Here is a 71,640-nt window from a genome sequence, read left to right on the forward strand (position 1 = left end):
TCCTTACCTGAAAAACACCTATTCATTCTTTAGTCTCAGCTCATATAACTAGGACACTGTGATAGTTTTAACACATTTGCCTAGGTTGAAATAGAATAAATGAAAAATTATACAAAATTCTTTTATGTATAGAGTTTAAGTTTTTTAATTGGAGGATAATTGTTTCACAATATTGTATTGGCCTCCATCACATGAATAGATTTTTTAAATCTATTTTTATTTGGAGGATAATTGCTTTGTAATGTGAATCAGCCATATGTGTACATATATACTCTCCTTCTTAAATCTCCTTCCCACCACCCCCCATCCCACCCCTCGAGGTCATCACAGAGCAGAGCTGAGCTCCCTATGCTATACGGCAGGGCCCCACTGACTATCTGTCTTACACGTGGCAGTTTGTATATGTCAACGCTACTCTTTCAATTCATCCCACCCGCTCCTTCTGCCTCTGCGTCCACAAGTCCATTCTCTACATCTGCATACTATTCCTGCCCTGCAAATAGGTTCGTCAGTACCATTTTTCTAGATTCCATATATAAGCATTAATATACAATATTTGTTTTTCTTTTTCTGACTTACTTCACTCTGTATAACAGGCTCTAGGTTTATGCACCTCGCTAAATTGGTTCCTTTTTATGGCTGAGTAATATTCCATTGTATATAGGTACTACAACTTCTTTATGCATTTATCTATCAATGAACATCTAGGTTACTTCCATGTCCTGGCTACTGTAAATTGCTCTGCAATGGACACTGGGGTACATATGCCTTTTTGAATTGTGGTTTTCTTAGAGTATATGCCAAGTAATGAGATTGCTGGGTCAGACAGTAGTTTTATTACTAGTTTTTTAAGGAATCTCTATACATACAGATATTTTGAGGATAAATAATGGATTGGACTTAATGATTTTATATTAGGGGTCAGATAAGTGTCTGTTATACACTTTAAGGCTCTGTAAGATATTAGTACTCTTTTTTAACTTTTGGTAAGTCCTTTTCCATATATATCCAAACTGTGGTTATAGTTATATACATAGGGTTTGCCTTCTAAATTAAAAGCATATCATCTACAATTTTTTTTTAAAACTTCATTCAAATATCATCTTATACCTTCCTTATCACTCTTTCCCTCCTCTGAGAGATGTTCCCATGAGCTCCTTGCATACCTGAATGTTCATTTTCTTCACAAAGAGCCTATAAGCCCACTAAAGACATAAATCACGTTTCATGGGTCTTTGTAACTAGATTTCACTATAGTGACCAGTGTGGTTCCTGAGACTCAGTAGATTTTCTAAAAATATTTATTAATTAATGGCTAATGGAAATCAGGCCTATCTTCCAAAATGGCTCTTCTCCCTAACATCCAAAATTCTGTCATTGGTGTCAAAACTCCATGTATCTATGAATCCTTCCTCACTCTCAATTCTTTTTACCAACTAGCTACTGAGCCCTCTTTATTTCTGCAGTGTCTCTCATATCCACGGTCTCCTTTCTATCATCTCCTGCCACAGCTTTAATTAACTTCTGCATTATCTCACTTGAGTACAGCTTTCTCATCTTCTGACAGCAATAGCCCTGATTTCCAGACAGGGAGCCTCTAGAGGGCGAAAGATTTATCCCTTACCATACTCCTGGAATATTGCACAGGATTCAAAAAATGTTTTTTTTTTTTTTTTAAATACAATGCGAACCCCCACCTATTATATATACTGTATCCAGAAAAAGATATTTTCAAAGAAATTTCTAATCATGTCCCTTACCAATTCAAAAACTTTTCTGTTTCCCATGAGTTACCAAATGTAAAGGATACTGTTCATTCCCCAAGCCCCCATCTCCTCACCTCCCAAGTTTACTTGCAGCTTTGGAGTACAGTCCCAAGACAGTTTTTCACCTCAGAGTCCTCAGCATCCTCTTTTCTTCCTAGAAGTGCTTCCACTATTAAAGGAGCTTGTTCTTCTAAAGGTATAACCCAGAAGCTGAGAAAAGTCAAAACCCCTGAAGGCGACTCTCACCCATGTGATTTGGAGCCACTGGCTGAATGTCTCAGCCTTCTGTCCCATTAGTAGGGCTCGGCTTCTCAGAGGGCCCAGTGCCCACAATGGTAAATCACTCACTGACAAACGTTTCTCTGGCTTCTCTCCTTTCCCTGGCTCATTCCCTCACTTCTTCCCTTGTGACCCTCTATGATTACCTCCCAAATAAACTATCTGAACTCAAACAATGACACTGAACAAAATTTAAACTTCTTGGCCTGTCATTCAAAGCACCCCATAACTTGATGCTAATCTATCTTTCCAAGCTATGTCATCTCTTCCTTACCCGTACTCCACCCTCTGGCCTAACTGGTGCCCACACCACTGCACTCTAAATGATAGTCATTGTGCATGTTCATGCATTAGTAATGGAGTGAGATCACTATGATTCACTTAGACCAATAAAGTTTCTCTCCCTGGTGTAGGGAAGGGCCTCACCTACCTTAATGGAAGCCTCTTAGGGGAAGGGGACTACACTGTAGGGCTTCCCAGGTGGCACTAGTGGTAAAAAAAAAAAACCCACCTTCCAATGAAGGAGGTGTAAGAGACACAGGTTCAATCCCTGCGTTGGGACGATCCCCTGGAGAAGGGTGTGGAAACCCACTCCAGTATTCTTGCCTGGAGAATCCCATGGACAGAGGAGCCTGGCGGGCTTCAGTCCATGAGGTCACAAAGAGTCGGACACAACTGAAACAACCTAGCATGCACGCAAAAGAAAATGGTTCAGCTGATGGATTGACAGCCAATAGTGTCTGCCACAAACAGGTGATGGGAAGATAAGAAAGAAAATAGATGGTCACCAAACTCTACCAAAAAATGCTGGAGAAGTACTGGTGAGCTGTAGTGAGTAGTCTGACATATACTCCAGTAGCAGACACTTGGTAGGTGCCCAGAGACCCAAATCCATCCCTTCTGGCTGCCTCCCTGACCCCTGCCATAGGGCCCTCCCAATGCTGGCCCATCCTGTGTGCAAGTGAACATGTGTGCAGACATGCCAGGACCCCTATGCCTGTGCTGGAACAGCTTCTGCCAGAAAAAGGACCATAAAACTACCACCCACTGTTTTTCAGAAGTTGCCACCCCCTGCTGTAAAGACTGTCTGCAAAGCCATAAGCTCCAGCTTCAGCTTCAGAGACCCATTCCTTTCTGCTCATGGGTTTCTGTTCAATTTGGATGCAGAGAATTTCCAAGTGTGCTCTGGAGCTGCCGTGGGCTATGAGACATTAATCAAACACCCACTTGAAGTGCTTTGGAAGCACCTCTGGTTTTTGGGTTATTGATGTACTCATGTTGAGTGAAGGTATATTTCTGGTCCAATCATGAGTTCATTTCAAGACACATTAAAGAAGGATTTTTCCTTACTGCTGACTTCAGGATATTGGTCCCTAGAGACCAGGTGCTTTTCACAGCTCCTTAGAGGCCCATGAGGAGTGATGGAAAAATGCAGCCAGGCATTGCACATGGAAGTCAAACATACTGGAATTCCATTTGCATACTGCCTTAATTTAGCTGTTATTGATTCTCCTGGGGAGCCCACTTCACACCTTCACACGTCTCCCTCAACTTATTTCCATCTTAAAGGAGGAGGCGAGATGGGAATTTGGAAGTACATTTTCTTCAAGACAGACATGTGTGCCCTGACTAAGTCATGGGCATTTCCTTCCATGAAGCATTTTTCACTATGGAGAAGTGTTCAAGCACATTTTCCTATGGGCACAAATGGCAGCCAGCCCTGGAGATGCTCACAAGGATATGACATCACTATTGCACGTGACGGACTGGACCCCCATCCCTGATCTGCCACCTCTCCCTCGAAGTGACCTCAGACAAGCCATTTGAATTGTCAGGGCCTCCTTTCTCTGATCTGCAGTAGTAGTAGGGATCAGTCTAGCCCTTCAGCCTCCTCCCCTGGATCCCTGCCAAGTTATCCCTGCTTTCTGGGTCTGTGTAAACAGTTAAGCATTTTGTGAAAGAAAGCGATTCAGGTTCCTACCTATCCTTCAGATCCAGGTAAACTGTTCCTCCCTAGAGCTGTCAGTCACCAGCCTGAAACTGGCAGTATCCAGATGCACAAATTAGCACTTCCCTGGTGGAGGACTCCTTGTTCTCCAGATTAAATGTGATTGTGCTTCTGCTCGGGCCAGTTACAGGAGTAACAGGAATGACGCCTCAGTTTATGGCGCTCGCTATACAAGTGCCATGACTCTTATGTCACTGAGATGTCTGGTCCACTGCAGCCAGAGTTGGCCCAGGGGTCCCCTACCAGGTGGCCTGTGTCAACATTCCTCCTTGCTGATTCAAGCCGAAGAGTCGCATAACCATGATACTGAGTCATTTGGAGGAAACCCAGATTCAACAGGCACCTTGAGTTAAATAAGTGAGATCCAGAGACGGATGCACCAGGAACCAGGAGTGAGGCTGGACACTCACCAGTATTTCAGTCATTTAACATCTTGAAGCATTTTAGCTCAAATCAGAAGATGTGACAGTTAATAATAATAACAGCTAGTATAATGTTATCATTTCCTTAAATTTTATTGGGTTTTTTTTGGGGGGGGGTGGGGGGGATGCGGAGGAGGAGAGAAAAGTTTTCTCGCAGAGTTTTGCTGTTTTAGAAGCCAAATATGGTAATAGATGCTGGAGTCAACATAACCCACTGGAAACTGAAATGCAGAAATTGGGGCAGGGAACTGTCATCACAGCCCCATTGCCAACTATAGGAAGGATCACCTAAGGCAGCTTAAAGGATTGAGAGGCTGCAAAATTAAATAGCAAATTAGGCAACTTCATACTGATGGGCAGACTGTCTGGGGAACATGCCCAGAGTATCACTTCCTTCCTTTCTGGGATGCAGGTGAATTTTCTGGCTTTGGAGTTCCACTGGTTCTTCATGAACAGGAGATGAATACTACCAAATGTAGAGGGAAGGAGCTTTTTTCTCCAAGAGCAGAACATTTATCAGCAACATTTAGTACTTGCTGAATTTCTCAAGGAACAGAGAGTCGGTATTACAGGTGTGCCAAAGTTATCATGGTCCCTTTATTCTATGATTTTTGTCACCTAAAGGAAGAGACGCGGGTAGAACAGCTGTAGAACATACTGACAGCCGAAATAGAAGGAAACCACCCGTTATAATTGCTTGGAAAGATTCTAGCATAAAGAATCCGTGTTAAGATGAGAACAGGGTGTGGAAACTAAAGGAAGCCATGAGGTGATTTTTGAATCAGACCGTGGATGATGAAAATTTGGCAGAAGGGAACCTTCATATAACATATTTGCATGTCCAGATTTACAAATGTGAATTCCATGGCCCAGGGTTCTGGAAGAAAACCAGCTGAAGAAATAGGTTTGAACCCTGGGTGGGAAAGACCCCCTGGAGAAGGAAATGACAGCCCATTCCAGTATGCTTTCCTGGAGAATCCCATGGACAGAGGAACCTGGTGGGCTACAGTCCACGGGGTCTCACAGAGTCAGACATGGCTGAGCAACTGAAAATGCATTAGAGAATAAGATTGTTGGGTTAGATATCACCTGGTTAATATTCAACATATCATAAATTATTGGGGTTATGTGTTTCACTCATGAGAAATTATTTTTAAATCTCTTAATCAAAGTCTTCAAATTAACAGGTGGCTTCCTTAAGTCTGAGAACTTGATTTAGGATTAACCAGCAAGGCAAGCCAAAGACGTTCCTTGAGAAAATCCTTGGGTGGCCTTCACCCTCTTACACTGAAAGGATGTGTCATCCACTTTCTTGCCTTCATCCTAAATTTTGGATAACTCTTCCGACAGTACCTGTGTTATTGGATTGTTGTGAAGATTAGATGAGTTAATACATGTGAAGTCCTTAAAACAGTGCTTGGCCTCTACTTTGCAAATGCTATTAAAATAAATTTGACTCTGAGGTTGTACAGTTAAGTCAGGTCCACTTAATAGTAATACCCAGAAGGCATTTAGAGCAAAACTCAAAAACGTTACTCCTAACAGCATTACCCTCCCTTCACCAGGAGAGACTTCCCACTGTTAGAGCACAAGAGAAATCAATAGCAATAGCTGTTGTAATTAACACTGAAATTAGCACTAGGGGTGGGAGTAAAATGGAGCAAGGGCCGGGAGGGGGGCGGGTAGTGGCGGCAAACAGAAACTCAAAGGGCCAAGCCCTCAGCTGCCACATCCAAAGGGCCATCAGATCCCCTGAGAAGCCTGGAAACTGCCACCTCCTCACCACTCACTCTGATGTCTGGTGCCCAGAGTGTCGAAGCAAGCTCCTCAGGGGGCTTCCCCCTCCTGCTGGTTCTCTGACCTCCTTCATCCTGCACAGCCGCCACCAGAACCTGCCCCCTAAAACGCGGGTCCAATCTCGTCACTCCCCTGCCCCTCAACCTTTAGCAGTGACCCGCTCCCTGGGTGACTCCCCGCCATCTCTTCTCAGCAGACCATTTCCACCCCCGTGTCCCCCACCTGGCTCTGGACCCTCACCCCCCGTTCACGAGGGACGGCCTGGCCCCCACACCACCCACACCCACTGCTCCTGCTCATCCTCACAAAGCCGGAGTCACCTTTCACAGACACACTCAGAGCAATGTCTGCTGTGAAACCGTCCCAAAGCCCAGAGGACAGGCGCTACCCCCCCCACCTCTACCCTTGCGCCATTCTCAGGACTCACAGGGACTCCCTGCCAGGATGTGTCACATCCTTACAGGCTTCTCAACTATTTCACTTCACCTCTTACTTCCCGCCTCTGGTCCAGTGCACACATGGTCACTGGTAGTAAATATTCATCTGCCGAGTGGTATGGCCTCGCTCCAACACTTTTCCTGGGGCACAGCCTCACTGAATGCTTAAAAAAACCTATTTCCCCATCTCTCAAGGTGCAGAGTCTACACTTCTTGGTCAATCCCAGGCTGTGTGCATAATTTAAGGCTGGCCCAGGACATGTCCCATATATACTAGAGCCCGAGGCCCTTCCTGTTTGTGTGTGTGTGAGAGAGAGAAAGCAATGAAAAGTAATAGTAGAGCTGAGAAAGGAAAAAGATAAAGGCAAGAAAAGCAACTCCTAGCATTTAAGCATTTGATAGACTCTCACTGTCAAATACACTCTTCAAATATTCAGACTCTGCCGCCCATCTGCTTTCCCCTCTTCAGCTCTAATACATCGCTTAGGACACAGGACTATCACCTACTATGCTGTTCTGTTTCCTGGAGTGAAAACCAGAGCGGAACTATATCATTTTTCAAGGGGTCAAGAAGTGAACATATTATAAGGGAAGAAATACTTCCTGAGAGGAAAATAACGTGAAGGGCCCTAGCCTTGGATTTTCAGATGTGGAAATGACACATGGGCATGATAAGAAACACTGGGTTCAGGCCTCTAGTCATACTACAGACTCGCTTCTTGTTCCTGGTGCAAGTCATGTGAAGAAGGGCGATCTGACGCTGTTTACTAGGGTTTTCGCTGAAGGTCAAAGCACAGGGCAGATGAGGAAGCAGATGTCCTGTGTCCTGGGGGACACCCTCCACTGAACACTCCTGGGATTCGTGGAGGCAGCCACTCTGCCAGCTGGGCCTTATTTCCAGCCGTAAATAGAGAAGGAGAGCCTGGGGTGTATCAAAGAAGAGAGTAGCTAGCTACTCAGAAGTCTGCAGCAGAGTGAGGCTTATTTTCCCTTTGTATGTCTGTAAATAAATGGTTTTAATTTGGGGAAACATACATCTGGAGTGTCGCTATATTGCCAAACAGACAGAGCTTCGTCGCAATATGACAACAGCATCCAGAAGGTTGTCTGCTTTCCGCGAAATGTTGCCCAGAGGGTGCTCAGTGGTGTCTCAGAGCTCAACGCGATCAGTGATTGCCATCATGGGGGGCACATTAACCTGTTAATTCTTGGGAAGAATTAACCAGAGAATGACACTTGCGATGCTGGGGTCAAGTATGTGAACCTAGGGTGTTCAGAATTCTTGCCTTTGTCCTGCCGCTGCCTTTACTTCTCAGCAATCCCATTTAACCTCTTTGTGCCTCAATGCAACCCTTGGAAAGGGAGATTCAGTGTAGAGCAAGCTCCCAGTGTGACTATTCCTTCTTTAAGAAAATTAAACTTGACATACTAGATAAATAAGCTCTGCTAAGAGCTTCATCATGGGATTCTTGAAGGCAGAAAACTCCATGGTATACATATAAAATAGACATTGATTCACTTAAAAATATACTTTCATTCACACTTTCAAGAAACAATTGTTTCTCATAAAAAAGTACTTTTCTGAATTACATGCCCTGTTGCTGCTTAATCAACGCCTGTTGAGCCCATAAGTGAAGTCGTTCAGTCGTGTCCGACTCTTTGCGACCCCATAGACTGTAGCCTACCAGGGTCCTCAGTCCATGGGATTCTCCAGGCAAGAATACTGCAGTGGGTTGCCATTTCCTTCTCCAGGGGATCTTCCCGACTCAGGGATCGAACCCAGGTCTCCCGCATTGTAGGCAGACGCTTTACCATCTCAGCTACCAGGGAAGCCTCTTGTTGAGCCCATAGCACTTACCAAATATGAAACAAAAGAAATGTTAACTATATAGCAAAATATTGTTAGCATCATTAGTATGAAATCATGGTGCCTCAGGTGGTAAAGAATCTACCTGCAGTGCAAGGGACCTGAGTTCAGTCCCTGGGTCGGGAATATCCCCTGGAGAAAGGAATGGCTACCCACTCCAGTATTCTTGCCTGGAGAATTTCACAGACATAGGAACCTGGCGGGCTACAGTCCATGGGGTCAAAGAGTCAGACATGACTGAGCGACTAACAACAGTATCCCTAACACATAATATGTTAGCTCTAAAAAATGATCTTGGAAATCATTTTGTTCTGTCTCTCCGTATTATAGCTGAGAAAACTGAAACCCGCTGAGATAAATTACTGGCCATTTCTGATATTCCAAAATATGTCACCTGTGTAAAATTTTTCGTAATGTTAAAATACGGATCAGTTAAATTGAGACATCTCAGAATGAAATGAAACAGCCTCTGTTTCCCAGTTATCTATTCACATGACTGTTCGTGTGTCCATTACCATTAATATCTTCTACCTTGTTTTGCTGAAAAAAATAAAAGATAAGATCTGAAGGGGGGAAAGAGTAAGAGTTGTGAGGGAGGGAAGTTTGTTTTGTTTTTTTTCTTCCAGATCCTTTCTTATAGTTTTCATGACACAATGTGGACTTTGAGATTCCCTCTTAGACTCACAGGGATCTAGTGTGAACCAAAATAAGCCTCCCTGTTTAAGGAGATACTTGCTTTTTCTTGTTATCTACGAGGTATTTACCGTGAAGTCTGACCATCTAGGTGTTCAGAGAGAGCTTGGAGAAATTCCTGGTCTCCCAAACACGAATGAGAAGGAAGCTCATTTCAGGGAAATTTGTAATGGCAGGGAGTGTAGATGGCCAGGCCATGATGGTTAGGCTGGTGTGGTTGGCCTGGGGTCTTAGGCTTGCTAGCTAGGGGAGGGAGAGGACTCTGCCCTCAGGTGTTCAGCCAGAGAGATGGATACTATCATTAACCCCCTTTACGGATGAGGCCGTAGCAGCTACAGAGGCTCCCTGTAGAGATCAGCCATGGATTTTGTCTCTCCCTGGCATTCTAGAAGGAACAACCAGGACTACCCCCTCTTCCATCTGAATTGGTGACTCTGGACAGTGCCTGTGAGGGGAAGAGGAGTGGGAGGGGGAGGGACACGTAAGGACACGAAAGGGGAGTCGATGAGCGCTCTGCTTCTGGGGTTTCAGGGGTAAAATTCACCATAAGTGTACCCAACCTGGATTCCATGAATCACACTCCTTACTAAATCAGCCTCTGAGTGCCGTCAGGATTGCAGAGATTTACTGCTGCAGTCCACGGGGTCGCAAAGCATCGGCAGGACTTAAGGACTGAGCACGCACGCACTGTTGCATAGATACAGCCCTGGGCGTGGCTGGGCGCTTCCTGAACCATTTGAAGGGCCAGGCAGGGCTGTGCCTACACCCGGGAACACCTCCACTGTCTCCCACTCACACATTCAGCACCTGCCCAGGGCTCCTACGCCACTCCAGGCCCCAGAGCAGGTGACCACATGGGGTCAGGGGATGTGAGCAGTGAGCCTTGCATCTCCAGAAGAGGCAACCCCTGGGCTACCTGGGGAGTGGTTGGACAGGGTGAAGTAAGATACACGTGCATGTGCCAGTGAGTGTGTGTACTTGTTCTTAGAATTTCAGGAACACTCGACTCCAGGAACATCTGACACTCTCTGTCATCTCCCCGCAGGCCAGTTGCAGGGGTGGATTCAAGTTTTGTAGAGCTGAAAATTTACACAATTGGAGGGCTCTCTTTATGAAAAATAATTACAAAATTATAAATACCATTTTATATGAAAGTAAATATTTATTTAGAATGAGAAAAGAAACTACAGCAAATGACCATTTTAAAGATCTGACAAGTGCCAGAAACATTGCAAAGTCTAGAAACATGTTTTGATTCATTAACAGCCTGGCACCTTTACATGTTTTTCACATTTTCTTAGCTGGTCTTTGACCCACTTTTCCTCTGACAATGATATTGTATTACCATTTTCTGCAGAGAGAATGGACAGAAAATTCAATTTCAATCTCTGCTTTCTAGCTGAAAACTTTCAGCTTCACAGTTTCTCATTGGCACTGTTTTACTTCTTGTTTTTTTCTTAGAACTGTTGTCAAACGTGGGAAAATCTATATCAAGTTTCTTTCATATATGAGCTGCAGGATTTAAGGTTATTTTGGCTTTTCTAGCACAATGACTAATCCTAGATATTCTTTAAATTGATAACACTCATTAGCCAGAGAATCATATATCGTGTATTGTAGTGGTGAATATGAGTTTCCTGTTTTCTTCACTGAAGTCAATATTTTATGTCAGATCAGCAGGAAATGAAAACTTTTTTCACTGTGTTCAATAAATCATATGAGTGATTTACTCTACTTTCATTGACTTATCAAGTAATCCAAGAATCTGCCTGTTACAGACATACCTCATTTTATTAAACTCCACTTTATTAAAATTTGCAGATACTGTGTTTTCTATCAATTGAAGGTTTGTGGCAACCCTGCATTGAGCGAGTCTTTTGGCGCCATTTTTTCCAACAGCGTTTGCTCACTGTGTGTCTCTGTGTCACAGCAGATAATTCTGGCAATATTTCAAACCTTTTCATTATTGTTATATTTGTTATGGTGATATGTGATCGGTGACCGTTGATATCACTACTATGGCTCATTGAAGGTTCAAATGATAATTAGCACTTTCTAGTAATATTTTTTAATTAAAGTATGTACCAGTGATTTTTAGACATGCTATTAGACATTTAATAGACTAAAATATAGTGTGAATATAACTTATATATGCACCAAAGGAGAAGAGGGCATCAGAGGATGAGCTGGTTAGTTAGCATCAGCAACTGAGCACACACACACACATCAAAACATTGCAGTGGTCTAGAACCAACCCTGAAATATCTTTGAGATATGCCTGTATTTCTGTTTCTGGAGGATATCTCTACACACAAAATGTATTAGCCCAATAATTATACAAAGAAATGACTGTGTGTCATGTATATACCTCATTAAACCCAAAATAAAGAAATGCCCAATGCAAGTGCCCTTTAACTATTCCCCAAAATGTCCTCAGACACTAACACCACTGGACAATAGGGAGAAGTGAGCTCGGAAATAGACAGCAGTCTTAGCTGATTGCAATAAAATATTTGTCTTTTGCAAATTTTACTGAAACATATGGACCATGTGAACACATTTCCTCCTCCCAGGATCTTGGTGCCCGAACTCGTCCTGAGCCATGTTCAACTCTTTGCAACCCCATGGACTGCAACCTGCCAGCTTCCTCTGTCCATGGAATTTTCAAGGCAAGAATACTGGAGTGGGATGCCCCTTATATGGAGAGTCCTGAACTACAAGCTCCCCTGGCTTCCTGGGGGACCCTCCCCTGGCTAGTATGTAACTAGTATAAGCGATGGAGCAGGTACTCTTGGGTACCTAGTCATTACCTAGTCAATACAGGCAACCCAGAGGAAGGAAGGGAGGGTTGGAGGCAGCCGTCCTGAAATGAAGCTCACATTTCTTCCTGGGCCCTAGAAGTTGTAGATCCTGTATAAACAGTAGTTCCACCCAGGCTCTAACAATGGAAGACAATTTATCAACAAGCAGAATCTAACACCAGCACTTTTCTTCTAGTAACACGGTTATGAAACACAGTAAAACTATTTGATGAAAGCTAGGCTGACATGATCTCTAACAATTAAGTATTCTATCACCCACAATCTGGCTTTAGTATTAAACCTTCCTATTATTTTCTCTTCTAGTATGTTTTAACATTCTAGAAGTTTGTCACAACTACATAGACCCTCTACTACAGCTTACGCCTGTGCTATTTAACCCTAGTTACATAGTGAAATCACTTCAGTAACTTTATAAAATTCTGTTGCCAAGACTCCACCCCCAGTGACCAATTGGCCCAGGGAGTAGGGTCCAGGCTTCAGTATCTTTTTAAGCTCCTAATATGTACCCTGGAAAAAACAACTGGATTAGATTTCAGTACTCACTCCCTTAGTAACGCCTTGTGGCTACTCCTAGAAGCTCACAGATAGCTATTGCATACACATAGTGTAATTTTGAGGAGCTTCCCTTGTGGCTCAGATGCTAAAAGCATCTGCTTGCAATGTGGGAGACCGAGGTTTGATCCCTGGATGGGGAAGATTCCCCTGGAGGAGGAAATGGCAACCCACTCCAGTACTCTTGCCTGGAAAATTCCATGGATGGAGGAGCCTGGTGGGCTACAGTCTGTGGGGTCGCAAAGAGTCAGACACGACTGAGGGACTTCACTTTCACTTTCAATGTAATTTTGACTGTTAGTTTGGTAAACTGATTTCTCAAACTTTGAGAAGTAAGGTCAATTTGTTTCCTTACCAAAGTGCAGAAATTAAATGGTTGTATAAAATAATGGTCATTTTATTTGCTTTTCCTTGGCCACCTGATATCATAAGCAGATGACAGTGAGTGACACCCCTGAAGATGGGTGGCCCATAGCCTGCATGGCCATTTGTGACAACCCTGGTCAAAATAACATTTGAGCCAGAAATGTATGTGAATCTAGCCATAAAGAGATTGGCCCTCATATTTTCTCCAGATATAGTCTGATTACGTGGTCAGCTCTTTTAGGAGCAATTGGCAATTTCCTAGCCTGGCCTTGAGAATAGGGGAGCTTTGAGAACAGAAGGTAGCACTGAAATTGAATGTTATTTATATAAAGGGGTTCCAGACTCTTCCCACAAAGGAGGTTTGGGGGAACAAGTGCCGTAGCTCACTTCAAGTGAAAAAAAAAATCCAGTTATTTTTGTTTATATAATGCCAGTGACCTGCATCAGATTTTTGTCACCTCCTTAAATGAAGATGCCAGGCAGTGAAGAACAGAATTCAGGAAATAAGGTAGCCATTTAAATCTCGGGACTTCTTTCTGTTGTTTTTTGAAACATCCTTGAAGAAATGTCATCTTGGCATTTCTTAATTTCTCAAGGCTTCCCTTATGTAGGAATTTTATTTATCCCACAGCAGAGAGGTAGACACTGGCAGAGAGGAATGGATCTCAGGTTATAGGATACACTTTGGTTGGAATCTGAGCCACTCCCACAGCATGAGGAAATGAAGTTTCTATATCCAGGTGAAGGGTCCTCCTGTTTCAAAGGAGATCCCAAAATAGAAAACACCAGACTTTGTCTGGAATGGACAAGAAGACTCTTGTTCTTTTGCCACACTGATTCCCGTCGGAGGGAACAGAATTTATTTGGGAATTTCTCACTAACCTTGGAAGATCTTACTTTGTTCCATTAATTTGATCTCTTCATAGATAACTGTCAGATCAAACCCAGAGCACTGGGAATGTGTGATCACTGCCTAACTTAATTCTTTTTTTATTAAAAACAAATCTGATCTTTCATGCCTTTATTAAAAAAAAAAAAAAATGTACCATGCAAAATGGTCCCAAGCTGTGATGTCCTTGGCTTGCTTTGTGACTCGCCATTACTAACCAAAAGCTAGAGCTAGGCTAGCTTGTATCATCTGCAGGAGATCCACACAGGCTTTCCTAGAGGAGGCTGACCTAAGCAAATCAGCTTGTGGTCAATGGGTTCTGCATTTCTTAAACCAAACAGATTCTCCTGGCCTTTAGTGTCCTTCTCTCTGTAGTCCCTGGCTGTGCGATGAGGGCCCACAGTAACTTCAAAGAAGCAGATTTACCCTGAAGCCAGGCCATGCCACCATGGTTGTTCACTGCTGTCCAGTCACTTGCCTACTCTCTCAGTCAACAAATGCAGCTTGACAGGAAAGGGAGAGTGGAATGTGGCCCTCACCTGTGTTAACCTTGCTCCAGCTCTCAGTTCTATTCCTTAGAAGAGAGTGATAACAATGGTGCTGAAGGAGTGAGCTCAAGCTAGATTGGGAACGAATGTGGCATTTGTCCTGTTTCTGTTCAGTATTTTTCAACTCAAATCATAGTTAAAGTATTCACAGTCTCCATTCTGAACCATTCAGTACTACATGTGTGTTACACATATTTGGGTTCCTATTGAATTCATTAATAAATAGCAAATGTTATTTAAATATTCTTTCAGCAGTTTAAAAGTTTCTATCAGCAATCTAAAATGTTCAGTTCAGTTCAGTCGCTCAGTCGTGTCCAACTCCTTGTGACCCCATGAATCACAGCACGCCAGGCCTCCCTGTCCATCACCAACTCTTGGAGTTTACTCTAACCCATGTCCATCAAGTTGGTGATGCCATCCAGCCATCTCATCTTCTGTCATCCCCTTCTCCTCCTGCCCCCAATCCCTCCCAGCATCAGGGTCTTTCCCAATGAGTCAGCTCTTTGCATGAGGTGGCCAAAGTACTGGAATTTCAGCTTCAGCATCAGTCCTTCCAATGAACACCCAGGACTGATCTCCTTTAGGATGGACTGGTTGGATCTCCTTGCAGTCCAAGGGACTCTCAAGAGTCTTCTCCAACACCACAGTTCAAAAGCATCAATTTTTCGGCACTCAGCTTTCTTCACAGACCAACTCTCACATCCATACATGACCACTGAAAAAACCATAGCTTTGACCAGACGGACCTTTGTTGGCAAAGTAATGTCTCTGCTTTTTAACATGCTATCTAGGTTGGTCATAACTTCCCTTCCAAGGAGTAAGCGTCTTTTAACTTCATGGCTGCAGTCACCATCTGCAGTGATTTTGGAGCCCCAAAAAATAAAGTCTGACACTGCTTCCACTGTTTCCCCATCTATTTCCCATGAAGTGATGGGACCAGATACCATGATCTTAGTTTTCTGAATGTTGACCTTTAAGCCAACCTTTTCACTCTCCTCTTTCACTTTCATCAAGAGGCTCTTTAGTTCATCTTCACTTTCTGCCATAAGGGTGGTGTCATCTGCATGTCTGAGGTTATTGATATTTCTCCCGGCAATCTTGATTCCATCCTGTGCTTCTTCCAGCCCAGGATTTCTCATGCTCTACTCTGCATATAAGTTAAATAAGCAGGGTGACAATATAACAGTCTTGACATACTCCTTTTCCTATTTGGAACCAGTCTGTTGTTCCATGTCCAGTTCTAACTGTTGCTTCCTGACCTGCATATGGGTTTCTAAGAGGAAGGTAAGGTGGTCTGGTATTCCCACCTCTTTCAGAATTTTCCACAGTTTATTGTGATTCACACAGTCAAAGGCTTTGGTATAGTCAATAAAGCAGAAATAGATCTTTTTCTGGAACTCTCTTGCTTTTTTGATGATCCAGCAGATGTTGGCAATTTGATCTCTGGTTCCTCTGCCTGTTCTAAATCCAGCTTGAACATCTGGAAGTTCATGGTTCATGCATTGCTGAAGCCTGGATTGGAGAATTTTGAGCATTACTTTACTAGCCTGTGAGATGAAAGCAATTGTGCGGTAGTTTCAGCATTCTTTGGCATTGCTTTTCTTTGGGATTGGAATGAAAACTGACCTTTTCCAGTCCTGTGGCCACTGCTAAGTTTTCCAAATTTGCTGACATATTGGGTGCAGCACTTTCACAGCATCATCTTTCAGGATTTGAAATAGCTCAACTGGAATTCCATCACCTCCACTAGCTTTGTTCGTAGTGATGCTTTCTAAGGCCCACTTGACTTCACATTCCAGGATGTCTGCCTCTAGGTGAGTGATCACACCATCGTGATTATCTGGGTCATGAAGATCTTTTTTGTACAGTTCTTCTGTGTATTCTTGCCACCTCGTCTTAATATCTTCTGCTTCTGTTAGGTCCCTACCATTTCTATCCTTTATCGAACCCATCTTTGCGTGAAATGTTCCCTTGGTATCTCTAATTTTCTTGAAGAGGTCTCTAGTCTTTCCCATTCTGTTGTTTTCCTCTATTTCTTTGCATTGATCGCTGAGGAAGGCTTTCTTATCTCTCCTGGCTATTCTTTGGAACTCTGCATTCAAATGGGAATATCTTTCCTTTTCTCCTTTGCTTTTCGCTTCTTTTCTTTTCACAGCTATTTGTAAGGCCTCCTCAGACAACCATTTTGCCTTTTTGCATTTCTTTTCCATGGGGATGGTCTTGATCCCTGTCTCCTGTACAGTGTCACGAACCTCTGTCTATCAGATCTAGTCCCTTAAATCTATTTCTCACTTCCACTGTATAGTCATAAGGGATTTGATTTAGGTCATACCTGAATGGTCTAGTGGTTTTCCCTACTTCCTTCAATTTCAGTCTGAATTTGGCAATAAGGAGTTCATGATCTGAGTCACAGTCAGCTCCCGGTCTTATTTTTGCTGACTGTATAGAGTTTCTCCATCTTTAGCTGCAAAGAATATAATCAATCTGATTTTGGTGTTGACCGTCTGGCGATGTCCATGTGTAGAGTCTTCTCTTGTGTTGTTGGAAGAGGGTGTTTGCTATGACCAGTGCGTTCTCTTGGCAAAACTCTATTAGCCTTTTCCCTGCTTCATTCTGTACTCCAAGGCCAAATTTGCCTGCTTCTCCAGGTGTTTCTTGACTTCCTACTTTTGCATTCCAGTCCCCTATAATGAAAAGGACATATTTTTTGGGTGTTAGTTCTAAAAGGTCTTGTAGGTCTTCATAGAACCATTCAACTTCAGCTTCTTCAGCGTTACTGGTTGGGGCATAAGCTTGGATTACCATGATAGTGAATGATTTGCCTTGGAAACAAACAGAGATCATTCTGTCGTATTTGAGATTGCATCCAAGTACTGCATTTCAGACTCTTTTGTTGACCGTGATAGCTACTCCATTTCTTCTAAGGGATTCCTGCCCACAGTAGTAGATATAATGGTCATCTGAGTTAAATTCACCCATTCCAGTCCATTTTAGTCTGCTGATTCCTAGGATGTTGACATTCACTCTTGCCATCTCCTGTTTGACCACTTCCAGTTTGCCTTGATTCATGGACCTAACATTCCAGGTTCCTATGCAATATTGCTCTTTACAGCATCGGACCTTGCTTCTGTCACCAGTCCCATTCACAACTGGGTATTGTTTTTGCTTTGGCTCCATCCCTTCATTCTTTCTGGAGTTATTTCTCCACTGATCTCCAGTAGCATATTGGGCACCTACTGACCTGGGGAGTTCCTCTTTCAGTATCCTATCATTTTACCTTCTCATACTGTTCATGGGGTTCTCAAGGCAAGAATACTGAAGTGGTTTGCCATTCCCTTCTCCAGTGGGCCACATTCTGTCAGACCTCTCCACCATGACCCGACCGTCTTGGGTGGCCCCACACGGCGTGGCTTAGTTTCATTGAGTTAGACAAGACTGTGGTCCTGTGATCAGATTGGCTAGTTTTCTGTGATTATGGGTTTAGTGTGTCTACCCTCTGATGCCCTCTCGCAACACCTACCGTGTTACTTGGGTTTCTCTTACCTCGGCCGTGGGGTATCTCTTCACCGCTGCTCCAGCAAAGCGCAGCCACCGCTCCTTATCTTGGACGAGGGATATCCCCTCATGGCCGCCCCTCCTGACCTTAAATGTGGAATAGCTCCTTAGGCCCTCCTGCACCCATGTAACCCCCCCAAAAAATGAAATTATTTAAAAGCAACCTACAGCGTTGAGAGCAGGTACATAAACTGGAAATCGACTGATCTCTGTTCGCTTATATTTCGGTTCTTGTATTTAGAAAAGACTGACTGCAGATAAGAGAGGGGCTAGATCACTGTCGCCTGACCTACTTAGGGCAGTATAATTTGCCTTCCTGGAGAAGGAAATGGCAACTGACTCCAGTATTCTTGCCTGGGAAATTTCACGGACAGAGGAGGCTGGTAGGCTACAGTCCACGGGGTCACAAAGAGTCGGACATGACTTAGTGAGTAAACAACAGCAATCTGTCCTATGCATAAATAGACACTTTTGACCTAAAAATTTTAGCAACTAGGTATCTTTGGTGGTGGAAGTTAATCCATCACACTTTCCATTTGGGGGTGGTTATATAACTGAGTTCTGGTCGATAGACAGAGCAGAAGTGAGAAGTATCTGCCTAGGAGAACCTCCTATGTCCAGTCCTTGCCCTCCCACCATCCTCTGGTTGGATGATGAGGTCTATAAAGACCTAGAGCAGAGCAGTCACCAGACAGAAGGAAAACAGGTCCCTGAGAGACCACCTGGGGAAGAACCCCCACACCCCTTCTGGCATGCATTGAACTGTGTTGTGAGCAAGAAGTAGAATCCTGCATGCTAAGTAGCTACAAATTCGGGATGGGTTTTTAAAGCAGTTAGCCCATCCTGACTAACACTCTAAATAGAATGTGCTTCAGACAAGCAGAAGGAGAATTCTGCAATAGAAAATGGAGATCCATTAAGGGTTTTGAAATAGACTTGGTTTGTGATCAGGTTTGAGAGGATGTAAGACTTGCACATGGAGTTCATTGGATGGAGTTGGTTGTTCTGGGACAAGCAGGCGGTGATGTGGGTCCAAAGAATAGGTTTAGATCCTGGGTTCAGCCCAAGAGAAGCAGTTGGCATTCAAATCCTCCTCCCAGGAACTGGGGCTCAGTGGTTAGAATCCCCACCAGGAGTCCAGGGCAGGAAACTCAGTCATGGTAGCGGGGGAGGAACATGAGGGAGGAAACTCAGCCAAAGTCAATACTGAGAGACATCTAATCCTTTTCTGAAATATGCTAATATAATAAAGGCTCCAGACACAGGGACTTTGTATCATGCTTTTAGGGCTTTACTCACTAAGCGATACTTAAAGAAACAATTTTTTCTTTGCAAGTTTTTGCATTTTAATAAGAGAATCAGAAAGCATTTTGAAGTAGGAATGGGCGATGGAAAGAGAGTAGGTGTTCCTTTCTTCTTAGTCATATCTAAAAAGCATTTGTGTGTTTTCTTAGGTCTTGGATTCGGTAGCAATTATTTACTCTCTGGGCAGGAAAAGATAATGAAAAGATTAAAGGGGTTTGTCTTGCTCAGATCTTTAGACACATAACTATGGAAAACAGTCAGAGATGCAAATTCATTTCCGTTTGGAAAATGCCGAGGACACTGAACCTCCCTCTGATGGCACATTTTTCTTTCTTATTATCACTCTTTTGTTGTTATTACTATTTCTTTCCCTCAATGAATGAACCCTGATTGTACCCCCAAATCTGTCAGAATCTAAGGGGGGCACACAAGAGAGCTGTAAGAATGAACCACGGTCCCCTCCCATCGGGAACATTCTTGAACTCATTTAGTCAATGTTTCATGAGTGTTTATTCCTGCCTAGCAGAGCCTCCTGTGTCCAGCCCTGCTTCTGGGTCACACTGTTTTTGGCTTTGGAAAATGACGATGACTAAGGAGTTCACAGTGTAACAGAGGGGTGGGTGAAGAATGAAGGAATTGTCTAAAACACCAAAATTCACAAAACTCACTGCAAACTCTGTGCCAAAAATAAATGGATTACTCACCTTACTTTATAAAATCAAGTGCCCTTTTGGCCAAATTAGGCATAAACTGAAACCTGGGAAATCCTGATTCCACCTAAGCTTGGGACAGGGTGGAGTGGGTGAAGGGGTCCCAGGCAACGTCAGGGCTCTCCGAGGGTGTCTGGTTCTTCGTCATCCCCTGACAATGCTGGTTTCCACTGTGATGGCTGCCATCTATCAGGGTCTCAGCCCACAGCCACTCAATCATGCGTGTAGGGCTTCATCCAGCCTGGAGCCTCATTATGCTAGGTGTGGGCCATTCTTGAGCCCCTGAGAAGTTATTCAGCAGCTTCCAGGCTGCACCAAGGCATGAAAAACTCTGAGGCTATCTAGGTCCCATCTCTCCTCCAAGTCATGACAGAACTTGTAAGCAGGACAGTGTTACCCGTCATTCCCTACATTAGAGTACCAGCGACTGCCTGGAACTGTCAAAGCCCGAGGGCCACACTGTTGCTTCTCTGGAGTCTTCCTGCCCTCACTCGTGGTCCCACACACCTGCGTGGGCATCTGTCCCACCTGACTCACGCCTGCAGAAAAACACACCCCTTATGGAAGCATTCTTTATTTCCCCTCCAACTCTTCTCTTTCACCCAAGCTGAGGAAGTCAGAAGCTCTGCTTTTCACCTTCGCTGCTTTTTATTCCTGGGCTTTGGTTTTGAAAACTCAAAAGCCAGACGAGGCTCCCCTTTCTCTGCTTTTGGTTAACACATCCTCTCCCTGAGTGAGTAAAACCACAAACAAGGAGCTTTGTCTGGTTGGGAGTGAGGCAGCAGATGGGCCAAGATGTAACGGTACTGTTCTATTCTGCACGCACACATAGGTATCCTCCAGCCTCCAAATGACACAGAGGTAACTGCTGCCTGGCTTCACTCAATGCCCCTCTTCTCTAACGCGCTGATAAAATCTGCACCGCAAACGGCCGGGTAACACGCCTTGTCCCTGTCTGATTCGTGTATTCAGTTTCACTGTTCTGTGCAGTTTGCTGATGCTCTTCTCTATTTCCCTTTGTCCGTGTCCCAGCTTAACCTGGAAGACTGGTGAGATTAGTTACTCCCAGAGTGATTTTATTAACTACAGAGAACTCTGTCTGCAATTTAAAAAAGCTGTTCTGATGTGACAGTTTAGATTCTAACATGAGATTCTTTAACAACTACATTTCTGTAGCACTGGCTATTCCCATTCCTTGTAGAAACTGGACGCATCTGGGCAAAGGCAGAAACTTAAGACGATTTTGGTCTCCCCTAAAATGGGCTCCATAAAATGACTACTCCAAACTGTCTTCTCTCCTCCGCACTACTGTGGAGAGGAGTGGGTATTATAGGCCCTGCTGGTTTGGGGACAGCAGTTGAAAATTCTTCTGTTTAGAAATGATCTAGAAAAACTGTCTCCTCATTTCTCCACTTCTTTGGAGTCATTTCCTCTTCCTTTGCAGCTCAGCTGGTAAAGAATCCGCCGGCAGTGCGGGAGACCTAGGTTTGATCCCTGGGTTGGGAAGATCCCTGGAGATCAGGGTACCCACTCCAGTATTCTGGCCTGGAGAATTCCAGGGGCTGTATAGTCCGTGGGGTCGCAAAGAGTCGGACACAGCTGAGCGACTTTGACTCTGTGATTGCTGCCTGTACTGCACTGTCTTCATTCTCCCAGTGGCAACAACAGGGGGGGTTGATGATCTCTCTCCTGCATTGCTTAAGTTTTTCTATTTAGCTGTTTGTCCACACGTATGTGTGTATACACCGTCAAAATGCCCCTAACACTCGTTGCGGGGGAGGATGAGCAGGGAATGATTTAATTTTGCCTGGAAGAAAAAAACAAATAAAACAAAAATGATGGGCAGAGACAGTGAAGGTCTTATGCAAGAGGTGACATTTGAAGGAGGTTTGAAGAATGAATGGAATTTCAGTATTCAGGAGAGATGGCTGGCTATCTTAGGGGCGGTAGGTGGTATAGAACACAAGCCAAGGAGTGGCAGAAAGCCAAGGCAGGCAGAAAGGAGCATGCACGAAGGCATTGGCGCTTGAAAGACTGTGGTGTGAAAAGAACAGGGGCAATTTCTGCTGATTAAAGGACACGGAAACCGTATCAGAAGAGAAATATCTATCACCAGTGTTCAGCCCTGGTTGACTGTAAAAAATAAACTGAAAGTCTTTAAAAATAAAACATACAGGCATGTAAAGAAGGATACCAAACTCAGAAACCAAAAAGCACTCCTTCCGCTGCCATTTTAAAAACTGCCCTTTGCTTGTCGGAGCTTTGTGCAGGAATCACCGTCTCCAAGGAATGAAGAGCACCCAGATAGGGTAACTGTGAGTAACTCATTGCTACGACACGCCGGGCATGAACAGAGAGAGCTTCGGTCCATCCTCCTTAGCGGCCCTTTGATGAAGAAAAAGAAGCATCTGAAGGTATACCCACTACCTACAAGGATGTTAAGCCCATATGAAGTGGGGCTTTCCTGCACGCTAAAACTTCTGCCTGTCCTCCAGTCCAGCCAAGTCACTTTAATAATGACGACCAAAATGATGGTGCTGAATGAAACTCCAAGGGCTTGAGTATTTGGTTTGAATAAATACTCCACTCAGTTCCTCATAGCCTCAATTCTCAAATGATGGGGATAAAACTCGTGGCCATTAAGAGAAGTGAGGTGAAGAGACACAAGAGCGTCAATGGCCTCTTGGAGTTTTCTGCTCCCCTCGCCCCCGCCTCCGAGGTTAGTGGGTTAGTTTTGGAGCGCACCACCCCAGGCTCCTCCCTCATACTCTCAATTTCTCCTTGGGCGATGTCTAGAGATTAATAAGGGTGGCCCACCCAGAGAGTGACCACGAGCAAGCCAGCAATGGGCTGGACTCCCTGTTTGGCAGGAATGTTTGAGGAGGCTTTTTAAACTTTACAGAAAAATAAGGATCATGACCCTAAGAAACATATTGCCTGCAAGTTTACCCTTGGGAAGCAACTTCCAGCCTCTCCTAGTTTTTAAAAACTCACTGAGATAATGAAGAGATCAGCATGCTCTCTTGGGATCCCAGAGTGTCTCAGCTGAGAGAGCTTCCAGGAAGTAGCCAGTTTAAAAGACAGGGCCAGCTCTGGGTACACGCTCAGACCTCCCCACACCTTGTCACTAGGCAGCACCCAAGCGTGAGGCTAGGCCCGGCAATCGTCCTTCAGCAGCACAGAGCTGCTCTTTACACGTCAATGAGTGTCTCAGCCCCACAGTTTTCATCTGGGAGTGTCTTTTTTCTTTCTTCTAGGAGCAAGGTAACTTCTGCTTGTCTACTGTGGTAACTTCTGCATCCTGTTAGCACAGGCGATCAGTGACTCAACACTGCCCTCCACTGGTTGGCGTGGAAATACCTAATCCCTTTCTCTCCAGACCTCGCACATTTTCACAGGTTGGGCCCGCTGGCACCTTGCTTGCATACGCTAGCGTTTCAATGGTGGTTGAAATTTTAAATGAGTATGGACCTACCTCATGGGGTTACATGCATAGATTCTGAAAAATTCTGGCCCAACAACATTGAACCTTGGGACTGTAGACCTTGAATTGCCTCGAGGCCCCCGTACTGCCACACACCAAGCAGTATGTCACACAATTTTGCTTGCCACATTTGGACGGTCAAGGTTCCTTTCACAGGGATCCAAGAAATCTAGGTCCATCTACTCCCCTGGTGATGCTGATAACTATTCAGTTTCCAGTATGGGCTTCCCAGGTGGCTCAGCGGTAAAGAATCCATCTGCCAGTGCAGGAGACGCAAGAGAAGCCAGTTCGATCCTTGGGTTGGGAAGATCCCCTGGAGAAGGAAATGGCAACCCACTTCAGAATTCTTGCCTGGGAAATCCCATGGACCGAGGAGTTTGGTAGGCTACAGTCCTTGGGGTCGCAAAGAGTTAAACACACCTGAGCATATTCACACACAGAGAGTTTCCAACTGATTTATTATTATCTTTTAAATGCTATAAACTCACTTTGGCATTGGTACCGCATTTTCAATAGGTACAGTAACCTTACCTAGACTCACCTTGTGCCAGGTACCATGTTATCAACACCTTCATTGTCTGCCAGGAGGCCGTGAGATCAGTGCCCCCAAGTTTGGGCTGTAATTCTCCTCACGGGGGTCATCAGGGTTTGGAACCAGCCAGCCATGGTTTTCTGGAAAGATGGAAGGCAAAGTCGACAAGGGGATCTCTAGACCCTGAAAACATGCAAGCCCACTATTTTTCCTGGAAATATGTCTGGAAATATTTACAGTACATCCTTTAAATCTAGAGCAGCCCCTCAGACACTGAGGCTCTTGCTGATGCTGATTGGAGGCTAACAGAGGCCTCCCCACCCAGGAGTTTACAATAAAGGAGCAATTGGAAGAGGAGAATCTGATTTGGAAATAACTGCCATTTGGTCCCACTGAACAGAGGTCAGAAAGGTCTAAGCAAATAATATAATAGGTGTTCCTGACTGCTAAGAAAACCAGAGCCAAAACCAAAACTTTAGGAGAGCAAACCTGCGTTATTTGGGTTGGTGCCTGCATTTGGAACAGGATGTTGCCTTAACACCACTATGTCAAGATGAATTTTAAGCAGAAGTTTTAAAAGATACATTTGCAATAGATATAAAAAGTTGAGTGAAATAGACTCAATGGATATCATTGTTGCTTCAATGCCCTTTAATATATTTAAATATTTCATATACATTTTGAGTAGGTAATATATTGAGCATGCATGCGTGCTCAGTTGCTCCGTCATGTCCAACTCTTTGCAACCCTATGGACTGTAGCCCGCCAGGCTCCTCCATCCATGGGATCTCCAGGCAAGAATACTGGAGTAGGTTGCCAACTCCTTCTCGATATTACTATAGAGGAGGAAATTCTATTTATATAGGATCTATATAGGAAATCCTACTATAAGGACCAATAAACTACAGGACAGCTCCTTGTTTTAATAAATAAAGTTTTGCTAAAATACAGCCATGCCCATTTGTTTACATATTGCTTTATGATGGCAGAGCTGAGTAGCTTCAAGAGAGACCGTATTGTCTACAAAACCTAAAATATTTACAATCTGGCTGTTTAAGAAAAAGTTTGCTGGCTTCTGTTGTAAAAAGTTGGGTTTACATTTCAATATGTGTCACTGAAGACTCTTACAACTTTTTCTCAGCTCAGCGCCCACGGGCATCTTCCTTGTGGGGACTCTTGTGTCCTTGTTTGACCCTCACTGATTTTGGAAGACGGCTTTCTCATTTTTCGTTTTGGGGTCTCTGTTATTTCCTGGTTTTACAAAGGGTAAACTTTGTATTACTATTTTCCCTGTTTTCCTTTCTGTTTGGGGGTGGTTTTCCTGAGAAGTGAATGAGAAAATGCTGAATTTGCTCTGCACATTAAAATTAGAATTCCTCAGATGATATTCCAAGAAATTGTTTTCCGTTTGCCTCTTTGGCTGGCTCTTTTGGTCGTTGAAGACAGATCCTAGCATACTAGTTGTCTTTGTCCTAAATAAATCTAGACATTTTCTTTTTAATTCTTTGTAAGAGTTTTATAATTCTCTTTAGGTATGATTTAGTTCTCAGTGGAAAACATAAACACATATTTAAAATCTTTAAATATATAAATAAGTAAGAGAAATTTTACAATTTTATATTTTCTGTTGTCCTAAATCCTGACTCATATGGGACAGTTCAAAGTGATATTTAGCTTTTTTTAAACTTCGAAAGTAACTGTAAATAAACCCTGCTATAAATATTTTAAAAAAGAGATGGAAATAATATGCTTTAAAGCACCTCCCAAATTCACCCTCAAATTTTACTGCTATCTAAGTCTTATTTAGTTACATACTGGGCTTATTTTTAAATTATAACAAATTTTTAGAACTTTAATATATTTGCATATTTTCCAAAGCCATTGTGTCCAAATATCTTCCCTAAATTTAATTTCATTTTTACTTATAAATTTAATTTTTAAAATGAAGTGAAATTTTAGTTACAATTATACAATTCAATAGGAGGCTTCCCTGGTGGCTCAGATGGTAAAGAATCTGCCTGCAATGGAATCTGCCTGGAATGACCTGGGTTCATTCCCTGGGTCGGGAAAATCCCCTGGAGAAAGGAAAGACTACCCACTCCACTATTCTTGCCTGGGGAAATCCCATGGACAGAGTGACAAAAACCTTTTCAAATGGAATACTATTCAATATTTTATTTCTGTCTGCTTCTCTGCCTTTTAAGAGTAGTCTGTTTCTGCAAACTTTGTTGTTGCTATTGTTAATCGCTGAGCCACATCTGACTCTTTTGTGACCCCCATGGACTTCAGCCCACCAGGCTCCTCTGTCCCAGTTTTCCAAGCAAGAATACTGAAGTGAGTTCCTGTTCCATTCTCCAGGGGATCTTCCCAACCCAGGGATTGAACCCACGTCTCCTGCATTGGCAGGTGGATTGCTTACCACTGAGCCACCAGGGAAGCCGCTCTGCAAACTTTAATGACGTATTTATTAAATGGTACTTCATGGGGAATCCATGCAAGGAGAGAAACGTACTTGCATGTAATTGCTGTGAAAACAGTTCCGTATCTATCTTGTACCCGACTGTCTCCAATACCTAAAGCAATGTGTGGCATGTAGTAGACACCCACTATACATGTGTAGAGTGATGAATGGACGGGAGACCCTGATGCAAGATTTCTTCTGTTCTCTTGCTGTTGGCTAGGTAGAGAACCAAAAAGTGAGATAGGAACTCCAGGAAGAGGAGTCAATTCGGTATGGGTAAGGGTGAAAAGGATGACCGATTTAAAAACTGGGTTTAGGAATCAAAAGTTAAGCTCCAGCAATCAGAAATAGCATTAGGTCTTCAAATGAGAAATTGTTGATATTCTTGCAAATTGCACTTTTTCTATAAAATCATGGAATTAAAAATCTTTCTTCATTTCCAAAGAAAAGAAAAGAAGTCAAGGGCAATAACCAGAGGAATAAAAAAGCCATAAAGGGAACTACTGTGGTGTCCTGGGGTACATTTTAAATTAGGAGGCACTTTAGCAAAAATCTTTTTGTTGAAGACTTTTAAAAAATTGGATCAATTCCCGTTTCCCAGGCAATTTACTGTTATGAAGCTTGTCTACGTGACTGACCCAACCATGAAAATGATAATAGCAACTTGATGAACTGTCAGATAAAGCTTGGCGACTTTTCCTCACCAACCACTGGCCCCATAGGAAATATTAATCACTGCAGTTTTTACCTTGTACCAGATATTTAAAAACTAAAACCTAAGAAATTCATTTCCATGTGTTTAAGTAGGAAAAAAAGAGAGAGAGACAGAGAGAGAGATTTCACTCAATCTATTCCAGAAATTATAGCCACCTTGGGACCAAACAGTTCTTTCAGCCTTAGCCCAGAGGCAATCACATGGGGACACTGTATGCATTTGGGGTGATAAAAATTGAGCTGTGGTCTAACCTATTGCATAATTTTCATTCTAAAATTACTTTGCTCTGGACATAATGACCCTATCAGTCAAACTATCATCTGGCTAGTTAAATGAAGTCAGAAAATAATCTCAGCCGGTCTCAGAGGAGTGGGAATTCAACTGCCTGAGGGGCTGAGATTTCCTGAGAGTTTGTTCTAGATCTGTTGGGCAGGCATTTGGTCTTACCTTCAGTCTCCATGGCAAAGGCCATTCAGGCCAGGGAAGAAACTGCTTTAGATGAGGCCTCTAACCCAAGATGGAAACACTTAACAAGACCAGACGGTTGTTTTTTTTTTTTTTTTTTTCTTCTTCCTTTCAGATCTAATGCATGAGATTGTTCCTAATTAGGCAGAATCTGCCTCGAAAAGTACCCCCTCCACAAATGCAGGAAAAAACTCTCCTTTAAAAATGTCTTCTAAACAAAGATACATCAGGCTTGAAAGTCAGTTTTCATTTAAGGAATCACAGCTGCATAAGCAATGTTTGTTCGCTCTAAGAAGAAAATGTATCATGTTTGTCAGGATAAAGTAAGCACATCGGGGACTCTGTGAGTGACACGCTGTCACCCTGCACGGTCCTTTGAGACAGCACACACAAGAACGGTCCCACAGCGTAGGCAGCTTTCCTGTCGGGTTACCCCCTTTCTGTTTCACATCTCAGAACCACCCTGCATTCAGACCATCTAAATTACTATGAGTGCTGGGAAAAGAGAGCAAGTAAGGTGATGGACCATCTACCATCCTTATTCTCTATACTTTCTGGGAAAGAAGTTCTTTTAAAAAAAAAAATAAAATTTACATTCTTTGAAGAATTTCAGTGATTGCAGGCATTCACTCGTGGTCTTGGGGTCTGACCCAGCCTTACAGCAATGTTTTCCTGACTTTAAATTTCAGGAGAGTTAAAATTGGTTTTAAAACCAATACAGAGTTTCCATCTTTTAATTTTATAAACAGAAAGGTCGTTTAAACTACACAGAATGTGTCTGTCGTCCATGGGCTTCACTTTTTGTAAGAAATGAACACTTTAATACCAAAAAAGAGAGGCAAGAAAAGCAAAAATAAAAATCTCACAATAGAAGACAGAGCCTGCCATGCATTTAGCTGTATGAGACGGTTCAGTCTATTTTCTTGGTCCTTCTCGTCCCACTACTGAAGTTGAAGACTCTGTCAACAACTGGCCCTGGCCCACAACTGGCATTTGGAAATCACTCCACTGGGGAAAAGCCCACAGAGAAGTTTTGATGCCAAGAATTGCAGAAAGAGGAGGTGTCTGGTTGCACGCTGTCTGTGCAGGGCCCTTTCCCAGTCATCCATCATGACCTAGATCTCAGCAATCTGTAACTGTTCTAAAGGGGCCTGGGGGCGAATCAACTGCTGTGAATTTTTTAGTTTATTTAAAAGTTTGGCAAAACTTACATTAAACACCGCGAGAGTCTTAAATCTTTAAAGCCCCGTGGAATTTCAAAGAACTTAATGATGTTTTCTTTTTAATGACCTTGACCCTAGAAATTAATTTTTTTAAAGTAATGTTACTGTATTATAGAAAGGGTTCTGAAAATTTTCAAGACATCGTGTGGTACCAATGAAAACACATAGATTTCCTGGTGGTGTCACGCAGGAAAATGTATACGTGTGTGTGTGTGTGTGTGTGTGTGTGTGTGTGTGTGTGTGTGTGTGTCTGTGACTGAGTGTGTGAGCTGGAAACACCTCCCAGAAAGAGCCATGCTTTTACTTGTCAGGGCCCCAGAAACTTGCTGTGACCCTAATAAACAAATTCCGCAATTTCGGTGCTTTATAGGGGGCTTCTAAACAGGAAAAAAAGCAGATTATTAATAGAAGAATGCAGGCAGAAACTGAATGTCAAGGACCCAGAGAAAGCATTTAGAAAGGGAAGCAACCAGAGAGGTTCCCGGAGGAAGACCATCGAGAGGTGGAGTGGCCATATCAGACCTCTAACAGAGTGTCCTTAGGCCTCTGTGGATCCGTGGTGGTCCTGACTGGAGCCTCATAACCTCTCTCCTTTCTGTAGACTCCTTCCTCTTTAACAGCAATGCATATCATTGGCTGGAACCTTCTATCCCGGAAAGGATTGTAACAACTGGCATTTCTGAGAGGGACATCTGCTCACCTGTGAAAAGTTCCTGGCAGGGAACTCTGTGGTCAGGCCCATGGAGAAAATGGACCCTCTCCAGGGAGCTAAGCATTAACGCCCCTCTCACCTTTCATCAGCCCTTCCACCTGAGCCACGTGGCCTGGGAGCCCCAAGCCAAGTAGAGAAAGACTAGCTACTCCAACAGCCTGTGTTTTAGCCATGAGGCCTAACAGCAGGAAGGCTGAGTGAGGAGCTGGGAGAACTGGATTGGTCTCTGTACCTGTAGAAAAGTTGCCCAGATTCTCTGGCCTCACGTTTAAAAAATCTGTACGACGAAAACAATTGGTGTTTATCTGTTTTTTGGTTTGCTTTTTATTCATTTCTTTACGATATTTGTTTGTTTTTGTTTTTTCACTTTTGTTTTCAGTAGTGGAACCCTATTTTCAATAGAATTGCCGTTTGAAAATTGATGTAAATAAATAAATGTGAAACTGGCCTGATGATCTGGAGGAGGGCAGGGTTTAGCGGGTTGCGGGGATTCAGACCCGAGGCACACCCCTTGGGCTGGATGGGCCCACCTGCTCTTGAGAAGCGCCTGGTGAAACCACAACATCCTTCCAGCCCCTCACAGCTGCTGACTCTATGCTAGAGCTATAGAAAATCTATTTGGGTGTATATACATAGATAATGTTTTCAAAGATGAGTTTTTGTCTGTACATAGAGATGTAGGGTGGTCTTCCCAGGTGGCGCAGTGGTGAAGAATCCACCTGCCAATGCAGGAGACACAGGAGACATGGGTTCAATCCCTGGATCAGGAAGATCCCCTGGAACAGGAAATGGCAATCCACTCCAGTATTTTCATCTGGAGAATGCCATGGACAGAGGAGCTGGTTGGGCTACATACAATCTGTGGGGTCACAAAAGAGTCAGACATGACTTAGTGACTAAACAACAAAAAACAAAAGATGTAGGGTAAAGAACAAGAAAGGCCATGCTAAGATAAACAGTTTACTTCTGAGCACAAGAAAAGCAGTTATGAAGGACCTAAGGTCTACTACAGGACACTACGATCAGCCAGTTCAGCAGAAAGGCATAAACTTCAGTCTGCAGAATTACAAACAAATGCCTTTCAATCAGTCACAGTTGGGATTGAGGGTGTATGTGGCTTGTTGATATACATGAAGAGTTGTATGTAGTTTTACATGTATAACTCTAGTTCATAGATGAGTAGATACTTAAAGTAATGGAGAAAAATCTTGAACATAGCGAAAGCTGTAGGATGAATGAGGAAAAATATATATTTATATACCTTAAAACTTCTATTCAAAGTTTGCTTCAACCTATTGCAGGTGACAAGCCAAATTCTCTAAAAGATAAAAAACTAAATGAATTCTTTTATTCTCAGAGTAATCTACAGTTATCAGAACTCTTCAGATTGGTGGTATGATAGCTATGTCATGTGAAATGTACTTATGCTGATACGTCTGAGTTTGACTAAAATTGTTGTAAGCCTTGAAAAGAAGGATAACTATGAGTTTAAATATCTTCTCTTTAACAACTGTTAGTTACTCAATAGTCTCTGACTCTAAACCCTATGGACTTATAGCCCACCAGGCTCTTCTATCCATGGAATTCTCCAGGGAATAATACTAGAGTGGATGGCCATTTCTTTCTCCACGTTAACAACTGAAAAGTCTCCATAATTTTTATCCAATGTAAGAATAAATAAACACTTTGGGGTAAATGATAGAGGTCTTTGATTTAAATATTGAAGAGATCCTGAAATTACATAGTAAAACAAAGAAGTACTGTGTTTTATGGCTCGGCCATCCTATGAGATATGCATTACTTTGTATAAGTTCCATTTATTTTCCATGATTTACTTTTTTCATATAAATAATACCAATATTCTAATTAGACTGAAATAGAATTTCTAGGAGATATTTCTTTCTATAAATGTGTTCTATCAATTTTAAAATGGAATAGCAAATATCATATTTTGATCTTTGAAATAAATAACCAGTTTATATCAAAGACCTTGAACTTCCATATTTAATGTCTAGAATGACAAAAAAAGAGAACACAAAAATGGCATTTTAAGTAATATGTATTTAAATTAAACTTTAACATGGAAAGTTTTTAAATTAGCAAACATCCACACCTGATAGAAGATCAAATGAGCAATATTTTACAGTCTAGTTTAAGATACAGAAAAATGCATTAGAAAGGGAAAAGACTGGCTCTGTATCTATTTGAGTGAGGTCATTGTCACCACTATAATATTTGAAGGGATCTGTTGTGAAGTGAAAATGTGGGAATTCATTTAAAGGGACAGAGGCATATTTGGAAATATTTACCTCATGATTTTGTCATATGGATTTAAGAAAAGAATTCACATGTAGAAATTCATTCTGTTAACCCAAAGTAAGAGAATGCTCTTACTTTGATGATTTTGGTGAAGATTTTCATGATGGTCATTTTTGTCACCAAGAGCTTATCAACTTGGCAAAATGTCCAGATATGAACATTGAATGGGTTTTACAAAGCTCTTTTATTTAGAAAATGAATTTTGAAAACAAGAAAAAGAAACAAGTAGAAGTTGATTCCATGAGTCCTTAGCTCTCCTCCACAAACCAATCTAGTCTCAGGTTAAATGGACCAATATTGGTGGAGCACTGAGCAACCAGACCATCTATCCATCCATCCGTCCATCCATATATATTTTTGAGAACTAATGTAGTTCCTGCAAGTAAATTGAACTTTAATTTAGTCATATAAATTATGTTGTTTATTTTTTTTCATATAAGTGAATGTTTATTGGTATGTTCCTTGGAGTAATGGAACAGTTTGTCTTTTTTTTATTGAAGTACGTTTGATTTACAATGTTGTGTTAGTTTTAGATGTACAGGAAAGTGATTTATGACTTAAGTCTAATTTTTTCAGATCATTTTCCCATATAGGTTATTACAGAGCATTAAGTAGAGTTCCCTGTACTAAATGAAATGTCCTTGTTTATTATTTTATATATAGTAGTGTATATATATTAATCCCAAACTCCCTTTTGGTAACCATAAGTTTGTTTTTTAAGTATGTGACTCTATTTTGTAAATAAGTCCATTTGTATCATTTTTCTAGATTCCACGTATAAGTGACATCATATGATATTTATCTTCCTCTGACTTAACTTCACTTCGTATAAAAACCTCTAGGCCCACTCATGTTGCTACAAATGGTATTATTTCATTCTTTTTATGAGTGAGTAATATTCTATTGTATATATGTATCACATTTTCTTTATCTATTCCTCTGTCGATGGACATTTAGGTTGCTTCCATGTCTTGGTTATTGTAAATAGTGATGCAATAAACATTGGGGTGCATGTGTGTTTTCTGAGGGTAATTTTCTCCAGATATATGCCCAGGAGTGGGATTGCTGGATCACATGGTAGATCTGTTTTTGTTTTTTTTAGGAACCTCCATACTGTTATCCGTACTGGCTGTGTCAATTTACATTCCCACCAACAGTGTAGGAGGGTTCCCTTTTCTCCATACCCTCTCCAGCATTTATTATTTGTAGACTTTTTGATGATGGCCATTCTGAGCAGTGTGAAATGATAACCCCTTGTAGTTTTGATATGCATTTCTCTAACAGTAGTGACACTGAACATCTTTTCATGTATTTTTTGACCATCTGTATGTCTTTGGAGAAATGTCTGTTTAGATCTTCTGTTCATTTTTTGATTGGGTTGTTTTTTGCTTTAGAGCTGCATGAGCTGCTTGTATATTTTGGAGATTAATCCCTTGCATTATTTGCAAATATTTTCCCCATTCTGTGGGTTATCTTTTCATTTTGTTTATAGTTTCCTTTGCTGTGCAAAAGCTTATAAGTTTAATGAGGTCCCATTTGTTTATTTTTGTTTTTATTTTTATTACTCTAAGATCCAAAAATATATTGCTGCAATTTATGTTTTATAGTATCCAGTCTTACATTTAAGTCTTTAGTCCATCTTGCATTTATTTTTGTGCATGCTATTAGAGAATTCTCATTTCTTTCTTGTACATGCAGCTGTCCAGTTTTCCCAGCACAACTTATTGAAGAGACTTCTTTTTTTCTCCATTGTATATTCTTGCCTCCTTTGTCATGAATTAATTGACCATTGTTGTTCAGTTGCTAAATCATGTCCAACTCTTTGCAACCTGATGGACTGCAGCATGCGAGGCTTTCCTGTCCTTCACTATCTCCGTGAGTTTGCTCAAACTCATGCCCATTGTGTCAGTGATGCCATCCAACCATCTCATCATCTGTTGCCCCCTTTTCCTGTCACCCTCAATTTTCCCCAGCATCTGGGCCTTTTCCAGAGTCAGCTCTTTGCATCAGGTGGACAAAAGACTGGAGCTTCTGCTTCAGCATCAGTCCTTCCAATGAATATTCAAGGTTGATTTCCTTTAGGATTAACTGGTTTGATCTCCTTACTGTCCAAGGGAATTGAGTCTTCTCCAGCTACACAGTTCAAAAACATCAATTCTTCAATGCTCAGCCTTCTTTGTGCTCCAACTCTCACATCCATACATGACTAGTGGAAAAACCATAGCTTCGACTATAGGGACCTTTGTTGGCAAAGTAATGTCTCTGCTTTTTAATACATTGTCTAAGTGTGTCATAGCTTTTTTCCAAGGAGCAAGTGTCTTTTAATTTTTTGGCTGCAGTGATCATCCACAGTAATTTTGGAGCCCAAGAAAATAAAATCTGTCACTATTTCCACTTTTCCCCCTTCTGTTTGCCATGAAGTGATGGGACTGGATGCCATAATTGACCATAGGTTCAGGGGTTTATTTCTGAGCTTTCTATCCTATTCCATTGTAAGTCTGTCTTTGTGCCAGTGCAACATTGTTTTGATTACTATGCCTTATAGTATAGTCTGAAATCAGGAGGCCTGAGTCAGGGAGCCTGATTCCTAGAACTCCATTTTTTGTTTCTCAAGATACCTTTGGCTATTTGGGGTCTTTTATGTTTCCACACAAATTTTAAGATTTTTGTTCTAGATCTGCAGAAAATGGCATTGGTAATTTGATAGGAATTGCATTGAATCTGTATATTACCTTGGGTAGTATAATCATTTTGGCAATATTGATTCTTCTAATCTAAGAAAATGATATATCTTTCCATATGTTTGTGTCATGATTTCTTTCATCTTATAGTGTCTTATAGTTTTCAGAGTACAGGTCTTGGAACTGTTCTGTTTTGAGTGTAGTGGTTACAGAAATCGCTGCTGCTACTGCTGCTAAGTCGCTTCAGTCGTGTCCAACTCTGTGTGACCCCATAGACGGAGGCCCACCAGGCTCCCCGTCCATGGGATTTTCCAGGCAAGAGTACTTGAGTGGGGTGCCATTGCCTTCTCCGACAGAAATCTCTACTTAGAATCAAATTCCAAAGAACTACTAACTACTACTATACATAGCAGTACATGTAGAGACTGATAAAAATTGAATAATAATGTTTGTAATCTGGTTAGCACCATTGTACCAATGTCAGTTTCCTGATTTTGCTATTTTTGTTAAGCCAAAAAGTAAATATTATTTAGGAAGAACGAATGTTAAGAATGTTACAAAAAATTGGAAAACTTGTAAGCATCACAAAATCTGGAATTATAGCATAATATAGTTTTTGTATAGTCATATAAGATATCATCATGGGGAAAACTGAGTGAAGGGTTTATGAGACCCCATGCAATATATATGGCAACTTCCTATATGAATCTACAGTCTTTGAATATTATATTAATTTATAATTATTTTAAAATAAAAGGTTAAAAATAAGTAGATGTGTATGTAACAAGTTATCGGGATACATATAAAAGTTCCTGAGCATTTTACTTGGCAAACTCTATTCTTCACTAGTCTAAATGCTTTGCCAAAGGCCACCTTCATTTTCCCAGAAACTCATTTATTTGCAATGAACAGTTTTAAAACCTTTAATGAAAAGACCTCTGGAAAATTATGATGTGATAACTAGTACTCAGAAGTCCCATTTAGGAACATGTTAGGTATATAATCATTACTTTCAATGGGGTGTCATCCTGGAATTTCTTGTTTTTATGGATACCCACTCTAGTACCCTTGCCTGGAAAATCCCATGGACGGAGGAACGTGGTAGGTTACAGTCCATGGGGTCGCAGAGTTGGACGCGACTGAGCGATTTCACTTTCACTTTCATTATCAATAGAGGGCTTCCCTGGTGGCTCAGTGGTAAAGAATCCACCTGCAATGCAGGAGCCGCAAGAGATGTGGGTTCAATCCCTGGGTCGGGAAGATCTCCTGGAGGAGGGTATGGTAACCCACTCCACTATTCTTGCCTGAAGAATCCCAGGGACAAAGGATCCTGGCGCATGGGTGCAAAGAGTCAGACACAACTGAAGCAACTCAACCTGCACGCATTGTTAATAGAAAAATACCTCCACTCTAAGATCTTTTCAACCTCGTGATATTAAACTACTGAAATGGGTAAAGGAAAGTGTGAGAGGACACTTGGAAATCACATGTTTATTGATACAGGAAATCACGCGCGCACACACACACACACACACACACACACTCCTACTAAATTGATTGGATTTGTTGTCAACTCTCTTCCTATAATTTCCATCAACTATTGAGCAGTTTCAGTCATCAAAACACCTGGAAACAATGGGCCAATTGTCTCTTGCATCTAGACTAGATGGTGATTTGCACTAGAGTTAGGCCCAAGTTACATAAGAATGTATATTTATTGATCCTTTGGCTAAATTTGAAGTAAATAAGCCCATGGACTCACTTAGACTGCACCTAAGTTTGTGAATGTTTGTGACTTGACATTGTAACATTTCTTCCAGAAGAAGCAAGACCTGGGAACAGGAGCAGAACAACATTCAGTGCAGTCTCATGGCAGTAATTCCAGCCCTATTAACTTAAGCACTCTTAATACTTGAAAAACAGCAAAGCTACCTTTTTTAATGGAAAATTCAAAACTTTAATTTCAAAACAGGAAATATTCTTGAAGTGGCTACCAAAAATATCATAGAATTTCATAATATAGGGTAATATATGTATTGTATCAACTGTTTAATCAAACAAACAAAAGTGTGAAGAAAATTGCATCAACAAGGTTTATCTTATTCTTTTGGTATTTCGATCAAAATTGCCAGTAGACAGGAAAAATGGATAGAAGAGTTTTATTCACATTCTAAGTATGACTATTTATCCTATGTGAGTGAAAACAGTATTCCTACTATATACACATTTAGTTCAATTCTGAGTTACACAGGAAATAGATGTCTAACAATTGTCATTTAACTGAGACTCTAAGAGAGGCAAGGAAAGCCAAGAAAAATCGAGAGAAAAGAATCAAAGACCAATAGCTGTTAACTTTAGTTATATATGAGAACGTTTAGATACAAAACATTATGCAGTTAATAGCTATATGAGTTCCTTTGACCTCAAAGTCTATGCATGATGGTCCAAGACCTAGGGAGAGACTGAGAGATGAGAGGATGTGGAGACAGATTTTGAGGACAGTGAGATTGTGTATAAAATAGCTCTCACATCAGCTATATGCAGATAATCAAATGGTATGAAAGGTTTCAAGTGTGAGAAGCACTATGTTTTTCATTTGATCAAATCAATAAACCAATCAAATTCATTTGATGACTTCTTCATCTTCCAAATTACCCCACTGCTTTCTTTGTGTTTAGGATTATAACACTGGGCTCAGGTATTCTTCCTCCCATGACCTCCCTTCCTCTAGCTCAGACACACACCCACAACCCCCCACACACACACACATGTTCTAAGCATGTGCTGTGCCCATATATGCCTCCATTACATTTAGAACTGGATTACACATGCAGGAAAGGGAAGGGCATTTATGTAACCTCATCTCTTCTCTCTGTAACAACTTAAGCCAACACTGTCTTTGGCGATATGTTTCTCAGATCCCTGTGAATTTATTTTTCCATCAGATACCCTCTACACTCCACAGACATTTCATAATGCTTCCTTAAGGAAAAGGAAAATGAAGCCATGATGATAATGAAGTCTTTATCAAGGCAAGAGAACAAATTAGTGTTACTTCTGTCCTGGGAAAGATTCCTGTCAACCTTGAAAGTGTCTCCTGACTTATGACTGTAAGTGTGGAGCAAGTATGAGCTTGTCTTCAAGAACAGAAATTTCTAAACCAGAGCTCAGCTTTAAATATCACTTCCATTGAGCGCAGCAGCACAGAAGGCATCAGATAGAAGCAAGTTCTCTGGTAACATACACCAGGACTACAACAGCCTCGACCTTTGGTTCTGATGTGAGCTAAGTGAAAACAGGACGGTGGTAATTTTTTGACTGTAGAAGGGAACACTGGGATCCTTGATGTGGATACCCAGATTATGCAGAATACCTCTTATTCAAAGTTCTGCTGAGTTTAACGTGTCTTGGAACTCGTGAATCCACAGAACTGACACGCCTCTGAGATAGATTTACTGCATAAGTATCTGGAATCAGAGCATAAGAAACAATGGAGACCGGGGCCAACTGTTTCAGAGACTCTTTAGACGTAAAAGATATGATTCTTATAGTCTTGTGTTCTGCACAGAACAAGTAACTGAATGATTTCCTACCCTTTAGTGGCCTTCATTTAAACCAAGGAAACTAACCCACTTTGGGGAGAAGCTGTAAGAAGAGTAAGAGCAGTTAAATGAGAGAAGAGAACTAATCTTGAGGAGGGCAAAGAAAATGGAACACAGCCAGAGGAACGCGAAGATGGTTTCTGTATGAGCATAAGGTATGCAGTCAAAAGGCTGTAGGATCAGGCCAATCTGCGACCTGGAGGAGCTTCCAGAAAAGTAAAGGAAAGAGTGAGGAGAGTATCTAAGGACAAGAGAAAGGGCTGTAGGTATGACCTTGTCACTTGTCTGCCCAGCTCTGCTTAAAGTTCTCAACATGGCCCCTATTTTTATTCCACAAGAAAATATGCTTCCAGAAATCTATTGTTACAGAGCATACAAACATAAGAGTCCAGGGGAATGGGAGGGTTCAGTATCTAAGGAAATCCAACAAAGAAACTATCAGATGACTCAAATTTTTCTCAGCATTATGAAGATACCCTCAAACTATCCTGATGCAAGTGTCTCCCTTGTTCAAGGTGCTATATGGTATGAAACTGAACACACACACACACACACAGAGCCTAGCTCCAAGATGACCAGATGTCCCCCAAACTTTGCTGGAACCACAAAAATGTAGAAACTTCTATTAAGCTTGTTGTTGATGATGATGGTGCCAAGGCTGTGGAAGAAAATAGTCTACAATAATAAAGTTTTAAAAAGTTAAAATAAAGTTTAAAGTTAAAAAGTTTTTGCAGCTTTAGGGTAAAGGAGAAGAGAAAAAAGACCCTACTCTTCCGAGTGTCCTCGGCTGGCCCAGTCACTATTAAGATGATCATCCTAGTTGTTCTGGGTCGTTCAGTCACCACGTCATGTCTGACTCTTCGCGACCCCATGGACTGCAGCAAACCAGGCTTCCCTGTCCTTCAGTATCTCCCAGAGTTTGCCCAAGTACATTGAATCAGTGATGCCATCATAGTTATTGATGACAATCATCATAGTTATTAACCATTTATTGAATGATAGCTACGTAATTTTTAAACTCAACACCTGATCAAAATGTGCTGATTCACTTAACCCTTAATACTGTTCTTTTAACTTTTTTCTCAGATAGTAAGGAATCTGCCTGGGTTCAATCCCTGGGTCAGGAAGATCCCCTGGAGAAGGGAATGGCTTCCCACTCCAGTATTCTTGCCTGGAGAATTCGATGGACAGAGGAGTGTGGTGGGCTACAATCTATGGGGTCACAAAGAGTCGGACACAACTGAGCAACTTTCATCTCATTTTAACTTTTTTCTTTGAATTTAGATACTTACCAAAAGATACATAAGACCTGGGGAATTTCTGGAGAAATCAAATTCCTCCATAAAAGATAAACAAATGAAAGAACAAACAAAGCAGCTGAGAGGACTAACCGCATGACTTGTATGTCTTCATTCGTCAGACATTTATGGGGCTGCTGCTCTATACCAGGCTTGTGCAGCACTGGAGATATCGCCATGCACAACACCCCGAAGCTTATATGCCAGTGAGGAAAGACAGGTTTATTCATTTCTTAAGACTGCTGCAACAAGTTATTACAAACTGGGTGCTTTAACACAGCAAAACTTTATTCTCACAGTTCTGGGGACGAGGAGTCCAAAATCCAGATGTCAACAGGCAGCTCACCCTGTGAAGGCTCTGATTATTGTTATCACCTAATTTTTTAAATGGGGCTTCCCTAGTGGCTCAGACAGTAAAGAATCTGCCAGCAATGCAGGGAGACCCAGGTTCGATCCCTGGGTTGTGAAGATCCCCTGGAAAAGGAAATGACAACCCACTCCAGTATTCTTGCCTGAGAAATACCACGGGCAGAGGAGCTAGATATAGTCTTACCATACAAAACCAGTTTACAATTCCTTCAGAAAATAAGTTACATGTGTATATTATACTCTTTTTTTTAATCTAAAGCCGTTTCTGCTCAAACTTGAAGAGAAAAGCAGCATTTGAATTTACTTTTGTTCTCAACACAGTCATCATTAAACAACAGGAAACTTAGTTTTCCCTAAGCACATGCAGGAGGCTTCCCAGATGACTCAATGGTAAAGAATCTGCCTGCCAAGCAGGAGATGCTGGTTCGATCCCTGGAGAAGGAAATGGCAACCCACTCCAGTATTCTTGCCTGGGGAATCCCATGGACAGAGGAGCCTGGTGGGCTACAGTCCATGGGGTCGCAAAGAGTCGGACACCATTTAGCGACTAAACAGCAACAACAAAGTATGTACAGATGATTGTTGTTGCAAAAAAAGTCACTCTTTTCCTAGGGAAATTTGCTAGTATATCCACTCCCTCCTTTTTTTCACAAGAATTTCCTACTTCAATGGGAGTGTTTAGAAAGAGCACGAGGAGCTAGATGTTTTCACATGAGACTTTAATAATACTGTACTTTGTGTTTACATATTATATAGTCTTGGTACTTCATAACTCATCATCATTTCAAATTTAGAAACCAGTATATGAAAGCACAAGGTTTAGAATCAGCTCTCCCCTGCCCGAGAGCAAGTCATTAATGCCAGGATTGGAACTCAATTACTGACACATGTGTTTGTAGTCCTACAACATTCAAAGATCATTTTCATAACATAAAATGAAGTGTTCAGTAAGTAGGACATATCAATTATCAAACATTCCATTTATTCAAAATAATGTTAAGAACCATGGAGCTTTAATCATACAAATAACTATATTAAACCCCTTATGTGCTCAGTCACTTCAGTCATGTCCAACTCTTTGGGACCCCATGGACTATAGCCTGCCAGGCTCCTCTGTCTTTGTCTTGGGCAAGAATACTGGAGTGGGTTGCCATTTCCTTCTCCAGGGATCTTCCTGACCCGGGGATCGAACCCGTATCTCTTGCGTCTCCTGCATTGCAGGCGGATTCTTTACCACTGAGCCATCAGGGAAACCCCATTGAACCTCACAGGCCTACATTAATATGAATATAGATTAAAGGTGTCATTCAATTAAAATTAATATTTAATATAGATTCATAAATGTTTATAATCTAATATATATAATCTAACATATATAATCTAATTAGTGCCACAAAATGGAATGTATTTCAATCAGAAAGTCAGCAAACGTGTCAGCACACTTAAAAATGTGAACTACAGCTTTAACAATTTTTCACCAACAAGCTGTAATTCCAAAGGGCACAAATGCCTCTGGTCAGACTGCTATGTATGCTATCAAGTGTCTCCTCACTGGAATAAAAGCATCCACTGTCTGCTGATTTGCTCAGGAACTTAAGGTATCCAGTTCTTAAGCAGTGCTCACTGTGGTTTTAATTCCAGCATCTTGAACACTCATATGTCGGGGAGATTCTGTAAGATCTGTCTCCAGGAAGCAGAGGCTACCATGTGGGCGTCAGAAGGAAGATTAGCAAGTGACTGAATCGGCTTCTTGACTATTGTTTTCAAACACTGGTGGGCAGCATTCAAATCTCTGTCAAACTGCTGTCCTTCAGTTCTGTAGAGCCAAATGACTGCAGATGTTTCTAAATTCAACACTGTCCCGAAGTGAAGAGCAAACACAAACAAGCAATTAGGTTATGGAGGACAGTTTTCACTCTCATCTTTTCTGATGACAAAATGTCAATTTTCCTCTCAGATCATCATTCTCCTCCATTCTCAGCCCACGTAGTTCGACCAAGGCTGATCCTACTCCACAACTCCAGGGGCAAGGTCAATCAGAGCACATCATCCCTCAGCCACTTCGACTGACCAGGGATGGGCAGATGACCTGAGGTGGGTCAATAAGCCACAGTCCCAGGAGATTGCTCAACTGGGAAAGAGAAGTTCTATTTAACTGGAGCTGTTGGAAAACATCTTGCCACCATAAGGAGAGAATTCAAATGAAAGTAAAGCCAACACATTAAAAAAAAAAAAAAAAAAGAGAAACAAGAGATTAAAAGAGACTGACTTCAATTACATTTTCTGAGCATGTCAATCTAGCTATGCTTGGACAATAAATCCCAGGATTTTTTAGCTATCTGAATCAATAAATATTTCTTTCTACTTAAGCCATTTGGAGTTGAATTTCTCATGCGTGCTAAGTTGCTTTAGTCATGTCCAACTCTTTGCAACTCTCTGGACTGTAGCCTGCCAGGCTCCTTTGTCCGTGGGATTCTCCAGGCAAGAATACTGGAGTGAATTTCTCTTTATTTGTTCTTAAAAGAGCTTTGATGAATACACAGATAGACTCTGTTCCTTTTATTCCATAATTACTATCTTCAAGATCCCAAAACAGGATTTGGTATTTAATGAACATGGTCCCATGAAATGTTTGATGCAAATTTAGAAAGAGTTCACAGGTAGTTTTAAAGGATGAACTAAAAAAAAAACCAAACTAAAATAAATAAAGGATGAACTAATTAAATAGATCTTTAATTTTCAAATATTTCACATTCTAAAATCCATTGCATGTAAATGGTACACTGAAATTATTCCACATCAGAGATAATGTTGACTATATGTTTTATTTTAAATACAGTTGACTCAAACAGCACAAGATTGAACCTCACAGGTGCATTTATATGCAGATTTTTTCCAGTAAATATGAACTATAGTACTAGAGGCTGAGACGGTAAAAATCTGCCCGCAATGCAGGAGATCCGGATTCAACCCTGGGTCAGAAAGGGCCTCTGGAGAAGGGAATGGCTACCCACTCCAGTATTCTTGCCTGGAGAATTCCATGGACAGAGAAGCCTGGCAGGCCATAGTCCATGGGGCTGCAAAGAGTCGGATATGGCTGAGCAACTAACACTTTCATACTATCCACAGTTAGTTGAATCCATGGATTTGGAACCTTGGAGCTGGAGGACCAGCTATAAAATCATACACAGATTTCTGACTGCTTGGAGGGCCAGCACCTCTAACCCTATCCTTCAGGATTCAAATATACATGAAAATGACTCCCCCCAGACTTCTGGTTCTGTCACTTGGCACATACAGTTTCCCCAAAAGGCCTTGCTACTAAATTCTAAGCAGTAGAACAAACATCCTTTCTGAGCTTGCAAGGGAGTAATGGAAATTTCCATGGGCCAAGAATAAAAGAAACGTGAATTACTTTAGCTGCGTGCCAATACCTATCAAGAAGAGAAAGTTGGTCTCTCTTGAGCTGGGTTTGGGGTAGAAGGTAAAGTTGTCCTTATGAATGTGCAATAGCGGACCTGTACTATACAGTAGTTCCAGTTTGTAGTTGCCCTCTATACCATATACATGTTCTTAGAACACTCATGCCAAGAAGTTAATTTAAAAATTGCAACTGGTCTGAAATATCCATGGACACATGGCAAAAGCAAACAAAAGCCTATTCCACAGAAACCTGTTCGCAACCCATGCCCCACAATAGTACTGCCAGAAAGTCTATTGAAGACAAACTTAGAATATGAAATTTAAAGTATAGTCCACCCTGATATAGTATATATAATGCAGGGCAGAATTAGACTCCAAGAATTTCAGGTATAAATTATAAAATATATGTATCATGGTTAAAGATATAAAAGAAAAAAGTTAGAAAAAAACTCCCAAGAAAAAACAAGCTTGAAAAAGAACCTAATCCTATTTCTGGAAATGACAACTATCACGACAAATTAAAAAACTCAATGGGAAACACATTAATAAACACAGCTGAGGAGAAGATTAGTAAAGTGGATGGTAAGTTTGAGAAAATTATCCAGAATGCAAAATAAAGACATGGGAAATATGAGAAGTTAACTGACATGGACAACAGAATGACAAAGTATGACAAATACATTTCCAGGAGAGATAAGAAAGAACAAGAGAGAAGTAGTCAAAGAGAATAATGGGTAAAAATCTATCCCAAATTGATTCAAAATGTGAATCCTAAGATTCAGGAAATGAAACAAGCTTTGGGTGGAAAAAGTTAAATGAGATCCAAATCTAAACTCATTAAGGTAAAACAACCATATAGGAAAAGAAACCACATAGGTAAAAGCAACCATATAGGAAAAAGATGGCACTCAGTCTGGATAACCAAACAGCTAACTTCCAGCCACCTTCTAAGCCACAACAATTGAAGATAACAGAATAGAATAATATCCTCAAATAACTGTCAACCAAGATTTCTTTTTTAATTCCACTGAACTACCATTTAAACATCAAGGCAAAATAAATGTGCATTCATTTCAAAGCACAGAAAGAATTATCACAGTAGATATTCACTGTCAGATCTTAAAGATATAATTCAAAAAGAGGAAATTCAAAGAAAGAGATGTAAGAAGCAACAGTGAACAAAGAAACTTAAAAACACAGCATAAATCTAAAGATTTGGTTAATCAAAACAAAAGTTTTAACAACTAATGGGGTTCACTAAAGCGAGATGGTTGTAAAACACTGAGGTACAGTCACATGTAGGATGCAGTGGTGTTCTAAGGCATTGCATCACTGAAGACAAAAGTGACAAAGGTGATCAATTTTAGGCTTGTTAAGCATGCCTGTGAGAAATGCAAGGATCATTGTTAAAAGGAGAGAAATACGAGGCCAGAAAAGTGGTTCCACGCAGGACGGAGCAGAAGTGTTCAGCTGCCCCTTCCCAGACCTAGTAAAGTTCCGCAGGCTTTGAGGCCCTTTCCTGTGGCTGCAGCGGACTCCGTCAATGTCCGCAAGATGACAGTTCTGGAGTTTCTGTCCATGGGAAACTTTCTGTGGTATACAGATTTTTTTCAAGTATAGAAATAGTACATAATAGTTCAGAATCAGCAGAGGGAAAAGACATATCAAAACTTTATTGATCCTACTGATAAAAGGTAAAAATGGAGAGAAAAATGATTCAAACATAAAGCAAGATGAATAGAAATCTAAAATGTGGCACAAATAAACCTATCTACAAAACAGAAACAGACTCAGACATAGGGAAGAGACTTGTGGTTGCCAGGATTGTGGGCGGCAGGGTAGAATGACATTCTGGGAGTTTGGGGTTGATAGATGCAAACCATTAGATATAGGATGGATAAACAACGAGGTCCTACTGGACAGCACAGGGAACTGTATTCAATAGCCGGTGATAAACCATAATGGAAAAGAATATAGAAAAGAATGTATATATGTGTATAATTGAGTCATTTTGCTATACAGCAGAGATTGGCACAACATTGCAAATCAGCTACACTCCAAATGAAAAAGCACCAAATAAGTCACTTTTTGAAATACAGTGGTTCCCAGATTGGATATTCAAATTTTATCCAAATGCTAAAAGCAAAACATTTAAAACTAAAAACATCCAAGGTTGAAAGCAAATGAATACTAAATACAAAATAAATCCGGACAAATCATTTTTAGGGATCAAATAAACTGCAACATGAACTATTGCCCAAGAAGGCAGTTTTGTACTTGTGTGTATCTAATATGATAACCTCAACTTACACTCAATCCACAGATAAAGACTAATTTTAATTCATCTTTCTCAGAAACTGATCAGACAACAGGACAATCAGCCTAGAGAGAAAAGATTGAAAATCTTTTCTAATCATAAGCTTGGCCTAATGGAGACAGGCAAATATACATTATTCTCAAACATCTATGGATTAATTATGAAAGATTAAAGTGAAAGTCGCTCAGTCATGTCCAACTCTTTGCGACCCCATGGACTATACAGTCCATGGAATTCTCCAGGCCAGAATACTGGAGTGGGTAGCCTTTCCCTTCTCCAGGGGATCTTCCCAATCCAGGAATTGAACCAGGGTCTCCTGCATTTCAGGCAGATTCTTTACCAGCTGAGCTATGAGGGAAGCCCTATGACTTTATGGTAATGCCACAAAACAAATCTCAATATAAAAGTTTATATCATTCAAATCAGAAAGGAAATAAATGAGAAACCAATAATATAATATAGATAACCTTCCCCAAACAAGTATGACTTAAAAACCCACTTCTAAATAACTCATGGGTCAGTGAAAAAAATAATTGAAACTTTAAATGCTCTATTTGTTGTTGCTCTTCAGTTGCTAAGTCCTGTCCAACTCTTTGCAACCCCATGAACTTCAGCATGCCAGGCTTCCCTGTCCTTTACTACCTCCCGGAGTCTTGCACAAACTCACATGCATTGTGTCGGTGATTCCATCCAGCCATCTCATCCTCTGTTGCCCACTTCTCCTCTTGCCCTCAATCTTTCCCGGCATCAGGGTCTTTTCCATTGAACTGGCTCTTCACATCGATGGCCCAAATATTGAAGCTTCAGCATCAGTCCTTCCAATGAATATTCAGTGTTGATTTCCTTTAAGATTGACTGGTTTGATCTCCTTGCTGTCTAAGGGACTCTCAAGAGTCTTCTCCAGCACCACAGCTCAAAACATCACTTCTTTGGTGCTCAGCCTCCTTTATAGTTCAGCTCTCACAACTGTATGTGATCACTGGAAAAACCATAGTTTTGACTAGACAGACCTTTGTTGGCAAAGTAATGTCTCTGCTTTTTAATATGCTGTCTAGGTTGGTCATAGCTTTTCTTCCAAGGGGCAAGTGTCTTCTAATTTCATGGCTGCAGTCACCATCTACAGTGATTTTGGAGCCAAAGAAAATAGTCTGTCACTGTTTCCATTGTTTCCCCATCTATTTGTCATGAAGTGATGATGGGACTGGATACCATGATCTTAGTTTTTTGAATGTTGAGTTTTAAGCAGCTTTTTCACTCTGCTCTTTCGCCTTTATCAAGAGGCAGTTTAGTTCCTCATTGCTTCCTGACATTATAGTGGTATCATCTGCATATCTGAGGTTGTTGATATTTCTTCTGGCAATCTTGATTCCAGCTTGTGAGTCATCTAGCCCAGCAATTAGCGTGATGGACTCTGCATAAAAGTTAAATAAGCAGGGTGATAATATATAGCCTTGATTTACTCCTTTCCGTACTAAACAATTATGGAAATACCATATTACAATTTGTGGGATGTAACTCCGATGATAAAAGCATAGACTTTAATGCTTATAGAAGTAAAGAATAACCACTTAACCAATGAAAATCCATGAGCTAAGGATTCAAGGCAATAACTTAAGAAAAACAGATAATAAAAAAAAACTAAAAGTTGAACAAAGTTTGACGAGGTGCTAGTTTTTTTTTCTAATTCTGTGTAAAAAGGGAAGCTATTCTTCTCCCTAATAAAAACTCTCTCAGTTGGGTGAGAAGAACCTGGGTTTCTGGCAAAGTGTTTACTAGAAAACATTCTCTAGGAAACCAAACAAACATCCATTCATTCAAGTCAGCAAACAACAGTAGCAGGACTCCGTGTGAGCTAACACACCACAATTACCTTACGGGAGTATCCACAGGTTACCACCCTTCTAGAGTGGTTTTCTCCTTAAAGCATTCTTGTTTCCCTGTCTTTGTGTGTTGCTTATTTATTTCTGCTCGGAAGGTATCAAGGGGCCCCGTAGATAATCTGTCCCACAGGTTTTGAAGTAACCTATTTTGCTGGAGCATGTTGCTTGGAAATGAGAAAGCAGAGGAAAAAAATGACTCTGGACTGCTTTCCCAAGATCCACATCAAGGGAAATTGTCCACTTGCTTTATAGAAGTAATCCAACTCTAAGTACAAAGTGGAAGGATCAAAGACAACACGCAAAAGGAAATTTAAAATAGAAGGAACCACCAAAATGTGTGCTGACGTGTGCCTATTAGCCAGTCTGCAAAGGCATTCATCACCCAGAGAAGATTAAAATGCCTTTAAAGACATATTTGTAGGCTGAAAATCTGAAGCCAATTTCACATTTACTGTAAAGAATCAAAGAAGGCATCTTTGGGGAAAATTATACATACAATAAAATTCCACTGCTGAGCTATACTGGTCCCTGAGGCCCTAGGTAAACTTCAGATCTCTGGCGATCTTTACAAAGTCTCTTTATTTTACTATTTTAGTACAGTATTTCCATTTAATCCTTTCTCAAATATATTAACAGTCAAAGAAAACAAATTAATAGGAATAGGCTTTCCATGGGACTCTTAAGCCAAGGAAGGGAAAAATAAAACAGGTGGTTGCTTCCCTTCCTTTCTGGAAGGTCTGAAGGCCAACTATGGATCCAACAACCGTGACCTCCAACCCAACCTCTACTGCAGAAGGTAAGGGCCGCCAGTGACAGCCTTAAAGCAACAGCATATTAAATGGCACATGGGTTTTCAGTAGAAACTCACATGATCAATATTGGTGATGATTTCACTTATGGTGCTTTCCACTCAATGACAGAGGGCATCCTCCCAGCAGCTTTTATTTAGCAAGTCCCAGATGCTTCCAGAAGTGATGTAATATCCTACACGGTGCTTTGAGTGCTTTGCCAGAATTAGAACACGATGGTGGCTGAGCAATCTAAAAGCAGGTTTTGGAACGTCTAAAGCCTTGTGTAATCTCAGATTTTGGATATGAAATGTATTGATTGCTACAGTGGTCCAAATCGATGGCCAGCACTTATATTTTAAAATGAGTTGAGATAATCTCTCATGACTCAACTAATCTACTGGGACAATGGCCTCAGTCTGTTTGCCTGTTAATAAATCTATTAAATGTATTTCAAATGTGTACCTAGCCTCTAATACATGACTTATTACTATACTGGAAAAAAGGCAGTAAGACATGGCACCTGACCTCTAAAGAGCTTGTAACTTAGTAGAAGGAATCACACACATACAGCATATCTCCCTATGTCCAGTGAAATGTGATGAGTGAGGGATATGGTAAAAAAAAAAAAAAAAAAATCAAAACCCAGTCCTACAGAAGAACAGACATTTATAGACTCATGATCTAAACATTGTACACAGTTCATTCTGTGGGAGAATGCTTTCAATAGCACACCTGATATGTGGTTGCCCAAAATTTGCAAGATGTGCAAGATGAAAAAGTTATGGACAGTGTCTGAACAAAAATGTGACTGTACTTAACACTACCCTTAAAACAGTAAATTTCACTTTTTTTTTTTTCTATTACAATTTTAAAAAAAAATAGTGGTTGAGACTATCAGGTTACTGCCAGCCTTTGTAGAAGGGAGTGGAAATTTGGATGAGGCATCAGCGAAATGGTAGGTGAGGACTGTACAGTTGCTATAAGAGAGATGGTGTTGGGGAAAGCAGTATTTGACTCATAGAAGAAAGAGATGGCCCAGAATTAGAATGAATGATACTGTTACTGAAAGATGTGTGGTCCGGCTGCTCACTGCTCAAAAGCCAATAAACAGGCAGCCCTGACTGATGGGAAGGAAAGTTTGCTTTACTTCAGACGCCGGCAACTGGGGTGGGGAGGGTGGCAGACATCTGTCCAAAGGCCGACTCCCCCCTCCACCCCCCTACCCCGGCATTGGCAACCAGTGGACAGGAGCTTTTATAGATAGAAGTGGGGAGGGGGCTATATGCAGAAACAACACAGTCAGCTCTGACAGTCACCTTCAAATTGATCATCAGTGGTTTGGCCAGCATTATGTTGGTTATCTAGGTACAGTTATTCTTCAGTTCCAGGGTCCACTTGTTCCCATTTCTTTGCAGTCAGTTCTCAGAATTGTGGCAGCTCATGTCCTGAGTACAGTCCGGTCATCATCTAGTTAACTTCTCCACCTTGTGTTTTAGTATTTATGAGACAGCTCACAGGATATGGCTCAGCATATTATCTATAGCCCTTGAGAAAGAACTAAAGGTCCTTGACTATTGTTAATAACTACATTATTATTATTTCATCTCCTTTGACTGTTTTTTTGTTTGTTTCCGTGTTTCTCATTTCTCTGATTAAACTTGTTCTTTGACTAAAATTTTCCATAGACAAAAGGCAAGCAAAGATCGGGGGCTGGTGTGGGGTGGAGGCAAGGACTGTAGGGTCCTGCTCAATTTCAATACCAGCGAAAACCTGGAGCCAAGTTGGGCCTGGTACTGGGAGGGGATCAGTCTGAAAAAACAACAGAGCATCATGTTACCTATTCAGAATAAGCTGGTGCAGAAAGCCTTGAATGCCAGTCAAGTCCCTGGAACTTCTGAGCATGGCACACCAGCATTTGAAGAACACTGGTCAAGCCTATAAGCCTGAGCACCTATTAGGCGCCAGGCTCCAAGCAAGGCTTCTTATACACTGTATTTCACTCAGCCCTCACTATCATCCAGGAATTAGAGATGAAAAGAAATGCTGCTTGGAGAAATTAAATGACATCCCTAAATTGTACAGCAAGTAAGTGGCAGAGCTGAAATTTACCTCTCTCTCAAAACTCAAGTGTTCATCAAAGACTCACCCCAAATCAGAAACTGGGCCAGATGCCAGGGTGACAGAGAGCAGAGCTTGCCATCCAGTGCGGGAGATGGACAAGGGAACAGGAGGGACAGAGCTGCAGATGCCACTGTGGGGTGAACAGAAACACCATGGAAGCCAGCTAAGAGCACCCAACTAGCTCTAAGGGAGGGAAAAAATGTCTGCTTGTGAATTGTTTCATGTTTCTTTTCTGGCTATATTCATGGTGTTTTTCTTAAGGTTAACTAAGCGTTACGAAGCTCAAATTGGCAGTGATCATATCCAAACTGAAGACTGTCCCATTGGTCCTGCCCTCTTCTCTGCAACATATTTGAGACGGCTTGGTTATCTGGAAGGGATTCAAGGCATGGAAGCTTCCATGGCCCATGTAAAGCCAACTCCTAGCTAATCAGAGACCTCCTAGCCAGAGCTCTCCCTTCCTCCGCTCTGTTCTCTCCCACCCAGTGTCAGGGAGGTCTCTTACAAAATCCACCCGACGTGTGCTTTTCTGCATCATACACTGTGTTTATTAGGAATGCACACGTCTGGAACCTTTGAACAACTGAAAATGCACCTGCAAAGTCTAAAAGGGAAGAAAAGCTAAGCTCCTTTTTAGCTTTTTACTGAAAATAAACACTCCCATCAAAACCAAAGGCTTGAAAGCAAAAAGAATCTGGCAACAGGAGTCAGTTTCAAAGCTTGTTTTCTGAAACCAACACCAATGGATAATAAAGTTGCAAATAAAAAAATGATTTTATAGGTTCTATAATACAGATAACTTTTAAACAATATACAAAGAAGGTATTTTTTACCCCCTGCCCCACCACATCACCTTCAAAATCATGTCTAGATCTTCACAAACTATAATTCAATTCATATTCCCTTCACCTCTGGCTTTAAAATAAGTTGGTTCTTTCCAAAACAGTCCTGTCTTGAGCTACTTGCTCTTATAATGGTCTCCACAAACTTGTTTCTTCTCACATTTTCCCTCCCATTCTCCCCAGTGCCTAGCACCCTCTGCAAAGAGTATTAATGAAAGAGCTTTTCCCCAGCTCTCTGTGATAAGGCCTGACCTTAGTGAACATTGGCCTGGACAGCAGACCACTCTCCACTAAAGCTGCCCAGGGGCTGGCTCTACAGGGGAACACAGATCGCGCCCCTGGACCCATCAGAGTACTCACTGCTGCTGCTAAGTCACGTCAGTCGTGTCCGACTCTTAGTGACCCCATGGGCTGTAGCCTACCCGGCTCCTCCGTCCATGGGATTCTCCAGGCAGGAGTACTAGAGTGGGTTGCCATTGCCTTCTCTGTACTCCACACTGGATACACACACAAAAATGGGACTGTCGTTTCTCTATTTTAGAGGGATGTTATGAAAACCACAGTATCAGGAACAGTATACTACAAATTGCCCCAGCTGCTCTTCGTTCATTGGTATCTGGCTTTAAATCACAAATTCACAGGGCCCAGAACAGTCACCAGTGGCCTAAACTCAAGGTCAGTCTCAAATAGATACGCAACTACATATTAATAAAACACTCAATGAAGAACCATGGTATCTGCCAGTCACCATAAAAAGTCTATCGTCCACAGGAAATTAAACATTTTTACTTGTGGTGTACCCAGTGTAAACGCTCACAAGTAACTATGGTTCCTTATGCATTTGCTTTGGGTACGGTACCATTTTCATTAGAAAAGTCCAGTGAAAAGCACTTTGTGATGGATACAAGCACTCGATTCAAGTGCACTCACAAGGCAAACCCCAAAATTGTAAAATAAAGCACAGCAGCATTTCCACAAGACATGACACATTTAAGTATTTAGTTTTGTTTTAGAGCCATCTTGCAATATCTTTCCCCAAATGTTGATTTCGGAAAGATTTTACGTCCTGGTTTTCATATCATTCACCTTTAAGGAAAGACAAAGCCCCAACGAAGCTACTTCTAGGGTTGTTACTGAGCCTTTTCCTGACATAAACATGCAATTTTGTCCCAAATAAAGAGCACTCCCCTGGCCATGGCTACTAATAATATAACCATGAGAATTTACTTATTCAATAGGAATATTAGACATTTGTAAAGACGCCATTCTCAAATTTGCAGAAACTGGCTTTGTTAACCAATATTTATGGGGGAAAAAAGTATTCATCAATGTCTTCCTCTGAGTAACTCAATATTCACACTTGGAATTTGCAAAGAGCCTTAGCAATGACTGTGAAGCCAAAGCCAACGGTTTTACAACCACTACTCTTGCTCTGTGGAATGAGAAAACCAGCTCAGACCACTGAACGTGACGAAATTATTGGTACCAGAATTAGTTAGTTGAATTCATAGGCAAGTTGAGCTCATAGGCAAGTGAGCAAAGGCAGACAGGGAAGTTTTTCTGCCTCCAAAAGCTGGCATCAGCCATAATTTCCATGAAACCTGCTTCGGAACAGAACTCTTGGAAACCATAAATGTCTTCAACTATCAAAGGAAGATAGACAAAACGCAATAAGAGTGATTTCATGATTGGCTGAGTTAACTGTCTCTATGGGTTGGTCACTTTTGGCAGTCTTTAAAATCCTAGACTGGCTTCCTTCTGGTGCTCCACACATTTCTATGCTCCCTTTGGATGGGCAGTATTAAAGCCTCTTTGCTAGTATTACTAGTTTGATAATGATTTCCCACATTTATCTGGGCTTTTTGTCACTATGTAAGGTAACCATGAGAATTTCCCTAGCGGTTCAGTGGTAAAGAATCCTCCCGCAATGCAGGAAACACAGGTTCGATCCCTGGTCTGGGAAGATCCCCTGGAGAAGGAAACGGCAAGCCCACTCTGGTATTCTCGCCTGGAGAATCCTACAGACAGAGGAGCCTGGTGGGCTACAGTCCATGGGGTTGCAAAGAGTCAGACACGACTTAGTGACTAAACAACAACAACAAAGGTGACCATGATTTAAGGAGACACAAGTCATTCAGTGTTATGGACTGAACTGTATTTCACCAAAATTCATACGTTGAAAAACTAACTTGCAATTGGACTCTATTCAGAGATAGGATCTTTAGGAAGATAATTAAAGTTAAATTAGGCCATACCCCTAATCCAGTAGGATTAGTGTCCTTACAAGAATAGGAAGAGACATACGAGATATCTCGCTCTGTGCACAGAGGAAAGACCCCATGAGGACACAGGCAGAAGGTGGCCATCTACAAGCCAGGAAGAGAAACATCCTAGAAACCAAACTTGCTCTTAGACTTCCCAACCTCCAGAACAGTGAGAAAATAAATGGCTATAGTTTAAGCCACCCAGTCTGAGGCATTTGGTTATGGCAACCCAAGCTAAGATACTCAGGTTACAGCTTGACTGTTGTGACCCAAGCAGCGTGCAGACGCACGGCAGGTATGACCATGCCCTCTCAACTGTGCACGCTCATGTACCTGATTTCAGTGTGATGTTCACCACACCCCCATGAGCCAGCACTGTGAAAAGAAAGTGAAAGTGAAGTCGCTCAGTCGTGTCCAACTCTTTGCGACCCCATGCCTACCAGGCTCCTCCATCCATGGGATTTTCCAGGCAAGAATACTAGAGTGGGTTGCCATTTCCTTCTTCAGGAGATCTTCCTGACCCAGGGATTGAACCTGGGTCTCTCGCATTGTAGGCACACGCTTTATCATCTGAGCCACCAGGCAAGTCCAGCACTGTTACTGGTATCAATGGAAAGAGTCAGACAAAGCCACGTTTGAATCATGGGCTACTACTTCTTGAGCAAAGCTCTAAATTCCTCTGCGCCTCAGTTTCCTCCCATAGTAAATTTTTATCAAACTGGTTAACTCCATCTTCTCCACCAAATTTAACAAGACTCAGTTTTGTTAAGCATTTTTTCATCCACCATGTACAGACTCATTTCATGTTTTGTTTTATTGTTTTGTTTCGCATGAGTTTGATGACTTTTTCCCTGGTGGTTCAGCAGTGAAGAATCCACCTGCCAAAAGCAGGAGATGCAGGTTCACTCCCTGGATCAGGAAAATTCCCCCAGGGGAGGAAATGGCAACCCACTCCAGTATTCTTGCCTGGAGAATCCCATGGACAGAGGAGCCTGATGGACTATACAGTCCATGGGGTTGCAAAGAGTTGGACATGACTTAGTGACTAAACAACAACAACACAAAAGGAATATGAAGTGTTGGCTTCTTTAAGAAAACAGTAAACTACTTTAAGGATATGTATTATTATTGTGGTGAGGGTTTCTCTCCTTTCATGCCGGGAAATTTCAGTCCCTCAATTCTAGTGGTCTGATAGGCGAATCACCTGGTGGTCACATCTCTAAGTCAGTCATTGGCCATGGGCTAATGCTGACCTCTGGAAAGTCACTTCCTGGAAATGTCTTTGGGTTATTCAAACTGTTTTTGTCAACAACCTCAGAAAAGTAAATACAGAGTTTATGAGTCAGATCCATCAGTATCAAGAATGAACTGTAACAGTCAATAAAGTCTACTGAAGAAGATTGAGGCATCAGTCTCTTAATATTAATACTAATAAAAGTTCAAAAGTATTGCAGTTTACCATGAGCAGCCAGTAGCTAAGACTTTATATGCATTATCTCAATAACCTTTATAGGTCAAATACCACTGTTCCCACTTTACAGGCAAGGAGACTGAAGCACAAGAAGGCTAAATGACTTGGCCAAGAGTCTGCAGCAGGAAGCAGCAGAGCAGGTTTGAAATGCTCCATGGGACCAGTTTGCTATGCTGTTCATCTTCCTCCTCTCTGTGGCAAGTAACACTGTGGAGGGATCTGATGTTGGGGAAATTTCCACACACTTTTAAGTGACACAAGTGTTGTTTCCTTTAGCACAAATCCTCCTGAAGCCATTTTGTGTATAAAATCAACCTGCATGGTCTTAATTTAAAAATATAGAAGACACGCACCCAAATCACTTGAATCAACACTAGTAATGATGATGCCAAGTCTGTATAACCAGCCCCCTCCCCGGAAAGACAGACTGCTATGTCCTTGAGTCTAAGTGCTTTATAATTGTTACCCTACAATCCAAACTGAGATACTGCCTTCTCTCCTAACAGTAAACCAAGCAAAATTTCAAGATGCTAACCAGGAGACAAATCATCCAGAGAAACCACTTCTCTGTCTTCTGAAAGCATTGGCTGTTCTCAGGAGCCCTGAAACTCATTATTCCCCTGAAGGTGAACAGCAGAGTCCTGTTTGCAAGCAAGTTGAGATCCCTTGTTCCTAACGAGGACTCTGGATGCCTCTAAAAACACTGGCAGCCATGCACCCAGAAGTCTGCATGTTTGCTTGCGATGGAGAAGAAAGGGACCAGGACTCCAGGGGTTGGATGAATGAGGGAAGATTTGAGCATATTTATGGATTAAGGGAACTGGCAGAGGGAACGTACTGGAAAATACAAACTGAGAGGAGAGAATTGAAAGAAAAAAGTCCAGGGGTAGAGTAAAGATTTGCTCTAGCACTTAAGAGAAAGAATTTATTTGGGGGGTGGGCAAGGGTGGGAACCACACAGTATTTCTTTATTAGTGGCAAGAAAGGAGATAATTGGAAATGAAATCTTTTAGGTAAAATGAAAGATACTTGTGTCAGATGGCCTCAATTTTCTCAGAAAAGGAGTGAGAGGGCTGGGGTTTGGATGAAGAAAGTTTGCAGAGAGTGGAAAATGTTTAGGACAAAAAGTCAAGTAGAGAGGGTTAAGAGGATTACCAAGTAGAAGGGGCAGCTGCGTTAACCTCCAGTGACATGAGCTGTAGTCCAGAGCAGGGGGCGGCCTTCTGTTAAGCTGGGTCAGGTCCTCTGACAATGGTTTTCTGGCCTGACCTTGCCTCTGTGATTTACCAGGGTCCTCGCTTCAGTCATTTCAACAGCTGCCTTTTTGCCTGCAAGATAATCCAAGGTCCTCAGCATGACCCAGAGGCCTTTTGCATCTGACCCCACCTAACTCTCCAGCATCCTTTTTTTTTTTTTTTTTTGCCTTCTGCCATACTGAACTAATTTTAGTTCCCCCAAAGCCCTAGGTCCTTTCATTGCTTCTGGGCCTGAAATCCCACAGCTCCTCAGAAATGTTTTTTCCCTTTAATGCTTGGAGAATAAACATTCTTAAAAAAAAAAAAAGGTTACCTCCTCCAAGAAGCCTTCCTGGATCACCTAATGTAAAACTGATCACTCAGCTTTTCCTTTTGTCAACCCGTCTGTGCCCTGTGTAGGTTCCTGGCATGACAGAGTACTTCCTGTTTCATTATTCTAAGATGCATGCTTTTTCACATTTCAAAAATCTCTGAAATGAGGATATGTCTTATATTTGATAGTGTGTTACGGTTTAATTGGTAGGATTTTTTTTATTATTATTATTATTTCTCAGTGGTACCAAAAAAGGTGCATCCTACCTCAAGAGCATTGGTGAAATGCAGCTTCGTTTTTAAAAACTTTTTAGAATGAAGCAGTGATTTGCATCTGGAGGTGATCTCGTTTTCTCTCCCAGCACACACACTTCAGCAATATTTGGTTCTGTCCACTGGTGGGGAGGGTATGCTGCTGGCATCTACTGGGTAGAGGCAGAGGATGCCCAGGACCACCAGCCCCCCAACCATACACACACACAAAGAATCATCCTGCCCAAAACGTCAGCAGTGTGAAAGTTGAGAAACCCTAGTTTAGGGTGACAATATTTATTCAGGTATATGCTATGCTTTATTATATTTGATTTTAAATCAATCTCCTAAGAGTATAAAGTTCAACCTAATATATATCAATGTTTTCCAAACGTTGGCTTGTAGAGCAAGAACAGCAACTCTTGAGAAATGCCCTTTCTTCATCACCCCTCCCCCATGTCCCTCCACTAGACTCCCCAGAGAATGAACGAAGCAATATTAGGGATCAAAATTGGAAGGCCAGAGGGTCTAAAAGTGATCTGTGACCTTAAACAAATTAGGAGAGTTAACAGCAAGGCCAAGACTGGATCCCAGACCCCCAGATTTCCCCGCACCCACGCAGCCTAGGAGGCAGACCGCTCTGCTGTCTGCCTAAATCCGCTAACACAGTTTGGTACCTTAAGAGGAAACCTGTGCCCTTCAAATATGAGCAGCGCGACTTAGCAGGAGTTTAGCCTGAGTATTCACGCTTCAACACCAGGCACCCACGCCTCTCTGGTGCTACTTTATGAGAATTTAGGTTGATTCTGTAAGGCCCCCGAGCTCTGTGGGGAATTGGATTTATGCAAAAATAACTGCGATTCATAAGTGTGAAGGAACTTCAAATACCTGTAGGTGATTTCGTCATACAAACGGCAGAGGGAACGGAATACATGTATTTGAGGCTGCAGGGGAGAGGTTATTAATTTGGAAGGAGAGCAGGCGGAGCGGTCCTCCACGCCCAGAAGCTGCATGTGTGAAAAGGGCCTCGCGCTGGAGCTGGAAGCTGATTCATGTGAGCGAGGGAGGGGTCGCAGAGGAAGGTTTTGGCAAAGCCTTTCCGTGTCTCGGTGCTTCAGTCAGGTGGGCACCGATTGCCCCCTCCTCCGAGCACCACCTTCCTCCTTCCCACTCCAAGGGCTGGATCACTGGGGGAGGCTCCACTCTGGATCCTGTGGCCCAGCCTCGTGGCCGCCAACCCCCCTCTCCACCCTGCGCCGCCGCAGGGGGACGGATGCCGGAGGCCAGGCTCACCTTCAGGCGGATGGGAAGGACCGCTCCTGCTGGAGGGGGCCCAGGAGCCTCTGTCTGCTCCACTCTGACCAGCTCCGAGGGCCAGCGCGCTGCGCGTCGCCAGCCAGGGTGCAGGGCTCACGGCCTCCGGGGAAGCCCAGCAGTTCCGCACCCCCTTCGGCGCCTCGCACAGCTCCCACCTCGGGGGAGCTCGCCTGCTCCCTAGGACCCCAGATTCCTGATCCCCCCGGCTCCCGCCCTCCTCTTCGCGCCCTCGCCTGGGCCCTGCCAGCCCTGGGCCTGAGCGACACGCTGGGGCGGTGGGCACGTGGTCTAGGTCATGCGGGCTCCCGGGGGCACCCGGACGGTCCCCCGAGCCCCACTCCTGCTGCAGCAGCTGAAGGGTGTGCAGAGCCACCATCTGATGGCCGGTGGAGGCCTCTAAGGGCGCGGGGCTGGTCCTCGCCCCCGCTGCCGGCTCGTTGCGCTCCACCCGGGCAGGTGCAGCCGCAAGCGATGGAGGCGGGGGCGCGTGGGGTCGTTGGGGTCATTTTCCCAGCCCGCCACTCCTCTGCCTCCCGGCCTCTCGGCATGTGGGGCCGGCCCCGCCCCGCGCCCGCGGTCAGTGACCCGCGCTGGCCCCAGCATTCGGTTCGAGTCCGATTGGACTTGTTCCGACTCCAGACTGCCTTAAGTCCTGCTCCCCCCGTGCACTAGAAAACCGGCCAGAAGCTGCGCGCCGGTTCCGCCTCCTCTCCAGGGCTTGGCTGGGACAACCTGCCGCTTGGTGCGGAGGCATCCATCCAGGGGTACCCCGCCCCATCTCCTTTGAAGGAGGCCTACCTGAGACCCTATGGGGCCTGGGATCGGGGAGCACGAGTTAAAGACCCAACAGGAAACGAAAAGTGTGCAGGACCAGAGGAAAGCTCACGAAACCAAGACGGTGCTTAATCCCCCTCCCACCCTTTCACAGCCCTAGGGGAATTTTCAGGGACTTCGTGGAGTAGCCTTCAAGGCCCCTGTCCCCCACACAGAAGAAAGGGACTGTGTATCCTCAGGCCCCTTGTGCTGGGAAGGCCTTCGGCAAAGTTGCGTCAGGGCGCAGCCCGGCCTGCTTGCATAGCAACTGGGGAAGCAAGGGCTTGGCACTGCCTAGATGAGGAGCCTCAATGTTTTTTTGTGAAACTCCCGAAGGACTTAGGCAGCAGAGTTTGAAGCTAAATCCTTTTACCAGCCATGAACCCGGGACAGCTGTACAAATAGTTGCTGGTTTTAATTAAACCTAACTTCAGCTACTTCCTTGACTTAGGAAAAAGAACTGGCAAATTTATGCTTTGATAAATTGGAAACTATTGGTGTGTGATTACACTTAAAAAAGAAAAAAAAAAGACATTTGAGGGGACTGGTAGGGAGGACTGTCTCAGAGCGGAGTGATTTCCACTCTTTTCCTGCATGGGAAACAGTTTAGAATCTAAATTTTAGATAACCCCACAACCAAGTAAAATGGGACAAGGGTCTAGGCTGATGGCAGACAAGTACACCCTAGCAGACCCAGAGGATGGGGTTTCATTCTTCCTTTAGGAGGGAAAGTCCATCTTTGAGGCTGTGAAGTAAGATCTGGGGAGGCCCTTGCATGGGAAAGTTTCTCCAGGGAGTTCGTTAGTCTGGAAGTGTGGTCATCAGAGATACAGGGGGGATTGGGGGTCCTTGAAGGTCCCTTTAACTCTGGGATAATATGACCCCATATAATCCTCCCAACTCTCCAGCGAAGGTTCCTTCTCATGCTCAGTATTTTCTTCGCCTATGAAAACAAATCTGAATGCCAAGGTAAAGAAAACCTTTCTTAAACAAAAACAAGTATGTTCACACTAATTATAACTCAGTGAAAATGCATGTCTGTGCATTGACAGAGAGGAAATTACTTTGGAGGGAAGTAAATAGTTTAAAGTTGATTAGATTCTCTTGAAGTTACTTAAGTTCATAATGAAAAAGAGAGAAATTCTTCTTTATGTTTTTTTTTTTTCCAATCCTCAAACATTGAACTACATTAGTTCCCAGAGACTAACCGGGAATAGCAAAAACTAACCCCTAACCCCTAATTTTCACAGAGCATGTCAGGTCTCCAGGGTTGCTCCTCTTTCCAGATACATAGGAAATCCTAGTGGACCCACTGTTCCACTATCAAATGTCTGACTGTGAAAGCTTCTTGACAGATGGAATTCCAGCCAACTGCAGAATTGAGATCACCCAATGCAGACTGACCTGAGGCCCCACTGTTCAAGATACCAGCCTGACTCAGAGAGCCATAACACCAACGGAACTGCCGGAGGTAAGTGAGATGCGGCCAGAAAACCATGGGGCCTGGCATAGGATGATACGTGAGGCTTCATTAGCTGCCATGTTTTCTGGTATCAGAGAGCACTGGATTATCTGGAAACTCAAAGCTTTGTCTGTCTTGGCCATGACACGTTTTCCTTTGCCATGACCTTGAAATGGCTGATGATATGAGGCCCCAACCGAGGAAAAGGATCCATAAACTATTGAGGTGAGTCCCTAGCAGAGCAGACCTACCCTTGATCTAAAACACTCCCAAAGTTATATATGCTGGGCCAGCAGGCCAGGCAATTAATTACACAGTTCCTACTCCCTGTACGAGCAATCTGAAGCCACTGGACAATAAAAGTCACATCCAAAAGAATGAAGGACTGGACTCCTGGGATTTTTGCCTCACGGTATCTATCTCCCTGTTTTATACAAACCACACCCTAATTTCCCAGGAGCTGTTCTTTCTCCTCCAGGCTCAGTCCATGTCCTCAGGCGGGATGAACCCGTTCCACAGAAGAAGTGAACTGGAGCATCTAGGCTGAGGCCAATCACACATCGATCTGAGTTCCCACTGGGAATGGTCAGGAATGGGCACATGACGTAACAGGAGCCAATGACAGTATCATTTAGAGTCCTTTAAACTGAATGTACCATATAAGAGAGAATAACGGAACTAGAATAAAGTCCAGGCCAAAAGATGAAACAGCAAAAGATGAATTCCCCCTTAACAAGAAAGCTCCATATAAAATAATTTAATCAACAAGTTACTGTCTCAGATCACGAGTCTTAAGATAGGATGGCGCCAGGGTTGAGTAATCTTTAGGCGTGGTGTCAGATATCCAGGGGTCCTCCTCTTTCCCAAAACACTGGAAATTCAGCTTTCTGAGGCTGGCACTCCTAATATCAAATGGCTGACTGCAGTGACCCCTTGTGGATGTGAAGCCAAGAAGATGTAATTTCTGGAGCTTCTGCAGCCATCTTGTGAGTCTGAGGAGAGAGTCTGCCTGTGAATGAGCAGCACTAAAGAGAGCAAAGCCAAGAGATCTGGAGAGGGAGACTAGTGGTCTTATAACACTCTCTGAGCCCCATATTGTGCTGCATAAGAAGAGAGCCCCATCTCTGAGCTTTCAGTTATTTGTTGCGTTGCTCAGTCATGTCCAACTCTTTGCAAACCCATGGACTGCAACACACCAGACTTCCCTGTCCATTACCATCTACTGGAACTTGCTCAGACTCATGTCCATTGAGCCAGTGATGCTATCCAACCATCTCATCCGCTGTCATCCCTTTCTCCTCCTGCCTTTAATCTTGCCCAGCATCAGGGTCTTTTTTAATGAGTTGTCTCTCTCCATCAAGTGGCCAAAGTATTAGAGCTTCAGCTTTAGCATCAGTCCTTCCAGTGAATATTCAGGGTTGATTTCCTTTAGGTTGGACTGGTTTGATCTCCTTGCAGTCCAAGGAACTCTCAAGAGTCTTCTCCAACACCACAGTTTAAAAGCATTAATTCTTCGGCACTTAGCCTTCTTTATGGTCCAACTCTCACATCCATATATGACTACTGGAAAAACCATGGCTTTGACTATAGGGACCTTTGTTGGCAAAGTAACATCTCTGCTTTTTAATATCTGTGCTGTCTAGGTTTGTCATAGTTTTTCTTCCAAGGAGCAAGTGTCTTTTAATTTCGTGGGGGGCTTCCCAGGTGGCACTAGTGGTAAAACAAACAAACAAACAAAAGCCCGCCTGCCAGTGCAGGAGACATAAGAGACACAGGTTCGATCCCTGGGTTGGGAAGATCCCCTGGAGAAGGGCATGGCAACCCACTCCGGTATTCTTGCGTGGAGAATCCCATGGACAGAGGAGCCTGGTGGGCTATAGGCTATGGGCTGGCACAGAGTCGGACACAACTGAAACGACTTAGCAGCGGGGAGATGGGAAGAAGCAGTGTTTAATTAGATTGCAGCTACATGGCCCCAGCACTTTTTTTTCAGTTATACAAACCACTGAAATCTCTTTTTGCTTGAATTTGCTTTAGGTTGAATTTACTGCCTCTTGCAGCAGAAAGTCACAACCGAAGCAAACTGCTTCAACTGTGTTATAGGGTAGATAACTTAATGGTTTCTCGGGCAAAACCCTGCTAAAATGTCCCTCCAGCCATTTCCAGCAATGCTGAGTCATTTACATCATCTCTCTACTACCTCAACAGTTGTGGGGAAAGATAATCTGAACAACTCTGGTCATTCCTAAAGACTGACAAGAGCACTGGAAAATGACTAGTGGAGACATTCATGACTCACATGATGTGGGATGGAAAAGGGAACAGAATAGACAAACTCAGTGAAGTAATAAGCATTTTTCTACCCATTAGTAGGCAAGGTCAAGGGTTGTTAGGTAAATGAGTATTCTGATGCTCCTTTTATTACAAAGGTTCTTTTTCCACATGAACAACAGATATGATCCCTTATGTGGAACCATGAGGAAGCCAGGCACAGTGAGAACAGAAGGGAGCTGGAAGAAGGTGCAGCTATGTGGAGCCTTTCTCAAAGGCCTTGGCAGAGCCCAGATACATCTGAGCCCTCCTTATATACTTTGGCAGTTTTCTTCAAAAGGGATCCAAGAAAATTCCAGAAATGGGGCCGTTAACCTTCAACACACTCCAGTGGAGTTCATATGTGGGGGCAAAACAAAACATGTCCAAAAGAGACCAAAGAGTTATTATTCTTGAATGAAAATCATGATTGAGGAGAAACAGATGCTTTAGGGATATACCAAGATATGAAAATGTACTATAAAAGAGAAAACAATGGAACTATGAAAAAAATGGAAGCCCAAAGAAGAAAGAGCAAACAAGATCAAATTCCCTTTTTAAACACACAATTGTAATGTTTGAATATGCCAAGTCATAAAATGCACATGCGATTCTAACTTTGGCCTAAACATTTGATTTTCAAAAAAAAAAAAAAAAAGCAGTCCTGCCACGAAACCTCTGAGTTGCCAAAAACAATTGTTTACACAGGGCAATGTGTTTTCAGGACGTCTTATATGTGCTGCCTGCCCAGGCCCTGTTAAGCTGGTGAAGCTAAGTGAAGCTTAGTAAAACTAAGTGTAGAAAAATAGGAAAGTCTAGCAAAAGGAAGGAAAAGAGAAGTCAAAAATGTTGAACCCCACCACTTGTGCTGACATAATCTGATACGAAATTCACCTCCTCAACATAGAAAACACAGAATGCCATTCCTTCTGGACACATACATCGTTTTACTTGGCTCTGTCTTAATAAGTTTATGTCCAGGAAGAATTCTTGATGTTGGCAAAAATAAATTCAAAAGTGGATTTTAAAAGAGTCAGTATAACTTTTCTTAATTCTTGTGCTTTCAATAGATGATTTCGTGCTTAAAGGTAAGAGAATGGCCATGGATTTTCATGCTAAACACACATGATTCCAACAAGACCCCCCTGCTGTATTTTCCTCTTTATTTCTGATTATAAGATGTCACCCCTGAAGAATATCTTTTCTCTTTGTGGGAAGAATTTAAAATGTGCTTTAGTTACTGAACTATTGGCTTGGCCAAAAAGTTCGTTTGGGTTTTTCTGTAAGATGTAATGGAAAAACTCAAACAGACTTTTTGGCCAACCCAATATTTCAATTGTATGTGTAGATATGACTTGTAATACTGAAACTGGGGGAGAAATAGTAATAACAACTGAGAAGGGATAAACATGAGGAGTGCTTAAATTTGACTAAATTCCACGTTCTTTTTTTTAATTCCAGATTCTTTAATCTTAATGAAAAAAAAATGTCACCACCCACATCACTCTTCCTGATCACCCTTATTTTCAAGCTCTGGTAGGTACCCTTTTAATGCAATGAGGGGGAAAATGCTTGACTTGAATTGATGTATTTTTAAAAATGTAATCTTCCCTATCCCTTTCCTTACGTTCATCCTCATACCCTCACTCATTTTTTCTCCAAGAAAGTATCTACTCCAATGTCTTTTCTGTCAGACTTCATGGTTGAACAGACATTGGGGTTTTATCCACCCTTTCATTTTCTCCTTTCTTCTTTCTATTTTTCCAGTGATCCCTTTCCTATAATAATTGTAATAAAAAAGGAGATGGAGAGAGGGGATTCGGAGCCCCATGGTTTTTTGTTAGTTTTCTCTACAAGATCACTATGCCTATGTTTCCATGAAGTTAAAACTGCATACTGGGAGATTCAATTTGGTCTCCAACTCTTTTTTTTCAGTCTCCAGCTCTTAAACCCTGGGTGCAGCAAGGGAGAACTGAACCCAGTTTAGAGAGCTGGATTAGTGCCTTCCCACACTGGCTGTCTGTGCTAGGAAAACAAGAGAGGCCAACAGAGCTGCTTGCTTTGTTTGGTCGTTTAAATCATTTTGTTTCAAAGTATTATTAAGAATGGTCCAAAAAGTTGAAATCAGGTAAAAATCCCTTAAAAATAAAGACCTGCTGACCATGATTGAAATGACTCATTTTTGTCCTTGGAGAAAAAAGATGAAATACTTTAAGATGTATGTTTACATAAAAATATGACATTACATCTTTTAGTGTAAAGACTGTTTTTCAGTTCTTATCATATGGCTCTCTGACTACTCCCTGTTAATTAGCAAGTGGGCTCTTATAGATGCTAATCTGAACATAAAGTTCAAATGTTCCATAGAAGTGATCAAATTTCCAAGTATTTGTTCAAAAAAAACTATATGTAAATTTTATTTGGTCTGTGCTTCCCATTTGAAAAATTTGAAACCACATTCAATAGGCTCCTTAATGCCCTGTTCATATATCTAAGCTTCCTCAAAAGCTTAAATTGTAGCCTTTGATGCCTCATTCTTAGATAATGGTAGATAATTTGTTAAAGAAGCATTAAAGGAATTCTTAATGTCCTACTTTTTTTAGCTAAGAATAAAATCTAAAATGTTAGGTGAATATTATTTTAATACACAATTCTGTTTAACAATGCCTTATTTTTTTAAAAAAGTTTGATGACTGTTGTTCCAAAGCCAGGGTAAAATATAAAATACATAGAATGGGTAAGAAGTATGCCTTGAAATCTCTTTGCTTAGTTGTGTCTGACTCTTTGCTACCCCATGGACTGCTGCACGCCAGGCTCCCCATCCTTCACTCTCTCCCGGAGTTTGCTCAAACTCATGTCCACTGAGTTGATGATGCCATCCAACCATTTCATACTCTGTCACCCTGTTCTCCTCCTGCCCTCAATCTTTCCCAGCATCAGGGTAAAATCTCTTATTTACTGAAATTTACACTATGTTTTAAATTAAAACTTTTTAGCTCCCATAAATGTCCATGCTAATACTTTAAATTCCTAAATTTAACACTCATAGGGGAAGGGAAAGTAATGTAGTTTGGAAGCTAACAGATTGGGCTCTAATAGATGATAAAAACATCTGCCTAGAGAATTTTAAAAAATTAACAGAAAAACTATACGAAGAAAGAAGAATTGACTTTAGATACATATACAGAAAACATATAAAACCTGATTCACTTTCCTATGCACCACAATGGCCGATTAGAAATGTCAGGGGGAAAATGGCCCAATTCTTAATAACAACAAGCATATAAAATAGCTGGAAATATACTAAACACAGACATTTTCAAGACTTATGATAAAAACCCCATGTAAAACAAAATTACCTCAAACTATAAAAGAAGATGTAAATAAATGGAGAAAAATATCCTCTTTCTGATTAAATAGTCCATATTTGTAAACTATCAATTTTCTCCAAGTTAATCTAGAAACCCAATGCAATTCCAGTAAAACCTCAACATAATCTTTATGAAACTAAGCACGCTCATTCCCAAATTGATCTTCTCAAGTTGATCTAGAAGAGAAAGCATCAAGATAGTCAAGAAATTTTTCAAATGGCAACAATTAGGAGGAACTTTCTCTGCCACATATCAAAATATGCCATAAGCTATACTAATTTTAAAATGTAGTAATGGTACTGAAAATGGACATATAGATCAATAGAGTCAAAACTGTGTTTGTGTGTGTGTGTATACACACTAGAAGCATAATCTGTATATAAGTATAATTTCATTTATGTTGTATCAGTGAACATAGTGGTATGACTACTGGCTATCATCCATTTGGATAAAAACAAAGTTAGATCTGTTCCAACTTCATATGCAAGCATAAATAATAAAGTGCTAAATACTTTGGTTTAGAAACTGCTATTTGAATGTTTATAATTATTGAGTGGGAAAGGCATTTCTAAACACAATATGATATGTATACATCATAAAGGAAAAACTGTATAGATTTTATTACATAAAATATTGAAATATTAAAAATTTAAATATTTAAATTTATTAAATATAAATTTAATGAAAGACATCATAAATAATATTTAAAAACAAGTGTAGAAAATATTTGGAAACATAAGATACATGCAAAGGATTAATATATGAATATATAAAGAATAATTATAAACTTATTTATGAGAGAGATTTTAATTAAATATAGGCAAAGGATATACAGAAAATCAATGGTCCAATGGATATATGAAAAGATAATCAACCTCATTGGTTATCAGGAATATGCAGATGAAATCAGCATTCAGGGTACAACCACTATGAAGAATAGAATGGGACTTCCTTAAGAAACTAAAAATAGAAATACCATATGATCCAGCAATCCCACTCCTGAGCATATATCCAGAGAAAAATATATAATCTGAATGGATACATGCACCCCAGTGTTCACTGAAGCACGGTTTACACTAGCCAAGACATGGAAGCAACCTAAATGTCCATCAACAGAGAAATGGAAAAAAGGATGTCATACATATATACATGGAATATTACTTGGCCATAAAGAAGAATGAAATTATGCCATTTGCAGCAACATGGATAGACCTAGAGATTATCATATTAAGTGAAGTCAATCAGGCAGAGAAAGACAAATATATCACTCATATGTGGAATTGAATTTTTAAAAAAAGAGATACAAATTAACCTATTTGCAAAACAGAAACAGACTTATAGATATTGAAAACAAATTTATGGTTACCAAAGGGGAAGAGTCAGGGGGAGTGATAAATCAGGAACTTGGGATGAAGACACACTACTATATGTAAGAGAACCAACAAAGACCTACTGTATAGCACAGGGAACTCTGTTTAGTGTTCTGTGATAACATATATGAGAAAAGAATCTGTAAAAGAATGGTGTTAGTATTATCCTAACATCAAAACCTGCAAAAGACAATAAAGGAAAACTATAGACCTGGGTCCTTCAAAAACAAGCCCCCAAAAGGCTGATAAAATTTTAGCAAATTGAATCCAACAATATATAAAAATTTAATACATCATGGTCAATTAAGATTTACCAGGAATACAAGATTGATTTAATATTTGAAAATTATTCAGTGAAACACACTGAAAAAGAGAAACTATATCATCATACCTATAGATACAGAAAGGCGTTTGACAAAACACAGCATCTCTTCCTTGTAAAAACTTGCTGCAAACTAGAAATGGAAAGAAACTTCCCCGATCTGGAAAAGCATATCCTTGGAAAACATACAGCTATACCATACAAATGGTAAAAGATTGAATGCTTTTCTCCTGAGATTTAGGACAAGGAGAGAATATTCACCATCACCATTTTTATTCAACTTTGTCTTAGCAGATTCTAGCCAGTGGAAAAAAGAAAAGAAAAATAAATTAGGCATCCAGATGGAAAAGAAAAAAAGAAAAACTACCTTTTTCTGCATTCAACGTGATTATTTATGTAGAAAATCCAATGAGAATTTATTTTTAAAAAATCACTGGAACTAACAAACGTAGTATGTTTGCAGGAGCTCAATATTTAAAAATGAATTGTATTTCTATGTATTAGCAAAAAATTCAAAATTGAAACTTTAAAAGAAGTGCCATTTATAACACATCAAAAAGTAAGAAACAGTTAGGGATATATATGACAAAATATGCACAATACTTGTATGCTGAAAATAATAAGAAATTGCGAAGAGGAATTAAAGATCGAAATAAATAGAGAGATACTCCATGTTCATTGATCAGATGCATTCAATATTAAGGTGTCAGTTCTTCCTAAATGGATATACAGATTCAACACTATCTCATTCAGAATTTCAGAAGGCGTTTTGGTGTAAGATGACAAACTGACAATAAATTCTTATGGAAATGCAAAGGCCTAAAATAGTCAAAACAACTTGAAGAAGAAAAAAGTTGATTTCAAGACTTTTTATAAACCATAGTAGTCAAGATAGTCTGTTGCTGGAATAAGCAAAACAAACAGATCAATGAAACAGAATAGAGCCCAGAAACGGCCCTATACATAAGTCAATTAATTTTTGATGAAAATTATAAGGCAATCTAATAGGAAAAGAAAATCATTTCAACAAATGGTGCTAGAATACTTGTAAAAGATTTAGAATAGTGAGGATTATTCTGAAAAAGAAGAATGGAGCTAGAGAATTTTATTTATCTATCTATGCAGATAAGGTCTGTCTAGTCAAGGCTATGGTTTTTCCAGTAGTCATGTATGGATGTGAGAGTTGAACTATAAAGAAAGCTGAGCGCCGAAGAATTGATGCTTTTGAACTGTGGTGTTGGAGAAGACTCTTGAGAGTCCCTTGGATGCAAGGAGATCCAACCAGTCCATCCCAAAGGAAATCAGTCCTAAATATACATTGGAAGGACTGATGTTGAAGCTGAAACTCCAATACTTTGGCCACCTGATGCAAAGAGCTGACTCATTTGAAAAGCCCCTGATGCTGGGAAAGATTGAAGGCAGGAGGAGAAGGGGACGACAGAGGATGAGATGGTTGGATGGCATCACCGATTCAATGGACATGAGTTTGAGTAAACTCTGGGAGTTGGTGATGGACAGGCAGGCCTGGCGTGCTGCAGTCCATGGGGTCACAAAGATTCAGACACAACTGAGCGACTGAACTGATCTATCCAGATAATTTTTGTCAAAAATCAATGAATGGGGGAAATGGAAATCTTTTTAATAAATGTAATTTTATTGAGAAAATGATTTGCCAAATCACAAACTAGCGAAAATATTTCCAGTAAATATTAACGTCTGACAAAAGACTATATCTTAATATACACAAATTGATAATTGAAAAAAAAAATCCTGTTTTTAAATGAGCACAGAATTTGTATAGACATTTCACAAAAGAAGGCATATGAGTAGTCAACAAACAGGAAAAGTAGCTGCACATCATTAGTTATCTGAAGAGACAAATTAAAACCACAAGGTGCTGCAATTTTAGTCAGTAGAGTGGCTTTAAAAAAAGAAGACTGATGACAACAAATGTAGGGAGGACATGGAGCAATTGAAACTCATACGTCACTGGCGGGAGTGTAAAAACATGGTCAAGCAACGTGGAGAACTATTTGGCAGCTTCTTATAAAATTAAACATACACGTCCCCTATGACTCAGCAATTACATTCCTAGGTACTTAGCAAGAGATGTTCAAACATATGTTAACTAAAGGACTTGTAAAACAATATCATAAGATTCTTACTCAGAATAGCCAAAAACTGGAAAAACACACATGTCAGTTAACTAGGAAAGTAGATAAACAAATGATCATATATTCACAGAGTAGAATATTCCCCAAGAAAAAAACTTAATGATTGATAATAGCAAAACATGCCGAAACTTACAGATACTAAATTGATTGCATTAAGTGAATTAAAAAAGAAAAAGAATCTTTATTGCAGGTAGCAAAATTTTGGCCCCATGGCTTTGGCCATGCTGTTATTCCTGTAAATATGTTAACGTGACATAGCAAAAGAGACTTTGAAGATGTGATGGAGGTTACTTATCAGTTGACCTTAAAATAGATTATTCAGGATTATTCTGGGGAGTGGGGGCTCCGCTTAATTATATGAATCCTTGAAAGCAGAGGCTGAAGGGGAAATGAGAGTTATTGAAGCTTGAGAAGAACTCACATTAGCTTGAGGATGGAGAAGGCCATGTGGAAAGTGTGAGGAAGAAACAGATTCTGCCAGCAATCAGTGCTTAGAAGATGACCTTGAACCCCAGCTGAGACCCTCCCCTCAGCCAATGCTGGATTTTGGCCTTGTGAGATCATGAGCAGAGAATTAAGCCATGCCATGCCAGATTTCTGATCTATAGAAACTGCGAGATAATAAATATGTGTCATTTAGGCTGCTAAGTTTGTGGCAATGTTTTACACAGAAATAGATAATACACTATATGATTCCATTCATTTTCATCATTCAGTTCAGTCTCTAAGTCATGTCCAACTCTTTGCGACCCCGTGGACTGCAGTATGCCAGGCTCCCCTGTCCTTCACCATCTCTCAGAGCTTTCTCAAACTCATGTCCATTGAGTCAGTGATGCCATCCAACCATCTCATCCTCTGTCATCCCCTTCTCCTCCTGCCCTCACTCTTTCCCAGCATCAGGATCTTTTCCAACGAGTCGGCTCTTCACATTGGTGGTCAAAGTATTGGAGCTTCAGCATCAGTCCTCCCAATGAATACTCAAGGTTGATTTCCTTTATGATTACTGGTTTGATCTCCTTGCAGTCCAAGGGACTCTCAAGAGTCTTTTCCAGCACCACAATTCAAAAGCATGAATTCTTCAGTGCTCAGCCTTCTTTATTGTCCAACTCATGGAAAGACCATTGCTTTGACTATATGGACTTTTGTCGGCAAAGTGATGTCTCTGCTTTTAAATATGCTATCTAGGTTTGTCATAGTTTTTCTTCCAAGGAGCAAACATCTTTTAATATCTTGGCTGCAGTCACCATCTGCAGTGATTTTGGAGCCCAAGAAAATAAAGTCTGTCATTGTTTCCATTTTTTCCTCATCTATTTACCACAAAGCAATGGGACTGTATCTTAGTTTATTGAATGTTGAGTTTTAAGCTAACTTTTTCACTCTCCTCTTCCACCTTCATCAAGAGGTTCTTTATTTCCTCTTTGCTTTCTGCCATTAGGGTGGTGTCATACATGATTGTTGATATTTGGTCATATCTGAGGTTGTTGATATTTCTCCCAGGAATCTTGATTCCAGCTTGTGCTTCATCCAGCCTGGCATTTCCCATGATGTACTCTGCATATAAGTTAAATAAGCAAGTTGACAATATACAGCCTTGATTTATTCCTTTCCCAATTTTGAACCAGTCCCGTGTTTCATGTCCATTCTAACTTTTGCTTCTTGACCTGCATACAGGTTTCTCAGGAGGCAGTAAAGTGG

General features: G+C 41.5%; 1 protein-coding gene across 1 annotated transcript; it reads right to left on the bottom strand.

The window, feature by feature from the left end:
• Positions 1-41,530: 41,530 nt before the first annotated feature.
• Positions 41,531-60,541, bottom strand: DLEU7 (deleted in lymphocytic leukemia 7). The gene is given in 5 exon segments (XM_061133318.1): positions 41,531-41,692; positions 41,694-41,751; positions 58,112-58,296; positions 58,299-58,565; positions 60,395-60,541. Coding segments are annotated over 5 exon segments (819 nt in total).
• Between the last annotated feature and the right edge of the window lie 11,099 nt (positions 60,542-71,640).

The sequence above is a fragment of the Dama dama genome, chromosome 30, assembly GCF_033118175.1.
Source record: "Dama dama isolate Ldn47 chromosome 30, ASM3311817v1, whole genome shotgun sequence".
Classification (NCBI taxonomy): domain Eukaryota; kingdom Metazoa; phylum Chordata; class Mammalia; order Artiodactyla; family Cervidae; genus Dama; species Dama dama.